Source organism: Coptis chinensis, chromosome 7 (assembly GCF_015680905.1).
Source record: "Coptis chinensis isolate HL-2020 chromosome 7, ASM1568090v1, whole genome shotgun sequence".
Classification (NCBI taxonomy): domain Eukaryota; kingdom Viridiplantae; phylum Streptophyta; class Magnoliopsida; order Ranunculales; family Ranunculaceae; genus Coptis; species Coptis chinensis.
Window position 1 is genome coordinate 83,940,803 of NC_141462.1, and position 72,089 is coordinate 84,012,891.

Consider the following 72,089-nt stretch of genomic DNA (forward strand, 5'->3'; position numbering starts at 1 on the left):
TAGGGAATGGGGTTTATCCTCTTTACCCTATCTCTTTCTAATCTTTATCCATTTTTATTTTTATTATTATTTATTGTACTAGAAAAGTATAATTAATAAAACATGGGGTGTTATAGTTTTGACCTCCCAATACTCCATGCTTAGCCCAGGAAATTTAACCCATACTAAAGCATTAGATTGAGTTTGTTTGTCGATAGAAAAATTTGGGCTCCATTTGTTGAGGCGCAACACCTGTTTGTCAAAAAGCCAAGAGCCTTGTCCCCAAATGAGATTGAAATCATCCTCATTTAAAAATTTAAACATTATGTAGCCTCTTCCTAAGGGTGTGATTTTTACCTCCCCTTTAGTTGACCATTTTTGTGAAACCAGCTCACGAACTCTGTCAAACTTCAGGAGTCGAAGATCGATTCTGCCCACCAATGCAAACTTGTAGTAGTCCAAGCCTTTCTGAACTTCTGCTTTAGATAGCTTGATGGTTGGAAACTCACCATGCCAACCCAGTGCGGGCAGCGTTGCACTATCAATATCTCTACCCACCTTGGGTTGAGCTGCCATAGCATAAGATCGTGTAGTCTGAGTTGATTGTTGAACATTTTCCTCTCTTGAAGGAATATCCTTAGAGTAGCGACACTGATGCCTACCTTCCCCAAATCCAAATGGTGTAGACGCCATCAAATAGATCTCAAGGCACACACGAATTGTGCTTGTTTGCTTCCACTAATGAACTCTCACTGTGAACAATGGAGAATTTCACCAAAAGTAGAAGGAAATATGTAAGGGTTATGGATAAGAAGTTTCTACCTAATATTTTATGATGTTTAGGAAAAGAGAATAGAGCACTGGATCAGAAATGCAACCTAAGTTATCTCGCTGCAAGTCGCCCCTAAATTGGTCCCCATTAAATCAAAACTTGTTATTTTTTTTTATTTTTTATAGATGAGATCGGTAGTTATGACTGGGGAGGAGCTGCATATACCGATCTGATCGGGTCTTTGGACTTGGTATGTCGTTTTGGCATTGGTAATGGTAGTAAAGCTGTGGTGGGGATGTGGCAAGTTATTGAGGTAATTGTTTCGACCCCCACCTACGTGGCGAACGTCCATTGGTAGGAATCTCCACTTTATTCGTTTAATCGACAGGGCTTATACCATGGATCAATGTACAAGCCCATTAACTCATGTGTCTAAGGCTGAACCTTAGCCACATGGCTTGCCACTAATGTACATTGATTTATGTCCATATTCATTTCTTATCAAAGAGATAATTATCAGTTGAGAGTTATATTCTATCACAATGACTCAAGTTACAAGAATACTTGAGCTATAAGGATTCTCTACTCTACCTATATAAATACCAAACTATTTTTCATTCAGAACTACGTTCTTGAGACTTGATCCCATTGATAATTTGGGTATGTAGGCAACCGCAAGGTACAGTCTCATCATTCCCCCGATCGCCATCATTTTTTCAATTACTTTTCTACGTTCTTCGTCTCTTTTATCAACACTTGATGTTTTGATCATATCTGGTCGAAACATAATTGGCGTCGTATGCGGTTTTTATGCAAAACCGACGATCACGTTCTACAAAAGTTATGACGAATACTCGACGAGTCTAAGTTCTCGATGCACTTACTGACGATCATCGCGAATGTGCGGTTCCAGGTCAACCTGGTGGTATCGAACTACTCCCTCCTATTCCTTTTCAACATTCGATTGCATACGACCCGGCTACCGGTAGCAATGACCCAATGGTATTGGTGGCCATACATGCCAAAGGATGTTAACCGTTTGTCCGAGAAGTGTGTGCCTTGTCAAACATATGATATATGATGTGGGTCAACTTCTCGCGATGAAGCGTCATCCAATCCATAAACCTTGGTCATTTGCGAAATGGGGCCTTGACATTTTTGGTTTATTTCCGACAGCCCCTGACAGTGTTCATTTCTTGCTCGTCGCAACAAATTATTTTATTTAGTGAGCGGACAAAATTAACAAGTTGAACGAAAAATCGGACAAAAATTTGTTAGTCTATTTCCAGTTCAATTGTTTCTTTTCTGTTATTATCTTTGCACTTTTCAAGATTTAGTGATCAATAAAGTCTTTCTTTCACTTCAGTTATAATGGTATAATTATGTTTCCATCGCAACATTATTATCGCTGCGACATAATCGGCGGTTACCGCGTTTAGCCGTCGATCCTAAGTTGAACGTTGTTACGCCGCTTAGTTAGCTACTATCGCTACGACAAAATCGGACGGTTACCGCGTTTAGCTTCATCGATCCTAAGTTGAATGTTATTACGCTTTAGTTTAGTTACTATCGCTATTTACAAATTCGACAAAGTTACCGCTGCGTTTAAGCTTCACGGTCTAAGTTGAACGCCGTTACCAAGTTCGTTACTATCGCTCGCTTAATAAAATCGACAAAATTATCACGTTTAATTTCGTCAGTCTAAGTTGAACGTTATTATGCTCGCTTAGTTGTTACTATCGCTACGACAAAATCTGACGAAATTACCACGTTTAATTTCATCAGTCTAAGTTTGAACGCTTTTACGCTCGCTTAGTTCGTTAATATCACTACGACAAAATCTGACGAAGTTACCGCGTTTAGCTTCGTCAGTATAAGTTGCACGCTGTTATGCTCGCTTAGTTTGTTACTATTGCTACGACAAAATCTGACGAAGTTACCGCGTTTAGCTTCGTCAGTCTAAGTTGAACGTTGTTACGGTCGCTTAGTTCATTACTATCGCTACGACAAAATCTGACAAAATTACCACGTTTAATTTCGTCAGTCTAAGTTGAACGCTTTTACGCTCGCTTAGTTCGTTACTATTGCTACAACAAAATCTGACGTAATTACCACATTTAGCTTCGTCAGTCTAAGTTTAAACGCTTTTACGCTCGCTTAGTTCGTTACTATCACTACGACAAAATCTGACGAAGTTACTGCGTTTAGCTTCGTCAGTCTAAGTTTGAACGCTTTTACGCTCGCTTAGTTCGTTACAATCCCTACGACAAAATCTGACGAAGTTACCGTGTTTAGCTTCGTTAGTCTAAGTTTGAACGTTTTTACGCTCGCTTAGTTCGTTACTATTGTTACGACAAAATCTGACGAAGTTACCACGTTTAGCTTTGTCAATCTAAGTTTGAACGTTTTTACGCTCGCTTAGTTCGTTACTATCGCTACAACAAAATCTGACGAAGTTACCGCGTTTAGCTTCATCAGTCTAAGTTTGATTGCTTTTACGCTCACTTAGTTCGTTACTATCCTTACGACAAAATCTGACGAAGTTACCGCGTTTAGCTTCGTCAGTCTAAGTTTAAACGATTTTACGCTCGCTTAGTACGTTACTATCACTACGACAAAATCTGATGAAGTTACTACGTTTAGCTTCGTCAGTCTAAGTTTGAACGTTTTTACGCTCTCTTAGTCTAATTTTGCCAAGTTACTTTAGCATTGGGGGCGTTTTTCTCTACATGGGGGCGTCTCGTTCTATTTCATTTCAATTACATAAATCAACAACATTGTCAGTTTTCCGCAGGTATGTTATCTGACACAACAACAATATTCAATAGCAAACCTATACTTTATTTTTATTTTTCATCAAAAGAATTTTTAGCTCTATGGTATTACGTTCATACAATTACCTAATTAATTGTCTCTGTCAATTGTCTTACGATTATTCGATTAAATCTTCATTTTCTTCTTCGAAATCTGCATTCGACTTAGCGCTTTCGGTTAACTATTTTCCCCAGTCATTATTTTTTCTAAGGCATTGTGCCGCTCTTTCTCAACGAAACTTCTGTCAGCTTCTTTAATTCTTCTACGACATTAATTGACGTCTTTCTGTGCTAAATTTTTCTCCGTCGACTCTTTTTGAATATAATTTGCTCATAACATCGTCGTTTCTCTATGCGGCGAGAATTCGCATTACGTCACCTTTCTTCATGAAAACTTTCTCCAACTTCATTATTTTTTATAAGGCATTAAATCAAACAGTCTGAACAAAAAACTTTTCGAGTTAAACTTTCCGTCAACTTTATTATTTTTTCTACGGCATTGAGCCGATTTTTCTGAGGGAATCTTTCCGAGCGAATTGAAACTTTCAGACAGCATCCTTATTTTTTCTAAGGCATTGAGCCGATCTTTTTAGACGAAACTTTTGTTAGCTTCTTTAATTATTCTGCGACATTAATTGACACCTTTCTGCATGAAATTTTTCTTCATCGACTCTTTGTGAATATATTTTACTCGTAAAACCGTCGTTTCTTCGTGCGGCCCAGCTTCATTCTTTTTTCCAAGGCATTGTGCCGATCTTTTTAGGAGATTTTCTGAGTGAAATTTTTTGACAGCTTCATTATTTTTTCTAAAGTATTATGCCGATCTTTCTGATAGAAATTTTCCGAGTGAAACTTTCCGAGCAAAGCCTAATATCTTCATTATATCTACCACTTTCTTTCCACCTCTTAAACTCTATCCTATCATCGTCATATGACTCGTGTATAACATTTTATATACTTCGTAATATTCTTTGTCCGATTCTCTACTGTCTATTATAGATCTATCGGTTTGTTCGATCTCCTTTGATATTGGTTAAGTTTAATTCCTCTTGGTTTCAGTTGATAAATGCTCAAATTCTTAACCAATTCGTAGTTCGCATCCAATTCGCGATTCTTCGGCTTTTAGTGCAGGTGTCTTTCTCTGACCAGCGCTTTTTCTAATACACCTCATAGACGGAACTTCTTCCTCGTTGTCGAGATGGGTCCTGCTTGTTCGAGTAGTAAAAGAAGAGGAGCTCTTTCCTTTTTGCACGTATAGTGGGTATGTGGTTTTCTAGGAAGCCTGATGGTACGGAATAGACTTTACAATAAGAGTTGCAGTGCCAACAGTAATATCAAGCTTATCTTGGCAATTTTGTTCAAGTTTCAATAGCTTAGCTTCCTTTTCCTTTGCTTCGCTTTCCTTGGTCTTGATATCTGGATTTTGTACTTGCTGATCTAATGATGCAAACTTCTCCAATGGTGACGAATGTCATGATAAACAAATTACCATAACTTCCAAACTGCACCAAACCTGATATAATCCTTGGCATCGACCAATTTACGCCCAATTTCATAGAAAATATGGTCAGGAAAGCACATGGGGTATTGGGTAGGACAAGAGTCGCACTTCCAATGCATGTTGCCTCTCCATCCATTTCTTGTGATCACGAGATTCTGCTTGCTCAAGATCCAAATCGTCAGCATGAGGAATCTATATTGCAAACCAAACCATTACACTTCATTGTTTATTCATATACAGCAAAAACAATTTTTTTTGGTCAAACGTGTTTTTCCACTTATATTTGTTTATCTGGCCGGCTTTTTCGAGCCAATATCTTGTGAGATTTCCTTTCAATTATTATCTAATCTAAACTCTTATCTAATCCAAACTCTTATCTAATCCGAATTCTTATATAAATCGAAGTTGGCATCAAGTTTAGTCGCTAAAGTCTTCACCTTCAAATCCAATTCGTCTTTAACGTCTTTTTCTTCCTATTATTACTAAACTACCCTTACGTTTAATTTTCAACGGTATAATCCAAGTATCGATATTCCGTTGGCACGCATTGTCGAATTCAAATTTCGTATTATTACGTGACGCGTTCGGTACAGTTTTCGCCAATTGAATTTTTTTGCAATTTTATTTCTGTGCATATTTTATTTTTTTCTATGCATTTTCGGCCATCTTTTATTTAAATACATTGCGTCCCGTATACGTTAGTTTGACATTATTTCGTTCCCGATAATTCACGATTTTTTTTCGACAATCAATTTTCCAATTATTTCTTTTCGCACGACACTTCGTTATACATTCCGCTCATTTTTCTTTCTTCTTTGCCATATAAACTTTGTTCGCATGCCAAAGAGGGGGCAGTATTTCGACCCCCACCTACGTGGCGAACGTCCATTGGTAGGAATCTCCACTTTATTCGTTTAATCGACAGGGCTTATACCATGGATCAATGTACAGGCCCATTAACTCATGTGTCTAAGGCTGAACCTTAGCCACATGGCTTGCCACTAATGTACATTGATTTATGTCCAGATTCATTTCTTATCAAAGAGATAATTATCAGTTGAGAGTTATATTCTTTCACAATGACTCAAGTTACAAGAATACTTGAGCTACAAGGATTCTTTACTCTACCTATATAAATACCAAACTATTTTTCATTCAGAACTACGTTCTTGAGACTTGATCCCATTGATAATTTGGGTACGTAGGCAACCGCAAGGTACAGTCTCATCATTCCCCCGATCGCCATCATTTTTCCAATTACTTTTCTACGTTCTTCGTCTCTTTTATCAACACTTGATGTTTTGATCATATCTGGTCGAAACAGTAATTAAAGTTAATTATTTTTTAAAAGGACTTGATTAGTTAGTTATGTGCTAATATGTTTGTTTTTGTCCAGTACTGATATTATTCCTATTTTCGAAATGGCATGCACATTCGGATACTTGAAGATCCCGACCAATTTCCTGCTATAAATAATTGGGGACCAACTTACCGTCATAAGGTTGCGGGTGAAACTCATTGTAATCTAAGTCTAGCGTGACAGCAGGTAGAGTCTCGTACTCGGAGTTCTATTGTATGGCTGCCATGGGCAGATTCCACATGCATACGCATAAACCATCCATATGTTCGGAAAGTATTAGAGTTAACTAGTTGGCGATGCATCTTGTTTGGACCGTTAGTAAATGTTTGGTATATATTTAGGAGAGCATTGTCATCGCCAAGTCACTGGTGTTCCTTATGATCCCCCTTCGCTTATGAATCTTAACAGATGCCAGACTGATATATTGCTCCGATGGTACAACAGTGACGACCTTTCTGTTGATGCTTTGATTACACAGGTTAATTAGCAGCAATACACTGACTATTGGGCTCATGTCTCAGTGGGGATGCTTCTACCCCCCAACTTATAGAGGTGTGAATGTGGACTTTGTTGGTGCATCTGGTCTTAAGGATGATGTAGCTATCTCACAACCGACGGGGGCAACCCTTAATCGCTCATCATATCCCCCACTGTCACAAGTTGAGGTAGTTGTTACTCTTGCACCCAATTGGATTATCCCTATTACTTGTGTGTAATGGTGAAATCTTTAATTTCTGTGTTCCACCAAATGACAAAGATTTGGTGCCATATCACCTATTGATGCTAACTTGACACCAGTAAATAAATTAAATAATTTATTTTATTTTATTTTTTGTATCAACATTTAATTTATTTAATTATGGTATCAATTTAGGCATAGTTGAAGACGATCTTAGAGGACTACATGCATGCTACGACTAGTATTATTAGCAAAATAAATAGTGGGTTGTACCCTAATAAGGATGATATCATGGAATTCGCTCGTCAAGAATTTAGTAATAACATTCCATATTCTGAATCGTCTCAAGTAGTTGGGACTCAGATGATCCCTCCACAAGTTTAGACTCGGCCATCTATTTCAAGGGATGATGTATATGTCCCTCATTTTGCGGGTGAATCAATTGATCCATCCATGCGTTACTCGAAGCTCCCAGGGAGGAGGAAATACCAGTTATGGTTTCTATTAGTATTTCATTGTTCAATACATATTTGTAATGATGCTAGACTTATAATTATCTATTAGTATTAGTAATGGTTGTTGGGTTGTTATATATGTGAGATTTACAGGTTATGACAGATTTTGAGATATGATTTAATGTCCACATTACAAAAGAGGCTATGTCCGATTTTTTTATAATTGGTCGCAGGTATTTTTGAATTTGCTTGAAATTTGTGAGTAAGTTACATATGTTTTTTGTATTGGTTGAACATGTTTAAGATCATATTGATTATGTTGTGTGATTGGTGAGTACGTACATTATTTGGGTATATTTGCGAAAAATGTGATGAGAGCTGCAAAACAGCAAGCTTTAGATCCTACAACTGTTCATGGAGTAACACCTTTCTCTTATCTCTCTAAAGAAGAGTTTGAGATGAAGTTTATGGGTTTGAGAAGTACTGAGTCTCCTTCTTTGAATGATGGAGTAGTGACAAATAATGCATGGATATGGAAGTTGGTGATTTGCACGAAGATTTTGATTGGAGGGAAAAAGGAGTTGTTGCTGAAGTGAAGATGCAGGTTAGGGGAATTATTCTTTTTTAGTTTGTTTTGTTTGGCCGACACACTCTCTTAAGTTTCATACTTTGGGAGGGTCCATACTCTAGGGTACTTAGTGTATAGTTGGACATTGAATAGTTGTTTTTAGTGTTTACTTTAGAATGATGAATGAATTTCATCACGTAATTCACATAATTGAAATGTGAATTAGTCCAAGTAACTTGTAACACTCATATGTTTAGAGTGCAAAGACTTGATAACAAATAGACAAATACATGACAGTCTGTTAACATTTCAGATTGGCAACATGACTTCCTGATAAAATTGCTGAGTGAAACCATAATACTGAGTTTGATGATGTACATCTATGATTAAGTTTAATTGACTTACTCCATAACAAATCTTAGACAAGTGCACGCGTACTCCTAGCCAATACACAGTTGAGTGCTAAAGTGTGGTGGTTAATTGATTGTTGATGGAGTGACGGCTGATCGAGGCTGTATTAGTATAGGTAAGGAGCCGAACTGGTTGAGTGATGATTAAGGTAGTAAACCATGCGTCAGAAATCAGTTTCTGTGCATTGTGTTCTAGCCTAGTTTTAGTATGTTTAGAATGAGATTGAGTTTTTGCGTAAAACATAAAGAAGTAAGGTCTGTGTGTTATCTTTATAACACAAAAAACCTCATTGCTTTTGGATAACTGTGGAAAAAGTAGTGTTATCTTGAAAAAAACCCATTAGAAATTTAGTTTGCTGAAAATTAAGATTTTTGCCGTTTTCGACGTAAGTGTTAGTGCTGGTTAAAATTTTGTTTTAATATTTTGAGTTACTGGATCCAACAAGTTCTAGTGCATTCAATACCCAAAAATAAAAAATAAAATAAAACCAAGTTCTTAAATCACACATTATATTAATTCAAAATAGAACTTCCAATCAGAAAAATATAATATTGAAATTACAACATAATATAGAACTTTAAACGTAAACACTAGAAACATGAAAGAAATACACGACATAAAAATATCTTAATTGTGATCATGCCATTCCCATAAATGGTTAATCAAATGCTGCTCTAATTCCACATGCTCGTGCCTATTATACACATATGCCACACGTTGCAAGACTCTGTGAAATTCAACTGAATTAGGGTTTCGACCGGGAACAATTTATGCTATATTAGGATTTTCAAAGTAATCATGGTTAATGATAGGCTCAGTCTCCATAAACATAAGTGTTCAAATAGTTATGTCGTTCTTCCTCAACAATCATGTTATGCAAAATAATGCACGCCGACATAACATCATGGAGCACATCTTTGTCCCACAAGCAAGCTTTGCCTCTAACAATTGCAAAACGAGATTGAAGAACCCCAAATGCTCGTTCAATGTCTTTTCTATAAGATTCTTGCATCAACGTAAATTTTTTATCTCTTCTTGATTTAGGATTCCTTTTCACCTTCACTAGTGTAGACAACTGAGGATATATGCCGTCAGCCAAGTAGTAACCGACAATATAGTCCTTACCTATAAGAGAATAGTTTGCCAGAGGGGTCAAACCTAATGTTAGTTTGTGAAAAAGATTAGAGCGCCATAAAACATTAACATCATTATTAGTACCTGGTAAACCGAAGTAAGCATGTCATATCCACATGTCGAAAGAAGCAACTGCCTCAAGTACGAGAGTTGCTGATCCATGTCGTCCAGTATACTGTCCTACCCATTTCATTGGACATGCTTGCTACACCCAATGCATACAGTCTAGACTGCCAAGCATGCTAGGAAAACCTTTTAACTCAGCAACACGGAGCAATCTGGCAACGTCTTCTTCATTTGGAGATCTCAGATATTGTGCACCAAATCTCTCCACCACATGTTTGCAAAACATTTTAACAAAGGAGAGTGTTGTTGATTGCGCAATACGAAAAATACTGATCCATTGAATCAGTCAGGCTTCCGTTTGTTAGCATTTGCAACACACACATTATTTTGCCGCGTGAAGACAAACTGGGTTTATTGGCTGCATCATATTTCTTCATCCATAAATCACTATGTTCTTTAAGACCACTCCTAATCCTTGAGAATGGGTGACTACCCATTATGTTGCGCTTTCAAAATAAAACATCCTCATATGTGGGATTGACACTGAAATAATCAGCCTTTAAGAGAGCATTTTCTGTTGCCTTATTACGGTTTCTATAACCGCATCCTGGGACAGACCCAATACGAAGAGTTGGTTGATTGGAGTTTTCAATGATATGAGCTGCTGTAACAAGGTTAAATTGAATTGCGAGTGTAGCTGCTGTCAATATTTTTTTGTTCATGCATGAAGTGTCTTTCAATACGTCGTATTCTCTGGGAATCAGAATCAGAATCATTATCACTATCAGAATTCATTTTGCTAGTAAATAAATTATGAAAGAAAAATTGAAAATATTCAGAGAATTTGAGTTATGTGAGAGAGCAAATTGGTTTATGTTATATATAAAGATAGTTGAAATCCGCGACTTTGATGTATTATAATTTTACATTTCTTAAAAAAGATTATGCCTTTGGTATACAACATAATTTCTTACCCAATTCTTCTGTATCTTGCACACACCCCAATAAATATATTACATGCATGAGTCATTTCAATTTTGCCCACAACCCAATAAATATTGTTTGACATTATTCATTCCAATCTTGCCCACAACCCAATGACCCTAATCAATAGCATACATACCACAAGAAAATGAAATCCAATAATTCAATCTTATCAACCCAATGACCCTATAAAAAGGCTGTATTTTCCTCCTCAAATGCACATTCCCGCAAACATCAGTAATGCTTTATTTCTGTATTGTCAATAATATTGTCTTCATCTTTCTCTTTTTTAGTAACAATGTCAAGCAGGGGAGCATCATTTAGCATTGATGAAGACACATTATTATGCCAAACATGGTTGGATAATTCGATTGATCCAATTACCGAAACAAATCAATTAGGCAACATGTTATGGGATAAAATTAAAGAACAATTTGAGAATCAGAGGATGATACGGGGTTTTACAATGGCACGAACTATGAGAAGTGTTACAAGTCGTTAGCAACTTATAAATAAAGCAAGTACTTTATTTCGTGGATGTTTGAATCAAACCGAGAATATGAACAGATCAGGAACTAATGAAATGGACATTGTAAGCTATTATTATTATTATTATTATTATTATTATTATTATTATATATCAATTATTTAGCTAGAATATAATTTATTAAACTCAAACTAATATTTTTTTTTTCTTTTACAGATGGCCGGAGCAAGCAAGGAAGTTGTATGTCACCAGGCCTTCAGATAATAAACCCTTCAAATTTGATCATGTGTGGTTTATTTTGAAAGACTACGAAAAATGGGCGCGCCATTCAGTTCCAACTACACCTGGTTTTTCTTAAACTAATTTTCACAATGGGTCTCTAGCTCTATTAAACAAACAAGATGGCATGGGGGGAACACCTGATTATGAAATACAAGGACCTAGTTCATCAAAAAGACCGGATTGTGGAAGAGACAAATCAAAACAAAAAAAAAATATTTGACACGCAAAACAAATCTTCTCTCAAAGAATTAACATGACAATCTCAACGGGCGATGGAGGTCATTGAGGCAATGACTGACTGTGGGAAAAAATTCTATGAAAGTGAAGCGTCTAATCCTTTCAAGGGTTAAAGCAGAAAAAAAAAGAATTACGTGAGACATTGGCGTGGGAAAATGAAATCATAAATACAAATACATCGACTATGACACCTCAAGAAAAAGAATGGTACAAAAACGCAAAGAAACAAATCTTGAAAGATCAAACTCTTCGCAATGCACGAACTGCTTCAAGAAATTTACTCTAAAGAATACAGGGAAGAAAGCGATTGATTAATTTGATTAAGTATTTTAAATGTTTCGTACGTATTTGATGCATTTTTAATGTATTTCCTTTTAATTTGTTTTTTTTTAAATTTTTAATAAATATTTTATTTCAATAATTAATTAAGTTGTTGCAAATCAGAATAAATTTAATCTTAAAATTGAAATCATAACAAATATTATAGAAATACAACTAAAGAACAAAAATATAAAAGGTAGAATAGAATGGTAATTGCACAAACTAATTTATTAAAAATACTTAAAATAGAGAATTCAATTCTGACTGCCATTGTGAGTGGTGTGTGGAAATATGAATTGAAATTATAACCGCCACAGTGACTGGCATGTAGAATTATTTCGAAATTTTAGCCGCTATCGACAGAGGCGGGTAGATTTATTTGGAATTTTTTCTTTGGTCGCCACTCGTTCTGGCGTGCAGAGTATACGCTATATCGCTAAAAGAGGCTGGATACATAGAAAAATTTATATTGATAGCATTTGCGGGTTAACGTTTTAGCGTACCATTGGATCACATTTTACGCAAAATTGAGTGTTTTGCCGGACCATTGGACTTAGCCTTATTAGGGTCGATGGCGAAAAAGATGCTCTTGATCTCATCAAGACTTATTTCTCTAGTGTGAGGTCATCTATAGAACTAAAAAGAGCAATCAGTAGTGTTTGATTCGGACCCAATGAGCGAAAGAGTACAAATCTATATGGTATGAGCTTCACCTTTGGCAAAAAACACACACAGTCGCATTGTTTTCGTATGGATAACGTGTGAGTCGTGAGCCACGACTGATGAACAATTCTTTCTTTAATAAACCGAACAAATGGTCTTAATTCCAACCCACATCCCGTATCACACGCTCCACTTTTCTTCCTCTTCCTCCTAAACAAAAAAAAAGTCCTCTCCATCTTCATTAATCTCCAATCCAATAATATGTCTGTTATTGAATCACTATACCACACCAAAATCTCACCACCTTTCTACATAAATAAATCCACAACTTTCCGAACCAAATTTGACCGGATATCAATTGCATACAAAATACCCAACTTATCCTACTATCATATTTCTGGTAAGTTTTTGAGACATAAGAAATTATTAAGAGTTATTAGAGCTAGTTCATGTGAGCAAGAAGATAGAAATAATACTGATACTACTTCTGCAAATGATAGTAACAATAAAAATGAAGGGAAAGAATCGAATAATAATACTAATAATACTAATAATAAGACGTCCACAACCACCACGAGTTCTAATAGCACGGGCACGGGTTCCGGCTCCAAAGGAGGAGTAGGGTGGTGGAAAAAAGGAGGGAAGTGGAAATGGCAATGGGAATGGAAACCAATAATACAAGCACAAGAAGTGGGTATGTTGTTATTACAATTAGGTATTGTTATGTTTGTTATGAGATTACTTAGACCTGGTATATCATTACCGGGGTCCGAAATAAGGACACCCGCTACGTTTGTTAGTGTACCTTATAGTGATTTTTTGAGTAAGATTAATGGGAATCAAGTGCAGAAAGTGGAAGTTGATGGTGTGCATATTATGTTTAAGTTGAAGAAGTCTGAAGTGACTGTTTTCGAGAGTAATGAAGTTGCCATGGAAGAATCGGAGGCGTTGGTGAAAAGTGTAGCACCAACTAAGCGGATTATATATCAAACTACTCGTCCTAGTGATTTGAAAGCTCCTTATGATAAAATGGTCGAGAATGATGTTGAGTTTGGTTCTCCTGATAAGCGGTCCGGTGGGCTTCTGAACTCTGCTTTGGTAAGGTCTTATTGTTTTATAATTTTGAATGGATTCCATAGTTTAGAGATGTCGTGGTTTGTATATTCAGATTTAAGGAATTTATTTGAAAATGGTCGAGATTATTCCCCAGAATGATATTGTGAGTTAATTGTTTGAAATTCTTTGTTATGTACACTAAGAAGTAACAGAAGTTGCATTTTGTCCATTACTACTGATGCCTATACAAACAATTTAGTCACTGCTTAGGCTGAGTCCAATGGCTCCCTATCCCCTTAAAAGTAGAGCTAAAGTCAACAGATTTTACTCTCTATCATTAATTTCCTCTGTATATATACAAAGGATTCTACTCTCTATATACAGAGTAAAATAAAGATAGAGAGTAGAATCCTTTGTATATATACAGAGGAAATTAATGATAGAGAGTAGAATCTGTTGACTTTAGCTCTACTTTTAAGGGGATAGAGAGCCATTGAACTCAGCCTTACAATTTACTTGGCAATACTCTACACTGACAATAAGCAAAATGCAATCAAAACGGACATGATATGAGTGTAGTGGATTTTGAACATGAGCTTTTGTTTCGGCCCTTATTGTGACAGTGTGTGTGTGTTTTTTTGGATCAGCATGCGGGGTTTTTAAGAGGTTCCCTACCCCTTTTGGCATCCTCATACCCAATTTTTCTAATATCTTCAGGGAAGGAACTAGGGATTATCTCTACATTCTTAGTAGTAGGCACATTTGCAGCTAGTGCCTCAGCTAACTTGTTAGCCGCTCTGTAAATGTGTATAATGGAGATTTTTTCCAATTCCCCCACCATGTCTTCAATGCTCTTTATCAGCTTCCTTGCCTGCCATGGATACTGCCGTGTTCTCTTCGTAAAGGAAACCACATTCATGGAATCAGTTCTTGCTTCAAAATCCTCCTCATCCCTTTTATAATGGCCAACTTCAGACCCTGTTCAATTCCTTGCAGTTCAATCATAGCAATACTCAAGTAATCGGACTTCCCTTTACTAGCCACAACCACCTCACCCTTATCATTCCTAATGACTGCTGCACAACCTCCCAATGCTCCTTGTAGTGGACCATCAATATTTAAACACCCAAGTATCCGCTTCTGTTTTCTCCCACTTGCAAACAGTGTGTGCTTTTGTTTCGTCCCTTATTGTGTCTTCAAACAGTGGGTGCTTTTGTATGTGTGCCATAAGTGTTCTTCTTATGATCATCATAGATAAATGCTTGTCCTTTCTGTCTAGCTAGTCCCTCTCCTTCCTGAAACTTCGATGCATGAATTTTTATGCTTTCCAGTACTGGACTATAGTTCACTTGCATTAAACTATCACCTCTAGTCAGCTCATTTGAATGGAACCTTGTCAAAAGTTGTGTTTAAGTTTGTGATTTTGCTAATGGTCTACATTTCAATTTGTCAAGACTAAATATATCAAAATGATTTTATTTTTTTTTGTGGACATCGTCCACATGGTAAGGGGGTCATCTCCACAAAAAATGAGTCATTAAGTCATTGTGGAAGTATACTTTTTGGTAAGGGTGTCAATGTGTGTATATATATTACATACTTTTTTTCCTCACAACCACCTTCAATATTTGTTCAAAGGAAAAAAAAAACTTGTTGATATGGAAAGTTCTTCAATTTCTACAATAGAAATAAAACTTATGTCTTTCTTGCTTGCAGCGTGATTGACGCCTCCGAGGCGTGCGTTATGCCTCTAGGAGGTTTAACGCCTCGAGGCTCTTATGTGCTTTTTTTAGAACATTGCCTTTACTCCTTCAGTCCAGTCCGTCTTTCTTCAATTGTCCACTCCATTCAAGTTCATGTGCCTATTGACAATTCAACATTCCCCGCTGAATTTTCCAAACCAAATGAGTTCCTATATCACTCGATACTCCATTCTTTTTTTTGCATATCACTTTACACATGACTAGGGGTTGCTGCATCCACTTATTTATCATCACTAATGTTGATTAATCACTGTCTTACTTATTTGGTTGGAAGCAATGTTTTACATATATGTAACGGAGAAACTTAAAACATCTATATACAGTGTCAGCCTTGCTGAGAAGGCGCTTTGAAAAATGTGCACCTCCCTTATGGGCATATGTTTTTTCAATGTATTTATCGATAGGGCACTAGTGTTTGAGGAAATCTTACTTTTTTTTTTTGATTGGCAAGCCGATTTTAAATGAGATCAGTAACTCTTTGATGCTGGTGGGGTTCGAGCCCCAGACCTTTGGTATCATCACCCAAAGGTTTTACCGACTTTGCTAGTCAGCACCTACAGGAAATCTTATTTGAAACCTTGTGTTACATTCTTGAGGCTTAGGATAGCAACCTTGGTGCGAGGGGTTGCTGCATCCACTTATCCATCATCACTAATGATGACTAATCACTGCCTCACTTATTTGGTTAAAAGTAATGTTTCAAATATATGTAACCAAGAAACTTAAATCATCCATATACAGTGTCAGCCTCGCTGAGAAGGTGCTTTCAAAAGCGCGCACCTCTGTTATGGGTGTATACATTTTCAATGTATTTGTCTACAGGGCACTAGTGTTTGAGGAAATCTTACTTGAAACACTGTGATATATCATGAGGCTTATGATAGCAACCTTGGTGCGCAAGTGCTGAGTGTCCTTGAAAACCATAATGTATAGGACTCATCGTACTCGAAAATTCTGATCTTTTTGAAGTGAATAAAATTGTATGATTTTGAGTTGGAATATGGTTATTCCAACTGTTCTCATATAGTTTTAAATTGGAATTGTATATTAGCGTTGTAGATTTCCTTTTTATCCACATATGCATCTCTCATTGTTTCTCTTTCTATGAACATTATGTTAAGTTTCTACTTTTATATGTAGGTCTTATTGTTTATCCTCTCCCCTCTTTCGCTTTACAGATTGCACTTTTCTACTGTGCTGTACTTGCTGGCCTCCTTCACCGCTTCCCAGTGAGCTTTTCTCAGGTGAGTGAGACATGCCCTGCAACGAGTTTTCATTTAGTTTTTGTTATACATCATGCAATCATTATTTTGATATATTATGTTCTGCTTCTGAGGAGATACATACACATTCTTTCAGCATACAGCTGGTCAGCTGAGGAGTCGAAAGTCTGGGGGGTCTGGTGGAGCAAAGGTCTCTGGGCAAGGTGAAACTATCATGTTTTCTGATGTTGCGGGAGTTGATGAGGCTAAAGAGGAGCTTCAAGAAATTGTGGTATGATAGATCTTGGTCAATGCCGTATGGTCTTTCCTGTGCTGATCTGAAGTGGACGATATGTCCCTTACTTGTCATGAAAAATGCATGTATTATTTTTATCTTGTTTCGCCCTTGACTATGAATTTCACTTGCCAGGAATTTCTTAAGAATCCGGATAGGTATGTACGACTTGGTGCTCGTCCTCCGCGAGGTGTTCTCTTGGTGAGTGATTTTTTTCATTTTTCATTTCATTTTTCATTTTTTATTTTTAAATTTTAATATTATCTTCAGCATTTAGAGATTGAGGTTCAGGGTATCAGTAACGTCATTCACAAAATTGGATAATTCAAGGGTGGTTCGAGAATGCCATAGGTCCCATTAAAATCCGTCTGAATATTTTCATCTCTGTGTGTCTAAAGTTTTCCATAGAGTATTGATTACATTGGTATGGCTGTTCGTCGCTAAATTATGATGTAGGAGATAGTCTTTTCCATTGGATGGGTCCATTATTTCATACACGTTCGAATTGGTTGGCAGATGGCTTATAATCTACAATTATTTATGATATCCTGTTTGATGTAACTTTCAATATGAAGATTGAAGTAACAGTTTGTTTACCTTGCAGGTTGGTCTTCCTGGGACTGGTAAAACTCTTCTTGCAAAAGCTGTAGCAGGGGAAGCTGAAGTTCCCTTTATAAGCTGTTCTGCTAGTGAGTTTGTAGAACTTTATGTTGGCATGGGAGCATCCCGTGTGAGAGATCTCTTTGCAAGGGCAAAAAAGGAGGCGCCATCAATAATATTCATTGATGAGGTCGGAACCATATAACTGATTTTATGGGGAGGTGTTTTTCTTATCTGATGCTGCTGACACATTTTAGTGAAAACATTCTTTCTGGGTGCAGATAGATGCAGTAGCTAAAAGTCGTGATGGAAAGTTTCGCCTAGCCAGTAATGATGAGAGAGAACAGACCTTAAACCAGTTGCTCACAGTGAGATGCTGCTGAAGATCTTGCTTTTCTCTTGGATATTTTCTTGAAATATCTACACTGTTGCTTTTGGAGTTATGATCCTATTTCTTTTGATATTTTACCGTAGGAGATGGATGGGTTCGACAGCAACTCTGCAGTTATTGTGCTAGGAGCGACTAACCGAGCAGATGTCTTGGACCCTGCTCTTCGTCGTCCTGGGAGGTTTGACCGCGTTGTTACGGTATGTGATTACTGATTAGCTAGTCCTTGATAGTTTCTATGAGATATTATTGTTGTTTTGTTTCTTTATTTGTTTTTTAAAAAAACAAAGGGTTGAGGGAACCCCAACCAATATTGATAAATTCTTACATAAACCTTCGCCTTCTTTATCCTCCCTTACGCATCTGGTCAAATTTTCAGTAAGTGGAGGCATAAATAAGTAGCTTGAGAAGCCAACAGATCTGCAACTCTGTTGCTTTCTCTACATACATGAGACAAAGTAACGTTTACAAAATATGAAAATATACTCTTGATAGAAGCTAAAATTTACTGCAATACCACGGCTCTTTCTCACTCCCAGGTATGATTCTGACTGCTCTGAGTGAATCAGAATCTAGTCTTACATTAGTAAAAGTTCAAATTTCGCAAAAATGTAATCCTCCTTCGATACCCTTCATCTCTCGGACAATTATTGGCTTCTGACCTCCTCTATTAAACATAGCTTTACATCTCAATATTACACAAAGGAGGTCCTGTTTATCCCTCAGGCAGTTTCCAAAGGATTCAAGCTTTAGGTACTTCAAAAATTGGCTTGTCTGTGCACCAAACATGCCACAGGCTGGTATTACCCGCATCTGAAATGTTATGTCTTATGAGTTTCTGGTACTTCAAAAAGTGGTTTGTCAAAGATAAAATTAGGAAGGATGAAAACCAGCATGGGAGAGACATCTGGATTTCCAGTTGGATGCTATACGATACTTCTCTCTATAAGGGGGAGACGATCTTATTAGCAATCCTAGAAGAAATGAAAGGCAGACCTAGGTATTTAACTGGGAGTATAACAAGATTGATGCCCAAACAGTTAACAAATAATGTACCTTCTCCAATAGGAGTACTTCATTGCTTCTTATAAGAAGTGTGCACTTCCCAGTATTAATCTTGAGGCCAGTAGTAGCAGTGAAGATTTTTAGATGTTGTGAATACCTTCTATAGACTGCATAATGTCATCTTGACAATTTAATGCATTTTTCTTGAAATAACTGAATACTTACTTAAGTGAACTCTTTTTAATTGATGATTACATAGGTGGAAGCCCCTGATAGACTTGGAAGAGAAGCAATTTTAAAAGTACATGCTACTAAAAAACAACTTCCTCTAGCAGAGGATGTGGATCTTGGTGACATTGCTTCGATGACTACCGGCTTCACAGGGTCTAGTTCCCTATTTCCACTTTTATTTATGAGTTACATTTATTACATATTTGCATGGGATTGACACCTTATTTCTAAAACTAATCAGGGCAGACCTTGCGAATTTGGTAAATGAAGCTGCTTTGTTGGCCGGAAGAGTAAACAAGGTTGTGGTGGAGAGGTTTGATTTTATCCAAGCAGTGGAGCGTTCAATTGCTGTAAGTATACCTCTACCTTTTACAAAAAGTGACGGAGATTAACTTATTGTGAATTTTCTCTTTTTAATATGACGAAAATGGTAACTATAATATTAGGGATTATTCTCAACCACACTTTTTTATCTCGAGGTATGTCGTGTGTGCACCCACACATACATAAGTTTAGTGCCTATAGTTTGTTCACATGGATGTATAGTGCCTATGTTCTGGACGTGCATGCGTACCCACTTATGTGTACCGAAGTTTATAAAATTGGTTCCGTAATCAGCAATCCATAATGCCACCCCAAGTCTGATATGATCTTACTCATTTTCTTCTATAATCTAGATTGTATTGGATGATGTCATCTCTGTCTAACTTTTTGCATGTATATAATGCAATGGAGACGGAAATTTATGTATGGCTGTAATTTATCATGAAGCTTGCAGACTATGTTGGGTCATGAGAAACTGATAACAGACAATTTATGTTAGGGGATAGAAAAGAAACATACAAAACTACAAGGAAGTGAGAAAGCTGTTGTTGCACGGCATGAAGCTGGTCATGCAGTTGTTGGAACTGCTGTGGCAAATCTTCTCTCAGGGCAGCCCCGTGTCGAGGTAAATTATAATGCAGCTTATGTATAATCTTCTTGTCTCTATAAGCTTTTAATATTGCAAACATGAACAAGAATTAGATCTAGAAAATCTCTTGGCACGTTCTTGTGACTTGCATAAATCATATTATTGCCCACATTCTTGTAATCACCTACTGGTAACCACACCCTTCTTCCCTTGTTTTGCTCATTTCCTTCTCGTTTGTACATACCTCTGGTGGGTATTCACGGACTATGATGACTGATGCAGGAGTTATGGCCATGTGTGCCACATGTGGCCTTAACTTTCTCAGATGTTTGCCACATTTACGATTATCTGCATATTAAGGGCCATTTATTGTGTGATTCTCTGGTTTGTTACTTTGGTATCAGGTGTGATTACTAAGCATTGGTTTTGCATTCAAAAATTATTAGATAACTAACTAATGACTTGAGTTTTATGTTATCAGAAACTAAGCATATTGCCGAGGACAGGAGGGGCATTGGGCTTCACATATACTCCCCCCACTACTGAGGATAGGTACTTATTCTTCATAGATGAATTACGTGGCCGTTTGGTAACCCTTCTTGGAGGTCGTGCAGCTGAAGCATTTGTGTACTCCGGCCGTGTATCAACTGGTGCACTTGATGATATTAGACGGGCTACAGACATGGCACATAAAGCCATAGCCGAGTACGGTCTAAATGACAAAATTGGTCCGATATCTATAGCAACACTATCTGGTGGAGACGAATCTGGAGGAGGTTCTCCATGGGGAAGAGATCAGGTCTTCATCTGACATCATTTTTCTTTTTTCTTTTTTCTCTTTCTTGTATTTATTTATTTATTTAAATATATATCTAATATTGTGATCTTACTAAATTTGTATTGGCAGGGACATCTTGTGGATCTTGTTCAAAGAGAGGTCAAAGAGCTGTTGCAGTCTGCACTTGAAGTAGCCCTGACAATCATGCGGGCTAACCCTACCGTTCTGGAGGGACTTGGTGCCCATTTAGAAGGTAAGCATAAGGTGTCAGTTTTGGAATCGAGTCTTACATATTTGAGGTTAAGATAGCATTCTGTTATACTCAACTTGCTACCACAACAAAATAGAGCAGGAGCAAATAATGAGCATTTTGGAGTGCCAGATAATGACACCCATGTCCGACTAATTTTTTAGCAGATTTATGATTTGTAAAGACATGGATGTAAGAACATAAAATGTCATTCTCCTCCATGGTAAGTGATAAAGATTTAAGAACATGGGGGAGCCTTACCCATGCCAATGTTGGTCTTATAGATGTCCTTTCTCCATGAGCTGGATGAAAGAATTCAGAGCTAAAAGATGGATAATTACTCAATAAGGTGCTATGAGTTGTTTTGTAATGGGCTTCAAGCCCTGCGGGCAACTGATGGCGTTTTTCTGAGGAAGTTATTACATCATCTGGATGCCTATCAGATGCAGAGAGCTCGAGTCTTGATATGCGTAGGGTTGGTGTTTGTGTTTTCTACATTCCAATGTAGGTTGTAGGGTATTCAAACTGGAGAGATCTACATAGATATAGATATTTGCGTTGCATGACTGAATCATTATTTGTCGATTTTGAAGGCGGGTGGTTGCAAGCACTGCACCTAACGACCTATTGATGTTGGTGTGGGTTTAATCAATTGTTTTTTTTTTTTGTTAATAACATATTGACATTGGGTTTTGTTCTGATACCCCTTTACTGTAATGCTGGCCCGTCATCTTCAGAAAGAGAGAAGGTTGAAGGTGAAGAACTACAGAAATGGTTAAAATTGGTTGTTGCCCCACCAGAGCTAGCAATCTTCTTGAGTGGCAAACAGGAATCTCTTCTCCCATTGCAGGTCACGACTTTGTAACTACCCCCCATCTCTACTCTTTAGTGTCAATAAAAGATTAAAGGTAAAGTATAACTTGTTGGCCCGTAAGATGGCTCTGTCTCTTTGACACATCATCTCAGTGATCTTCACCTCTGCAGTTGCATCTCTATGTAAATTTGATAACATGTTCCTTTCTGGGTTTTGCTCCAACATTTGTTCTTCGCACAATTTGTACCATTATTGAATGGTTTTTTTAACTCACTGGCTGGAGACAGAGTAGCTGAAGACTTTAAAGAAATGCTATCCTCCATGGGCTTTTACTCGAAAGGTCGGTCCTGCTCTTCAGTGAGGTTAGATTGGTCTTGGAAGTGTTGTACATTATGGGAATATTTCAGTTTTATATTTTTACAGTGTAAAATTTGTTTGTGTACAAATTAATTACATTTTTTATATAATACATCCCTTCACCTCAGCTGAAGGAATGTGCAATGATGTTTGTTAAAGTAACCAATTAGGTCTCTCTGTGCCATTACTTGTACCATAACAGACTGCTCAGTATAGATCAGGAATGCTTGTGTTCGAAGTTCCTACAAGCTCGAGGGTGGTCGTGAAGAGAATTGTTTATGTGGGACAGTGGGAGTGTATTGGGACATTTTCAGGTGAGGGGTAATGCATCTTGGCTGGCCCAAGCTAACTCAGTGATTATTAAGATTGGGTTTGGTGTGTTGTCCTGACCTTCCGGGTGTGAATTTGGATAAGGTGAGCCCAAATTCAGGGTTTGTTGGATCTGTCAGGAGTACTGCAGGCTCCGGATTGGTTTTGTTAGAAACAGTGATAACTGACAAGAGGGCTGTGTGCTTCGACAAATGTCCCAGTGCAAAATGCAGCACCATGTGTCTGTTGTGCTGGTATGATGCAAGAAATTGCATAAGCGAATCCCTACTGAGCTTGTTGTAACAAAAGCACAGTACTTGTAAGAACTTGCACCATCTTGAATCGAACAACTGATTTATTTATTATTATTATTATTGGATTTTTAATAATTTTTTTTTACTAGTATTGATTGGATTTTATTTAATCTTGTTAGTGGTCTAAAATTTACAAAAAACTTTATATTAGTCTATAATTGAAAGCACGAACTTTGTTTTTTCCATCAATAGAACAAAGTTTACCAATTAATCAAATTGGGTAGCAAAAAGGCACTCCTTGGGTGCTTCTGATATTTGTCACCCTTAAAAAAAAATGAAGTTCTTTTTTTTTCCGGTGCAACAATTGAGCAGCTAAACTTTGCTGGAAACCGTAATTTGCCTCCCGGCCAAATGGAAAGTGGTCGCATCCATTATCATCCACCTAATACCAAAATTCGTCTTATATTGTGTGTTTTTGTCATGTAATCTTATTGGATACACACCTAAATGGCGATATTTTGTAGCAATGTAGGACCATGGACAACTTAACATATGGTGATTACTGATAAGTGAGTGAGTGACAGAAATATCAAGGCATGTAGCTTTCCTAGACTGTGACAGGAATTTATATATGTTGCTACATGGTGAGTGACAGAAATATCAAGGCATGTAGCTTTCCTAGACTGACGGGAATTTATGTTGCTACATGGTGAGTGACAAAAACTTGCTAGAAGTTACTAGTTTTGCCGGTTTAGACTTTAGACAGCTCTACTTGTCGCACAGTATGGCACACATGACACATGACACACCATGGTCGATTCTCGTTGGTGAAACTGACATACACATATCACCATATGGGTGCGCCATGCTCATAGGGAAATAACTTTTATAGCAAATATTTCCGGTTCTCTTACCAAAAAACGAAAGTGAGTCAATTCACAACAGAAGTGGACATAAAACGATTGCTACAATCCACTTGCTAGTTGTTGTTGTTGTTGTTTCTTTTTTCCACTTGCTAGCTGCTAGGTGTAAATGTCTATTTTTATCCCGAGGAATCGGCAGAACATTACACCAAATGACTTAGTTCAAGTGTTTGTTTGAGTGGAAATGACTGCTGTTCTTGGGGAAGAAGATGACTACGTATCTAGTATTCTTAGATATGTTGGAATCAAGCCAACGTAGTTTTGGGGCTGGTTTTTATAGGCGTTGAGAGCATGTGGCTGGTAGGACACGTGTAGTGGTAGGGACATGTGTGCTGCTAGGATGAGAGACATGCGCGTCCTCACAAGCTGCACGCAGTGCCGGCGCATCCATTAGACCACTTAGGCGGCCGCCTACGGCCTCAAATTTAGAAGGCCTCAAAATTCCCTTATTTATCCTTATATATGTTTGGTATTACCATATGTTTTGAAGAAAAAAAAGCTAAAAAAAAAATACTAGGAGTCAATTTGGTTTCTACCCACGCATTAAATTTCGGGAGTGAATTTGTTTTAAGAAAACTTATTCCTATAGTCTACTACAAAATTTGCATATCGAAGTTACATGACAAATCCAATGGTTATAAGTGGCGTATTTATCTTAATTTTTGTGGTAGAGTCCTCATTTAGTTAGATTTCTGTTGTTGTTTTGTTTTTTTTTTTGGCAACCCTGTTTTAAATGAGATCAGTAACTCTTTGATGGTGGCGGGGTTCGACCCCCAAATCTCTGGTATCATCACTCAAAGGTTTTACCGACTTTGCTAGTCGTCACCTGCAAAATCCCACATTATATGCTAGAATCTCCATATTCTATGGTGCCTCTCTCAAACACACCGCCATTTGTCCATTGATCATCTCAAACTCGCAAATTGGTATATATTATTTTTGTATTTCGATTGAAATCAATCTACTATTCACTCTTGTATATGAAATTAAGGGTTTTCATTTTTAATATGAATCTATTAATTTATTACAAGAAATAAGCCAATTTTAATCATAGTCTAGGACAGCTGGGTTTTGAAACCATTGATAAGGACATTTTTTGGCTTATAACTACTAGAAAAATCAGATTTTACGTTTTAATTATTAATAAGGACAGACTTGACTTTTTAATTTTGTACTCTTTCCAACTTTACCCTTCTATGTTTGGTATACACTGACGTCTGTGCATACTTCGCATTCCAAGAGGTGATATGCACTGACACTTGTGCATACCATTTTCTCTGTGATGTTTGGTATGCACAGATGTCTGTGCACACCTCGCTTACCAAAAGGTGGTATGCACTGACACTTGTGCATACCATTTTCTTTGTGATGTTTGGTATGCAATGACGTCTGTGCACACCTCGTATACCAAGAGTTGGTATGCACTGACATTTGTGCATATTATTTTCTTTATGATGTTTGGTATGCATAGACGTATGTGCATACCTCGCATACCAAGAGGTGGTATGTACTGACACTTGTACATACCATTTTCTTTGTGATGCTTGGCATGCACAGATGTCTGTGCATACCTAAGGTGGTATATGCACCGACACATGTGCATACCTGGGTACTATTATCTTTTTCGGTCAAAAGTCAATTATTGTCCTTGAGAGTGTTTTTGAAATGAGGGTAGGTTTTTTAGTTCGGAATTTTGTCCTTTTCATTTTTTTTTTTTTTTTTATTTTCTAAGAAAAAAAAAAGGCCTCACATGGCTCATCGCATAAGGCCACATCTATGCTTGAGCCGGCCCTGGCTGCACGTATATGGTGATTCCTGCTATCGCGTTGTTTAAGCTGGTATAGAAAGAGTAGTAAAAACTTGATGTTAATGATAACAATAATGGTGGTGGCAGATGATGATGTCACAAGATGACGAATGTGTGAGTGTAAACAATTTAGAGTCGAATTAAGGTGGTGTAGCCGTTGTATATAGATTGTGTGCATGTCGCGTGCGGGCAGGGGATAGGATATACGAGATAACAAGACCACCAATAGTGCCGCGATAACATGCAAAAGAAAATAATTGATTATCCAGCAATCATTTCACCCTTAACAAGAGTGGTTCCAGGATATGGGTCCTGTTAAATACACGCCCCGGTTCTTAAGAGGGCACTCTCCCACCCGGAACCGGTTCTAGTTAAGAGAAAATACATCCGGTTCACTAAAAAATTAGAGGGGCACGCTCCTCGTAACTGGGTGACTTGGTGTATTGGTTTTTAATAATGCTTTCTTCGGTTACCAACAGTCGTAACTCGTAAACAATCTTGGATCTGTATCTCTTTTCACAATTTCCTTTTGTCTTGATCAGGTAACCTCTCTCTCTAAAAAAAAAAGGTGCTACTTTCTTCTCTTTCACATCACTAATCACCAAACCCATCTTTTCATTACAGATATAGATGTTATGAAACGAAAGGGTGAAAGAAACGGTTTCATAAATCTCAAATAATTTGTTTGCTAAAGGTTCGAACTTCTGTCCCATTAAAATTTTGTGCGCTCATTTCTTGGATTGTTTGTAATAGGCAAAGGCAAAGGCACCACCGCACCATATGGGATTCTAAATTGAAGACATTCCAATTACTGTTCAAAGCATAATAAAGTGGTATCTAGTTGTTGATAATTGCTCAAAATGTTGGTGTTTAGTTGCTGAAAAATGTTGGTATTTAGTTGCTGAAAATTGTAATAGTAAAGCGGTAACCAGTTACCGAAATTAAAACTCGATTTCGGTATCTAGTTGCTAATTTGATAAATGGTATCTAGTTGCTGAAAATTGTTCAAACTTTTGGTGTTCAGTTGCTGAAAATTGTATTTGTAAAGCGGTAACTAGTTACTAAAACTCAATTTCGGTATCCCTAATTTGAGAAACTTGTTCAAAATTTTGGTGTTGATTCTTTGAAAATTATAATAGTAAAGTGGTAGCCAGTTACCGAAATTAAAACTCAATTTCGATATCCAGTTGCTAATTTGATAAATGGTATCTAGTTGCTGAAAATTGCTGAAAATTTTGGTTTTCAGTTGCTGAAAAATGTATTTGTAAAGCAGTAACCAGTTACTAAAACCCAATTTCGATATCCAATTAACGATTGAAAATTCGCTTTGTCTGAACTAGAGCACCCACTGTCTTCATTGAGAATATTACAAATTGCTTAAACATTTGGTGCTCAATTAATGAAAGTTGTTAGTTAGTCAACTACTACAATTACATTAGCCAGATTCATTAAGACCCTTCATTAATCAATATTTATCGGTGTTCCATCATAGGTATCTTCTGTTACAACTTGGGGGAGCCTACTAACCCAAATGCCACTGCCCTTGGCATTAGCCTTAAAGCCTAACTTATCACTGACGGTTCACGATGTCACCACCATTACTTCATTGGTGGAGGAACCAGACATGCTTCTACAAGTTCAATATAAATGGTATCTAGTTGCTGAAAATTGCTCAAAATGTTGGTAATGTTGGTGTTCAGTTGCTGAAAATTGTATTTGTAAAGCGGTAACCAGTTACCGAAATTAAAACTCAATTTCGGTATCCAGTTACTAATTTGATAAATGGTATCTAATTGCTGAAAATTGCTCAAACTTTTGGTGTTCAATTGCTGAAAATTGTATTTGTAAAGTAGTAACCAGTTACCGAAATTAACATAAGATTGAGAAGATTACAACATTCTACGATTTTTCTTTTTCTCCCTTCCCTTTCAAAATAACTTTTGTCCCAAACCCATGACATATGTTGTCAACTTCTTCTTCCAATTCCAATGTAAGCTTTCAATGTGCTCAAATTATACTTGAATTCAACAAAAAGAAAATAGTTAGACATATACCAAACTTAAAGAAAACAATTGAAGTGGAGAAGATAAGTCAAACAAATTACCTTGTAAGTGTGTGGATTGGGTGAGTTTTCATGCTCACCACCTCCCATAGTTTTGAGTTTTTGTAAGTTTCTATATTAGGAATGGAGAAGAAGTGTTTAAAGAGAAGTGGATTTGAAGGTGAGGAAAGAAAGAGAGTAGAAAAAGGGCTAAAATTTGGGTTTGAATTTAAGGGGGAGCCAAAAAGTTGAAAATGAGTTTTGAGTTTGATTTTGAGAGAGAAATTCAAATCAACCTAAAAATAGAATAAATTGATTTCGAAATTTTATAAAAACAATTGGGCAAAATATTGAAATAGTATTGAATTATTGAATAATTGGTCGAAATATCAAAATTGTTTTGAAATATTGAAATAATTGGTCGAAATGAAAACTCAATTTCGGATGTCGAGATATCAAAATAATTGAAATATTGAAATATCGAGATGTCTAACCCTAAACCCTAAATTGGGAATATCGAGGAATCTTAAATTTTGATACCATTACAAATTATAAAAATAAAATAAAAAATAAATATAATAAAATAGGTGTTAGATTAGATAATGAATATTAATTTTCAAATATACTAGATGTTAGATACTAGATTCAAAATATAGTTAGAAATGTATTGGTGTTTTTTTTTTTTTTTTTTTTTTTTTTTTTTGTTTTAAATATATTTCTATTATTGTTAGAACTGTATTGGCTAAACCCTAAACATATGTACATTTGCTACATACCAATTTTGAAATCATAAATAATAACCAAAATGTTCTATTATGGAATGGAAAATGAGTTTAAATTATATCATTTAATCAAACTTTAATTTGTTGGTAAAAATTTAGATGTTAAATCGATTCAAATAAAGTCTAGTTAGAACTGTACTGTTTCAAACTCTAAATCCTAAACATAAATAAAATTGCTACTAATTCCGAAATAGAAAATTACAACCCAAACGTTTTATTATAGATTGGAGAACGGGTTAATTTAAATAATTATATCGTCTAATCCAATTTTAATATGTTGGTAAAAATTTAGATATTAGATTCAAAGTGTAGTTAGAACTATACTAATTAATTCAAACCCTAAACCCTAGACATAAGTATAGTTGTTACCAATTCCGAAATAAAAAATTATAACCTAAACATTTTATTATAGATTGGAGAATGGGTTTAAATTATATTATATAATCCAATTTTAATTTATTGGTAAAAATTTAGATGTTAGATTCAAAGTCTAGTTAGAACTGTATTTATTCAAGGGAGGAATTCTAAGGACATATTTTATCTTGACACCTAAACAAACTCAAAATCGTTAGGACATTTATAAGTTTCAGATTAGGCTAATATTTTGTAGATATGATATCCTAACTATTCTAAACATTGTCACAAATAATCAAAAAATAAAAAATTTCTAAACTTGCCAAATATAGTATCAAAAATGGTGAAAATGAACGGTCTACAATTAGCCAAATTTGTAAATTGTTAACTACATTTAAAAAATGGGAGGGGTTCTAGGGACATATTTTATCTTGACACGTAAACAAACTCAAAATCGTTAGGGCATTTATAAGTTTTGGATTAGGCTAATTTTTTGTAGATATAATCTACTAACTATTCTAAACATTGTCACACATAATAAAAAAAAATCAAAAAAATTCAAACTTGTTAAATGTAGTTAACAGTTTACAAAATTTGGCTAATTGTAGACCGTTCATTTTCACCATTTTTTATACTATATTTGGCAAGTTTAGAAATTTTTAATTTTTTTGATTATTTGTGACAATGTTTAGAATAGTTAGGAGATCATATCTACAAAATATTAGCCTAATCCGAAACTTATAAATGCCCTAATGATTTTTAGTTTGTTTACGTGTCAAGATAAAATATGTCCCTAGAACCCCTCCCTTAAAAAATACATCTAATATGAATGTGCTATTTCTCGATGGTCTAATGGAAAAATAAACCTGTCGTAAAATAGAATAGACGCCTAGTGTTCTTTCGTAGCTCCCGCCAAATGAGAGGTGTTAGGTTATCATAGGCCTACGGCACGGGCACACTCTAGTATCCAATAAATACAGAGGGTTATCTCTAGTCATGAAGAAAGTAGACAGGAATATATGAGTTGACTCTACCGAGCATTTACTGTAGATTGACCCAAGTTGTTGAGTTTTTGATGATATATTGATCCATTAAGTCCAAACGCAGAACTCTAAAAGTAAATGTTTTTCGTTCTCAATAGGTATGATTGTGGAGTGTTTATGCTAAAGTACGCTGACTTGCTTAGCAAAAATATGGAACTCAACTTCAGATCACCCAGGTATCTTGACGATATAACACAAGCATATTTCTTTTTCCATCTTTTCGTGATGATGAAGTTTTTTTTTTTTTTTTTAAATTTGCAGAGAGAATGTGAAGAGAGAAAGAGTGGAGAAGAAGAAATGAGCGCGCAGGTTATTTATAACCGTTTTTTGGATGGTGTAATTTAGAGAATAAAAGTAGAGAAATGAGACTGCGATTGAGAAGAAGTTGTTGTTTGTCTACTGTTTTATATACTAGAAATTGGGCTATAGACACTTTTTTTTAGTGTGCTTTTTGTCTAGAGAAAGACTAATATTATCTTTTAATTCTATTCCAATTTTAGCAACACGTCACTTTTTAGGTGTATTAACTGTTTTTAAAACTTCTTATTTCTCCTTTTTACCCTTTCATTTGTAACTGCCAATTTTTTCCACATACAAATAATACGAAAATCTAATGTGCAGGTTGTAGGTGTGTGTGTCAATCGAGGCCACTCATCAGGCAAGGTGCGTGTGTATTGCTCCAAGATGTACTGCAATCAAATAATACAATTGTCTTATAAAAAAAAAACCATTTGTCCTTTTACAATTTCACAATTTGAATTACATCAAACAAAGCTTAAACATGTTATTCAAAATTATCAGAGATGCATTTTAAATTGTTAAAGCTGTATTGAAATTAGTTGTAATCAACATACATTTTTTCCGTTTTTGAAGTTGATGTTTTCCACATTGTTTTGGTCTCTTTATAAATTCATCTCAAATTTTGTAGATTTCGGATAAATTTTAGTTATTTTGATTAACCCACTACTCTTTTGGTAACGGATTTAGTTTGTAGTTTTTTTTTTGTTGGTAGTTGGCTTCTTTAGTTGGAACTAATAAAAGAGGTCAAAATTGTAAAAGTCAGTCTGAAATTTGAGACAAATGTCAAATTTCAGTTTTTATAGAGAAAAAACAAAAAAAATAAATTTACTATTTACTCTGAACTTAAGAAATTTGGGTCTGTGTACCTATACCCAATTTTATTTTCTGGTTATGCCACGTCAGCCATTAGTTTCTCACTCACGTTTAACGTGTTTCTAGAAGTTGTTAATTTGTTATGAAGTCATGGTGAAGGGTTGGTAATCCATGCATGGTTTAGTTAATGAAAGATGATTGAACTGTGTCACAAGTGAGAAGATTATATATAGCATATTAGCATGGTTGTTAATGAAGGGTGCTTCCTCTTAATGAATTGGATTTGGACTAAAGAGACATGTGTTAAACAGGTTTTATTTAATTAACTAGTAAATGTTTTACTTTGCGGAACCGGACACGTACAGTATATATAGCAATAGAATGCAATTTTGATTTCCCGTGTCAATATTTGTGGACATGCTAGCAGATCTATATTTGATTTCCAGATATACTTGTAGTAACAGTTCACAGTAGTGCTGGTTTTACAAACCAAAACCAACAATATTGGTTGAGATGGTTAGAGTGTGTGGACCGAAAAGAGAAATAATCCCACATTTAATAAGAAAAGAGTTTATCATGGGTTGATAAAGTGGGAAACTCACTAAAAGATTTGAATGTTGTGGAGATTTGAGAGGATGTAACTTGAGATGGTGCCCCATTTGGACGTTGATTTGAGAGGGTGTAACTCGAGATGAATCTAACAACATAAAATGAGTTCATCATACTTTTAGTGGGAAGCGCCTTTTGTGGCCGATACTAGTTATCCTATGGACGCGGAGGTCCAGGCCTGGCGGGTGTGCCCATCTCCTAACAGAGATGGCCTCAGTGGAGCTTACAGGATTTATAAGGCCGAGATCTACGTGTTTCTTCTGACAAATGAATTCCAGCCTGGTTATCCTATGGACGCGGAGGTCCAGGCCTGGCGGGTGTGCCCGGAGCTTACAGGATTTATAAGGCCGAGATCTACGTGTTTCTTCTGACAAATGAATTCCAAACTATGCATTACTGGAAGTTCAGTTCATTTTACTATCTAAATACAGTTTTTGACCATCGTAAATCATTTCTACTTCAAGAATTTCACCAGCGTCTTCTGATAAAATACAAGAACCATCTGGGCAGTTGAGATTTTCTGCTGCCGTCTTGATCAGCTCTTCTGTGGTGTGTGGCACCCATAGCACGACTCCCTGTTTTCTCTTCTCCTTTGGATCCCACGGGTGGAAGGGGAATACAGTACACTTCTTTCTCTGTGTGTCATCTGTTTTCAAGAAGAGATGTAACTATTAACCAATTGAACCAACAGTAAGCTGATAAGCAAAGTAACGAGAAACATATCTCTGATAATGTGTGACATCATCAATGCTTACCTCGGGTTATTTTAGAGTGATCACCTAATTCCCTCAACTCCGCAGATTTGGCTTCCTCTAATAGCTTTATTAAATTTTTATTACCACTTTTGCGACCTTCATCGAGTGGAGTGTGGCCCCATCTGTCCAAAAAATAACAAAACTTGACCTTGTTAAACGGATTTCTAGAAAATACAGTCTTCAGAATGAAGTAACTTCGTTTACTATTTTCCCAGTCTAAATTGATGCTTGTAAGGTGACAGTTACTGCAGCTTCCATCACTTTTGCAAAAAATGAGGAACTAACCAGGATGAAAAGGTATAAGGTGAATCAAATCTATGCACATGTCCTCCACATGGAATCATGTCTAAATATATAAAAGCGTCAAAACTTTGTGAAATCTAAATGGAAACTATTATAGGGATGAACTAACTCGCACAAGCACTTCTTCCCAAGTCATGCCATTCATGCATCTACTCATTTGTGTAAACATGTTTCTATGTCGCCCAAACAACTTTCTATAGGCCATTGTTAGTCATACTGATGTCTAGATGAAATAGGATAGTAAAAGAGTACTTCATATAAGTCCTGAATCTCACTACCAAAGACAAATCTGAAAGATGAGCAGAACAAAACCATCTAATCAATGTGCTATATTGTAAAAAAGATACGGGATGAAATTAAGAAATTTCAAATGTTCACCTACTTGGCTAGAAACCAAAACAAAGGGAACAAAGAGTAAAAAGTAATCTAACTCTCAAATTTTACCTGTCCTTCAGTAAAACACTCGCCCCAGCTTCTATTAACAATTTCGTCATCAAATATAACCCATCTGCGGAAGCTACATGAAGGGGTGTCCGATGACTATAATCCATGGAGTCTGGGTCTATACCATTAGACAAAAGTCTTTTTAGATAATCTGAATCCCCCCTCGCAACTGCCGCACAGAGAAAGCTACCAGCATCATCAATCTTTAGCGATGCCCCTTCCTTGACAAGTAAAGATACTACTCGATCATGCCCATTCTTAATGGCTTCAAATAAGGGTGTGTTCCCGAAGTTATCTGGTTGGGAAAAATTATCAGTACATTTACAATGTATCACTTCCAAAATACACCTAAAGAACCAAAAGAATAATACAGACCTAGAGGGATTGAATAACATTTAGTTCGACACGTAAAGGCTTACCTGAAATGTTAATGTCCACACCTTCTTGAATAAGGAAAAGTGTGATATCCTCGTAACCTTTTGATGCCGCAAGATGCTGTTGAAAACAGAGGCTCCTATAAATTAGCTGAAGAAGCATTTGGTTGGAAAAACTACAATAAAGAGATACTCCTAGAGTCCTAAACTACCTGGGGGGAGGGTTCTTCAGTCCAATTGGAAATAACATATTTTTTTTGAGAATATTATGAGTTTGAGCGATTCCAAGTTCCAATAGTCTCCTAGGAATCATGGATTAGGTACCCAGGTGACACTCCTACTACCAACAAATACTTGTACTTCTTTTGAGATAAAAATTTAAAAATGATGCATATATTACGAAGAACCAATTAATTAATCATCAGAATTAATTTAATGATGATTGGATTCATACCAGAGGTGACCTTCCATCATAATCTGTCTTATTTGGATCTCCTCCAGATCGAATCAAACTCTTCAGCTGATACAAATCACCATAATAAGAAGCACTGTTAATCTTTAGAGCAAGATCTGCTTCTTGCTTTCCAATATGATACGTGATATCACTTTCGATTTGCTTGACCCGATTAGATTCTTTTCCCTGTCAACATTTTTTACAGTTCGGTCAAAAACTGTGTTAATGGAAAGCTTAAATGCATAATACACCTTCAAACAATTTACTTGGAATAAAATGTTTTATGCTTTTGTCATAACAGCAACTATATTTATATTGGAAACTGCTAAAGATATTTCTGTGTATTACAATAACAACAAAAGGTTATATTACCTCTAAAAGGTTGCTTAAGATTTTCCGCCCATCATAGAAGAAAATGTCCAATACACTTGTAAACGATTGTTTATCAAGTCGCAGGAGTCTACAAAGTTCACAGACACGAACTGTATAAGGCTGAGGAATATTACAGAGAATTGAAAGTTCCCCAAATGAACTGTTAGGTTGCAGAAGGGAAACTGTCTCTTCTGACCCATCTTCCCCTATGCCGATCTCTTCCTGTGGAGGAGAACGTTTTTGTCAGCCTTAAAGTTGTTATCGGAGCTCCCAAACTTACAAAATCCCAGATACCCAAATATTGCAAATAAATGGTAGAAATTTCATAATAACATTAAAATAGTAGCCAAAGTATCTAAAGGCTTATCTAAAGACTTCTAACCAGAAGTATTTCAATATTTCGCATCATGAAACTTGGTGTACGATTTCATATCAGCTAACCTAATTCATGAGGCATTACAAGTTTCAAGTTACTGCTTGCAATTTGGTATGTCACCAAACACATATAGAGCATATACTCCAATCACCACTTTATAGCGCACAATAACAGTTGTATATCTAGATCACAATAATAAAGATAAAATCACTGGCTGACAATATATTACATGATAATCCCCCCAAAAAATGAAGATAAGATTAGCTGCATACCAGCACACCATGACAGACAAAGTAAACTTGATCCACTACACTGCCTTGCTCCATAATGACTTCTCCTGGAAGAAAATATTCCTCATGGATTCTAATTACCTGATAGATCAAGAAACAGATCAATCAACTGCCGTCAAAGATATGATACACTATTTACCATATCTACACAAATACTAGGAGGAATAAGAATTTACCACCTCTCAGTTTACATTGTAGCTTGTACTAAAGGATATCTCATCTTTTTTCTTTTCAGTATATATATAAACGCTAGGAGGACTAAGAATGACATGGCAATATTACAACAGTAGGAGTCTGAGGAGTGGATCAAGGTGACTTACAATCTGATTGATCAGTTCTGCTGAGCATCCCTTAAAGAGAGAAGCGTTTTCCACGTACGACTTATATAATCTTTGTGAAATCTACAAGAGTCATCACAGCCTTCAGTCATAATTCAAAATAATAAATGACAAAAAGAGTTCAAAATACATCAGATGATAAAAACAAGCATAGCTGAGCCACCATTGTTTCCAGTAAACCAAAACTTAATCTACGATGATGGGAAACACGCAAACAAGCACATATACATACACCATAAAATCTGTAGACCAGTTTTTTGTTCATCTTTAATTCTTTATGAAGCTAATATTACAACTTAAACATTTTGCTGTGCCTGTGGCAGGCTAGTTCAGATGGACTAAATTGTGAAGATAATAACATGTTTTCTAAATATGTTGACTATTAAAACATATAAATCTTTATAATACATATTAAAGTTGTGTTGAACATCAAGTTCTAGCTGAACTCTGCTATTACAGTTTAAAGTGGGCAAGGAAAAATGATAAAACTGAACTAGATAGCAAAAGAAAAGGAAATAGATAAATGTTAAACCTCAAGATAAAGACCCTGTTTACTGAACCAAGTAGAAAGCGACATGCCATTATATTTTCACGTGTACCTTAGCGCGAATAGAGATTGGAATATCCTGAAGAACAGAAGCCTCGGTATAACTACTCTCATACTGTAAGCGCAAGTGGCCTTTGATTTGATCACGAATATCCTTACCAAGTTTGTTCCTGTTCATATACTTAATCATATCTGTCATTTTATCCCTGAACCTTTCTGTCTTCGATCCTTTTACAATAAGCGCAGTCATGTTACCAATCAGATAAGCTCCAATAATCATATCAAATGACACATAAATCATAACAAATATCATTTCCCTCATATTGACTGCATGTATATCTCCATAACCTGTCGCAAAAAGAGCAAAATTTTAAAACGTTTTTTACCACCACAGGTTGATAGATGATAGAAGTAATCAATTATCTTGAAACACGATATAGTCAAATGCAAAACAACAAAACATAAAAGTGTTCTCCAAAAAATTTCCATTTTCTGCATAATTGTTTACTTACATAATTGAATATGATGAAACTATTAAGTAATAGCATTCTAAGGAGTAAGGTGTCAACAAGACAGTTCTAGCAATGCAAATGTAATAATAGCCACAGTGAATGTCTTTTCCCCCTAATGAAAATTCCATACACCTTCTCGCAAAGTCATTCAAAGCTGTAAATGTCAAAATGTGATCTAGTTCAGTTTATTTTATTGAATGTTGATAGTAATTGGGAGACACATTTGCAAGTCAAATTCACGGTATTTCGCGTCCTTATGTTACTTCAGTAATAATAAGTAGGAAGACAACTTACCAACAGTAGCCATGGTGACAATGGCAAAATATAGAGATGTTAAATATCGCTTTCCAAGATCAATTTCTCTGAAGTTTGAGTAACTATAATCCCCAAGCTTTAAGCTTCCTATCCACGTGTAACCTTCATGGGAAGGAGGCAGAGTAGTTGCCAGATAGTAAAAGATGCAGGCAGCTGTATGAGTGCAATAAAGTTCAACAGCAATAAGTTTCACGATCCTGGTAAACAGGTAGTTGATGCGGATATCCTTCTCCATCTTCTGAAAAAAATCTGTCATTTTGCGCACTCGAGTAAGTCTTAACCATAGTAGATAGCGGACTTCTTCCTTTCTCCCACTGACCTGAATAGAGAACACTATCTAAGTTGCCAGATGACAGTTGATAAATTTTCCCACCATATAGATTCATGAAACACAAAGAGAATGTGACCAAGTGACGTCCTAAAATTGATCTCATTCTTTCACACTGTACACCAACTACGCAACCTAACGCATCCATGCATGTGGACAGCCCAACGTACCAATCATCATGCATATACAGAATCCCCTCCCCTTAAAAACAATACCAATAACATAAGAAGAACAAAATTTGGAGTTTATACACCGTATACCAAATTAGACAGTCTTCATTCAAGTTTCATCAAGTTCATCTAATCACAATTATTAAGCGATATTGCATAATGCGCAGTCTTTATGTCCTATATAATGTGCTCAACTAGTACTGCTTTTACAAAAAATATAACTGTACGTGTGAAAACGACACTTGAAATTTCAGCTAAACTAAACACAAAATAAGAGGTAAAAGAATTACTCTGTAGATAATATCCCAAGGAAGACAACCCAGGAAATCAAAGATGAAGTTTGATTTGAAGTACCTGCAAAAACAAATGTGAGTGTGAAAATACAGGTGAAATTTTTAAGACAAGACAAAAATTAGTAATAACTGACCGTAGAGCAATTGGGGTGCGTTTATAGACCATGAGATAAGTCTCGCTGTCTCGGTAAGCTAAGAAGAAGTTGACAACAATGTCTATAAGGAATGCAACTTGTCCAGCAATATCGAGGAAACGAAGGTCTTTGGGCAATCCTCTGAAAAATCCAAACTCTATTGGAGTGAAGAATGAGGAGTAAACTGCCCATATCAGTATGATATGCGTCCATATGTGATAGTACCTGCAATTTAATTTCAGTAAACTTTAAATGTGTATACAAAATTCTCAAAGGAGCACCGGAGGAGTTCCACAACAGAATATTTCCTAGTAGTTCCCTAGAGGCCTAGACTATTGCAATAATATCAGTAAAAAATATCGATATTTCTCTTCCGAAATATGGGTATCTTCAAATATATCATACCTGATAAGTAATTGCTCTTTTCCAGATCGGATTTTGATGAGTACCGCACTAATTTTGTCTGTTTTTAGGTTTTACTATGGCTAACTTAACAGATTTGGGTGTACATGTGGGGTGGAAGGAAGTTGCTTGAACTGATTATTTTTTGTGAATTTTGTGATACATGAAATGGCTGGTCAATGTCCAACCATGCTTGGAAGTTGGAATATCATTCCACTCAAAATTTTCCAAAATACAAGAATATTGGTGTGGATTTCTCTTTTAATATGAAATGAAATGAAATAGTAGTTCACGTTTGTCCTACTCAGACACCATCTCTTTTCATTCAGACTAGTGAATATTTTTACAATACATAAATTGTTTTCCATGATGTCACTAATACTTCTACTAATGGTTTACAGTACTACATCAGTTTCATGATTCAAGGAGCAATTCCTTAATTAATCTAATCATCTTTGGAATTTGGATGATGACTATGGTCAACTATTATGGTAGCGAATGAACTATTGTGATTTAAACTAAACAAATGGAGATCACAATTTACAAATGTATATAATAACTAATAGTTCCACCATTTCCTCTCAATCTTTGGATACTTGGATAATTTAATATACAAAAAATATGAGGAATCACATCAAGAACAGCTCAGTTGTTGAATAATGGAAGCTACGTGTATTTGTCATGATAGACATCAACAATCTCGCAAATACGATTCCAGCTCACAAAGTCTTTCCCAATCTATTAACTAAGAAAAATATTTCGAACTTGCAGCGTATTTGACACAATCACCTCACTGTTGTAGTGTGTTGGCTAAAACTGAATGGACGCGGGACGACTGAGGTTGAAGAGCAACTCAGTTTAGAGTTCAGACCAACTGAATCTGACCCGAGCTCTGGTTCAGGTAGATGGCAAGAAGTCTAACTGACCTGCAACCTTTGAATGAGCAAAGAAGTCCAGCCCAAGATAAAACTTGCCGTGGGGCTGGGATCCATTAATTACTCGCCTACGTCGGCTAAATGAATGAGTGGCACTGCCAACAACCAGCACACGTACCCCGCCAAGGTCCCAGGTTGGATTCTTGGACAGATACATGTCACGGCTCAGAAAGCCATGCTTCACCCTTTTCAGTCCTATATTCCCATACTCCTAGGCTGTGTTTGGTTCGCTGAAAATCAATTCCAAATTGAAATTAGATTCTTTGATTTGTGTTTCCATGAATTGGTTTTTCAAGAAACTGGAGTATGTTTGTCTGGTTATAAATGGGAAAATTTATTTTTAGTTGAGTTTAGCTCGGGAGTACCGGATCAAGGCTTATGAAACCTGCGAAGCATTCAATCAAAACCAGCTATCTTCACATCTCTCCTCCTCTCTCTCCTGGCGTCGGGTGGCCAAAGTTAGAAAACAACTTCTTTTTTTCTAAAAGTGGAGGTTGCTTTCCTCCTTTTCAACCCATTTAAAGAATCCGTTTTCCAATTTTTGTTTTCCAATTTTTCATTTTCCAGATTGAACCAAACAGTTGAAAGTTTTCAATTTCCATGAAAACACTTTCTTTTCCTCACTTTTCCTTGAACGAAACACAGCCTTAATGTCATCATTATTTCAACCTTTCTCGTAGCAGATTACACTTTCCACATTAGGGCCGGGGAATCACAGTCATCCACGTTCTACGCTGGAAACTTTGGTACTAAGTACGTCCTCAATGCCGATTCATGAATCTCGGCCGACGACATACTATATCGGCTGTATTAACTGTAACTTACAGGTTGTTGCAATATTTCACATGCTCTACTAAACACTAATAAAACCACGTGAAACACTCAGACTTAATACTTAGGTTTTGGATATTCATCCTTGCTTTCAGGAAACCAAAAACGACAAAACCATAACAATCACAAAGATAAAACAGTACGTGAGATGAGAAATTAATTATACTCCACATACCTGTTATCAGGATTAATGACGAAGTCTTTAGAGAAACCACGTATTCCATTCATAACGCTTCCGCTACCGAATCGTCTTCGATCCCATCTGAGTCCAAACTCATTTGTAATTAATTTGAATCGACTTCCTTGTGATGAAATTATACGATCTCTATATTCCTCCACTTCAAACTCATCTTTGTCTTCCTCCACACCATTCTCATCCCCACGTCTCATTCTGCAACAAAGTATACAATTCATTATCTATAGCTATGTTCTTAAAATAACACAAAATCTTTAAATAAGAAACGTAACTTACATTTGAGCATGTAATGATATGAGCCTCTTTTGGGATCACGAGTTAGCAATGAATAGGATCACGATTTAAAAGGAACAAGTTGGAAGAAGGTAGTAGTAACATGTAGAAAGCGGGGGAACGTCCCTTCTTTTTATGTGCTTGATATTTTTGTATACCAAGGGTCGCTTTCTTCAGAGTTAACAGAAATAAGGATAGCGATGGAAGAGGAAGCGCGGGGGAGTTGGGAAATCGTGGATACACCTGGCCTTTTATAGATCAACTGCTCTTATCATTGGACACTTTTTTTGGGGTGAAATCTTATCAATGGGACTTGATAGTTACCAATTTCAATGGAAGCCGTTCAATTATAAATCAATCGAACTCATTTATTTATGTTGTGCTGATTTTACATTAGTACTGAAAACAATAACAGAATGCGGATTGTGTAACGGTATTTTATGTTTTTTTCCGTGCGGTTTGAGCAAAATCAACTTGACCACTTGCGTACATAAAGGAAAAAAAAAAGTGTTTGTTCTTGGCGTTCACAACAGGCATGCACCAAGCAGTTAGATGAGGTATACGGAAACAAGTTGTATATATGGTCATATGGACTTCATATTTCAATGCAAATTCATAATTTGGTATCTAGGCCGGATGAGAAAACTCATAAATCCAAACACTCAACCAGTGGCTGGCATGAGAGAAAACAACCTAAGCAGTTGTTTGGGCCACCAAACCAAAACAAAAAAACTAGGGCCACACTATTATTGGCACAAAACAGGGAATTTTCTAATACAGACTTGAATTAGAAGCCACTTATATAGAACAAAAAAAACTAATTATATTTTTAAAAAAATAAACACCCTATTTCAATTAATCTCTCAATTCCTGAGAACTCAACTCCTTATTAAACTCTTTCGCAATACATACCCCACTCGTTACAAATAATTAAAAAAACAAAAAACACTAAACCAACTCACAATTTTAAAACCCAAACTTTTATCTATATCTAAAAAAAACAAATAAAACTCCTTTGTCAAATAACAAAATCATGTCACTTGCTCTCTCTTGGATTATATTGAATAACACAAGTTTTTTAAAAAATGGTTGGTCTTGAGAGGGAGTTTGAGTTATCTGCTTGTCAGAAAGCAGTCATTAAATGTTTGCGCACAGTCAGAACACGCAAATGATTTTCTACTTGCTATTCCGATGGAGGGACTTGGACAATGTATATTGCTAGTGGAGTATCATTTTATTCTCCAATACCGTCTTGTAGAGGTATATTTTAGTTATGACCTTACAATATTGGAGAATATAGTTTGTATAAGATGTTTGACTGAACTAAGGTCGGTGTTCTGAGCTGCCTACATGTCCAGTTCTCTAATGAACTGGAATCAAGTCAGACGTAGTTCATCTTAAGTGATTGAGTTGGAGATGGCGAGAATGTCAGCCTCCCTGAGTGTAGAGGTACATTTTAGTCATGACTTTACAATTTCGAAGAATAGAGTTTGTATAAGATGTTTGACTAAACTCAGGTCGGTGTTCTAAGCTGCCTACGTATCCAGTTATCTGATGAACTTGAATCAAGTCAGACGTAGTTCATCTTGAGTGATTGAGTTGGGGATAGAGAGAATGTGAGCCTCCCCTAAGAATGGAGAAGACGCCTCCTTTTATAAGCGTAGATCCCCCTTTTGTGCTGTCTTGATGATTACTTTTACTCCTTCCGTTACGAAGTAATAATCTGTTATTAATGATGTTGTTGACTAGCTTGCAACGGTTACGTTTCCTATTTCATTTGGACGACCTGACTTTAGGTCGTATGTACGACCTGCTTGTAGTCTGGACACGTGGTATGCCACGAGTGGTTGAAAGTGGAGGATACTGACATAGCCCCCTTTCTTTATATCACTGTTTGTAGAATAGTGGTGTAAAGAAAGATAATAAAAGAGACCGCATGTCTTACTTGGTTGAAAATGGATATTGCTGCGAATTGAATTTTTTGTGTTTGTAGGTTGGATGTCGTTTGTTGCTTAGAGCTTTGTTAGGAGTTGATGTGGCAGGTCCTATGTCGTAATGCACAGATCGTAGCTTGTAGTGCGTAGATCGCAAATCATAAATCCTATGTCGTAGCTCGTAGTGCGTAGATTGAATTTGACTGATAATTAGCCTTTGAGTGGTAATTACAGTTGAATCAAGCCTAACCCTGTCAGAGGCCTTAAATTGATTTGTGGTCCTTTTGGGGGTACCGTGGATTGGATTTGACTGATAATTAGCCTTTGAGTGGTAATTGCAGTTAAATCAAGCTTAACATTGGTGTTGGTGTTAAGTTGATTTGTATGCCCTTTGGGAGCGTTTTTGTTGAAAGTTAGCCTTTTGGGGGCGTCACTATTGTTGATAGCTAGCCTTTTAGGGGTGTCACTATGGTTGTTTCCCGTTGAGCGTCCTTGATTGCTATCTGACATCATAGTGTGTGGTTTGAACTTGATCTTTACCAGGGCGTCAAGTTGATTGGTTGATAGCTAGCATTTTAGGGGCGCTATTGTTGTCGTAGATGCTATTTGAGTTGGCTTATTAGTAAGCCTTTTGGGGGTGTTATTATGATCGTGGATGCCAATTTGGTTGGCTGATAGTAAGCCTTTTGGGGGCATTACTATGATTGATAGTTAGCCTTGAGCTGGCGTGTTTATAGCTAGCCCCCAGTTCGTAGTAGAAGCTGCCTTTTGTGGTGTTAATGTTGTTTAGCCTTAGTGTTGGAGCTTGGTTGACATGTTTAGATGGCAATAACTTGTCTCAGTTTGGAGATGGCTATGGCTACCCCCCAGCTTGATTGGCTTGCAATAAACTACAAGGGGGACAACCTGGAATATTGATATTCGTTCAACCTCCAGTGAATTGATAACAACTTGTGTACAAGCTGAACTGACAGTGATTGTGTTCGAGTTGAACTGATAGTTGGAATATTTGTTGCTTCTTCCAGGTTGTAGACATACTCTAACCTGACTTAAGGATGACTTGATCTGAGGACGACCTGAGCTGAGGATGAGCTTACTTGAAGATGACCTGAGCTGAGGATGAGCTGAAGATGAGCTGATCAGAGGATAAGCTAACTTGTGGACGACCTGACTTGAGGATGACCTGAGCTAAGGATGAGCTGATATGAGGACGAGCTGATCTGAGGACGACCTGGCTGAGTGACGCAAGAGGATCTGAGTCAGATGATGCTGAGTTGTCAGATTGCACATTGATGGTACGAAAGTATCATGAGTTGGCGAATCAGCACAAAGATGGTATGTAATCGTGATCTTTAGCTAATTGGAGTAAGTTTGGATGCGTTTTGGTATTTTGGCCATAACTTTGGCTACAGTTGTCAGAATCACGCGTGCGGCCCCAATTCGGAAAGATCTCGGCGGTGCACACGCTATCACCACTGAGCTATGCTCTGTGGCTTTGTGGTTGTCATTTTCGAGGTCAAAATTCACTATTTTCCCTTCTAAATTTACCTTTTTTTTCTTTATTTTTGTCCGACCTGAGCTGGTGATGCGCTGGAGGAGGATGACCTGGATGAGGATGACCTGAGTTGAGGATGACCTAACTTGATGATGTGCTAATCTGATGGATGACCTGGCTGAGGACGACCTAGCTAAGGATGATCTTGCTGAGGATGACATGAATGATGATGACCCGGCTGATGGAAGGCTGATGGACGACCTGGCGGAGGTCTTTGCATGAGATCTAGCTAAGGTTTTGATATAGTTTTGTGATGAGTTGTGCTGGTGTGCGCTTCTCCTTATTGATATTAGCATGCTCTAAAATTTATGTTTGAGAGTGGTTGAACCAACACCTTAGTTGACCTAGTAAGGAGCGACCTGTAAGCTGGATTCCTAGATCTGTATTGTCACCGATTCACCGTAAATGAACATGTGACATGGTGGTAGTTGCAGCCCTCGGGTTGGTACTGGATCGACTACAAGTGATCTGTAAATATGAAGTATATCTTGCAACATAGAAGTGTGCACAGATTATTTGAATTAATCCAAAGATTAAAGATTAGTATAAATGAAGGATAGTTGAATGTAGACTTATCTATTAGAATGTTGATTTTTTCGTTTGTTGCCATTGATAGTTGAATGGAAGAATGCTGACTGTTCTTCCATGGTGGTTTTACCAAGTTTCGTGGGCTTGAGAAAATGGTGTGAATGTTTTTCTCAAGAAAACTAACCGGCAGACGACGCCAACGTAGAGGTACATTTTAGTTATAACCTTACAATCTCGGAGAATAGGGTTTGTATAAGATGTTTGACTGAACTCAGGTCGGTGTTCTGAGCTTCCTACGTATCCAGTTCTCTGATGAACTGGAATCAAGTCAGACGTAGTTCATCTTGAGTGATTGAGTTGGAGATGGAGAGAATGTCAACCTCCCTGAGAATGGAGAAGACACCTCCTTTTTTAGGCGTAGATCCCTATTTTGAGCTGTCTTGATGATTGATTTTACTTTTTTTGTTACGAAGTAATGATCTGTCATTAATGATGTTGTTGACTAGCTTGCAGCGGTCACGTTTCCTAGGTCGTTTGGATGACCTGACCTTAGGTCGTATGCACTACCTGCTTGTAGTTTGGACACGTGGTCTGCCATGAGTGGTTAAGAGTAGAGGGTACTGACACGTCTAATGATTCCTTTGTACTTTGATGGTGGTCTATGCCCTGTTTGCAAAAAGAGTAGACTAGATGCTTTCGGGGACCATGCAGAACATTATAGATATTTTTCAGGTTTCATATACCTACATGATCATGTCAGAGATATTTTATGTGATGCATTTTAGAGGGCTGGAGTACAAGTGAAGAATGAGGCTCCCGTGAATTTTCTCACTGATCTGAATGAGGGAAGATCGACACTTCGGCCTCCGGATGTATCGATCTACTGGTCTGAGGGGAGGCATACATGTGTTGATGTAACTGGAGCCTCTCTGTTGGTAGGGTTTGGGAATGGAGTCTTTGAGGTGGGAGAAACAGCTAATAGAGCAGTGGCAGGGAAAATTGAGAAACACGACGCTTGTAAAGCTAACCAGCATTAATTGTTTCATTTCGTTCAGTTTTGACACTTTTGGTTTCTTGGTATAACAGTCTGTTGAGCTCTTTAAGAGATTGCAGAAAGTTATGGACTGTAACATAATGACAACTGGTTCTAACGAGTTTATATTTAGGAGGATAAGATTTGTCATTCAGGAAGGACTTGCAGCACAGCTTGTTGCACGCTTATCCTAATTATTTGTAGAACTCGTTATCTTCATCAATAAAATTTTCACTTGGAAAAAAAATAATAAAATAAAAAATAAAATAATAAAATAATAATTAAAAATAAAAATAAAAATAAAAAATAACGCATATACGTCACATTCTACTCAACCGGTTGCACAAATCTTTTATTAAAAAAAAAAGATATTGGTTGGCTGGTTTAGCACAAAAGATATTGGAAGGCTGGTTTAGCTAAAGCAATAATATTATAATACCCAAACTGATGAACAAGCAATTCCTAATTAATATCTTCCGTTTCGGACCAGTTGACATTAAAATATTTTTCTCAATTGTTTTTTTCCTGAGAATGTTCGTAAGCACAACTATGGGGTATAAACTATTCTTATTTGTTATAGTTTTTGTTATTAATCTACATCTTAATGGATCACTTAGAGGCTTTTTGTACAATTTTATATATAAAAAGGATTTATATATTGCCGAAAGGTTAGAACATTGGGTGTTAGGAGTTAGGCAATCTATATTATTATAAGGAGAGTGTCTTATATAAGCACATTCAGCTTCAACAATCTTTGTTATCTACTTCTCAATTGAGTCACTTAATGCTTCTATCCAATTGTATGAAGCAATTACCACCCAAGTTTGGTAAAGCGATCATAATTTATGATCTCTGAAGGTGTACTGTTGGAGGAGGGTATTATAAGAACAGTGTCTTATATTAGGATGCTCAATAAGTGGAGTTCGATTAGGCAGATAAGATTAATGGTGGTATAGCCAAGGAATTAAATTTTGTTTTCGGTTATTATTTCATTGTCCACATAAAACGAAAATATAGAAAATTTCGAGAAATTTTTGCGAAAAGTAAAAGAAAATATGTAAATACATTAACAAAAATAAAAAATACGAGTACCAACTATACTTTCAAATTTAAATGTTTATACACCAAAAATGACCAAAATAAGCAACTCCCTATCTCAAAATTAACAATCCTCTCAAATACACATATATTACACATTTCAATAATTAAATGTTTAGAAAACAAAAGGAAATCAAAATGGAGGGATTGGAGGGAGAATACAAACTTACCAAGGTGAAGTGATGAGTCTCTCAAATATTTTGATAGCTAAGTAAATGTTTCAGAAAGATTAGGGCTTTAATGTTTAGTAACTAGTAAATAGTAAATGCTAAATTGACAAAACTAGCCCTATTTAAAATATTATTGCACTTGCTGCCATTTCAAAATTTTCTCTAAATTTCATGAAAAACTGCATATCAATGTATATAATGAACGAAATCAAAACAATAACCGAAATTTTCACGAAAAAACTTTGAAAACTTGCAAACATAAAATGTACGATCCGAAATGTTTCGGTGCCCACCAAAAACGAAAATTTTCACAAAATTTTCCGAAATGTAGTTCCTTGGGTATAGCAACACTACAAACTAAAAGCCTTGAACATCACAGACTCACATATTGGTCAAGCCGTCAGGGTTGAAATGATCCCTGAAAACAAATTTGCTCACGCAATGAGACTAAAATTGTTTTTGAAATGAACTTTCAAATTTATAGAGTTATAGGAGTGTCACACCCCGAATTTCGACAGAATTCGGAAAAACAATATTTGTTCCCGACTCTTTGATCTCCGAGGTGTGATGCACTCTCAACTTCCAAAAACCCATAAACAGTTTAAATATGCGGATAATTAAAAACCAATAAATTTTTTTAACTTAAACCAAAGTCCTCTTCATTACAAAAATTTACAAATAATATTAGGTTACAAATCTCTTTTCAATAACTCTTTATTTAAATACAACTGAAAAATATAAAACAACATTTGTCTCAACTAAAAATCTATTACACCTTAAGGGAAAACAAAACATATCCTGAATGCGACGCTAATGCAACCACAAGCAGCAACCAACCTTCTTCAACATGAAACCTGTCAAGACTTATCAACTATGTTCATTTAATGAACACACTCGATAAGCAAACATGTAAATCGGGTCAGCATTATAAAAATGCTGGTGTGAGTAGCTCTAAAATACAATATATACTTATACCAAATATATACAATAATCCATAATGGCAGTTAGTTACCCTCCACCGAGCTCCTTTTAACTTTCCACGACTAATACAACATCCTTAAGTTCAATAACTAAGGCGTAGTTCCTCCTCCACTGAGGCACCTTAACTTCCCACTAACCACACAACAAACTATAATGCGATAATAAATAAGGCATGTAGTTCCTCCATCGAGGCCTTTTAGGTTCTAACTAAACAAATAACCAACCATGCATATTATATCCGTGCGCATTTCATGCTCAATTACTGAGTGGGTCGTCTCGCCCAAGTAATTAGTTTGACCCACACTTTTGCAAAACTATATACAATCATCTATCTAAAGATACATCATTAACCAACACAGTACCATAATTATATTAATTAAGGCTTTCTTTGCGTGTCCCTAAAATCACGTCGTATCTATGTCTTACCTAGTTTCCCGGCTACCACAATCGCTTCCCAAACGCCGAACATGTACATCCACATGCCTCCCCTTACATAATGAACCACTCCGTCCGTAACTACCCTGAGCGGGATGCCGCACACCAGGTAACCCTCACACGAAAGCCATTATGTAAGTACTGTCACTATTCGGCATAAAATATTACGCGTCTCGTTCTAATTTTGCGAACGGAATAATCAAGCCACTATTCGGCTACGCCAGAAGGGCCATTCAGCTTTACTGAAACGCCAGAAGGGCCAATCGCATTACTTACGCCAAAAGGGCCATTCAGATTCACTGAAACGCCAGAAGGGCCAATCAAATTACTTACGCCCGAAGGGCCATTCAGATTCACTGAAACGCCAGAAGGGCCAAATCTCATGAGTTGTGGTAGCTAGGTTCTAGGATTTTCGTTACGTAATTTATTCAAGTGTCATACATATATATCTCAGAAATAATTCCACTATATCACGTGCAGGTCAAATACCTTATTGTACTAAGCCACAATATTTAGAAATATCTCAATTATATCTCATAACCACTTTCATTCTTTCACGTGCCAATATATTATTGCACTAAGCCATAATCCCGTGGGAAAATATCCACACATACTATACTACCTCATAGTAGCATCTCACATATAAAATAATGAAGCGTTTATACATTTATGTCTCCAAAACTATTGCATTTAATATATATATATATATATATATATATATCCCAACATATTATATAATATCACAATTGCTTCAAACGTAACGCATACATTTTTATAGCGTTTTAGGAATATTATATCTCATAAAGTTTCTATCTCGTCACGTGTCAAAATATACACAATATCCACGTCAAATCTTTCCTAGATACTGACAACCAAATTTATACAAGCTTCCACACTATTTTAGCATTTGATTTGTCCATACAATTTAATATATAAAAATGTAACACAATTAAAAAGCTAACAGTCCACAATCAAAGTCCATGAAATCAAATATGTGAAAAACTGGAAAAAGTCAACATTCCACAGTCAACGGTCAAAGTCAAAGTCAACATGTCATTGTCAAAGTCAACACGTCATTGTCAAAGTCAAACTGTCGTTTCCATGTTCAACAGGTTCATGGTCATAGCCATGGTTCGTGGCTAAGGTCAAAGGTGCATGGTTCCTGGGCTCATGACCAAGGTAATGGTTCAGACCCAACTGGCCAAGCCCAAACCTTAGAACCCGAAAGTCTAAATGTTGAAAGACCCATTTGGATCTCTATTAAGTCCTATGGGCTGGCCCTAAACAATCAAGCTAAACTGGCCTAATAACTTAAAACAAAACTGGGCCCAATCAAAACAAATGAAACTGGCCCATAACTTAAAAGAAAATTGGCCCAAAGACTTAAAATAGAATTCGGCCCAGCAACCATCTAAGGCCCAAGCCCCAGGCCCAAACCGGTCATCTCCTTCCTCCAAAGAAATTCCACCACCGGATCGACCACCGTCGACCTCCACTCGACCACCCAATTCAACCAAGCGGTTTTAATCCCCATAAAAACCTAACAACATTAATAAAAACAAAAACCCCAAATCATTCAATCCCTATACTTCATCAAAACTAGATCTACAATATTACGATCTCCATTAATGGTTCCTCAAGCTTTAACAGCTGCCCCCTCACTCTACTACACTCCCCCAATTCAACCAATCCTCATTTCACCACACAAACAACCGAAAAACAGTTCAACACCTTTTACTGGAGAGTTTGGGCGAGCCGCCATTAACAACTTCCAAGGTTCAGCAACCCCCATCCTTCAGTACACGGCCTAATCATAGTTAAACCAACACACTTCACCCATCCCCCCCGACAGTTTCACCATCGATTTCAATCTCGACAGTTTAACCATCGATCGCTCACCCTCCACCAAATCGTGAAGACGCCATTGATGAACCGTGCAAGCTTCACAGCCACCCCCACATTTCAATCCCGACAACACCCCATCCAAGTCACAACCACAATAATTTAACTAACAAGACAGATAATCAATACGATTTCTCTGTTTTGGGCTTTTAGCCGCCATGAACAGTGTATAAACTTCCACCAAATCGCGACCACCAATAATCTATACGTCGACCTACCCATCTATTAACAGTAGGCCTGAAATCGATTAACTACCCGCTTGTTATCAAGGGTCGGGACAAATTTCCGGAGACAAAGTTTTCTTCAATCCATAAACACGAATATAAACCGTTACCGCTAAAAAGAATACTATACTAAAACTAAATCAAGACTGAATCAAAACACAGCACAGACCATTTTTCCAGCATCGTGAAATCGACAACTAACGAGAATTTTATATATAAGAAATTCAATAAAATATCTGCTCACCTTAATTAACAGCTCGACGAATTCCTCCTAGTCCGAATCGTCGCGCTCCAACGCTCGAGCAAACAAGTCTCTATCTCTGCCTCCATTTTTATTATTTTTTTATTATCTCAAAACCCTATTTTCTAGAACAATGTGATTATATACTTGGGTTTGAAACCCAAGCCCAACACAGACTCGGGCCCAAAAACCAGGCCCACATATCCCAAATCCAATCCAATCAAATAATAAATAAATAATTAAATTAATAAATAAATAAATACGTATTTTAAATACGGGCGTTACAAGGAGTTTGTTCATTTTCAACTTTTAAATTTAAAGCATTTATCAACTAGCACACTTATCTTTAGCCAAAAAAAAAAAAAAACTAGTCACACTTCAAATTGTTCCCATGGTAGAGAGTAAGGTGTCAATGGGTACCCGTTTAACCGAAACCGCATAAAACATTATGGTTACGGTTCCTAATTTTAGGAACCATTTAAAAATGAACAATAAAAAAACCGGACCATATAGAACTGGAATCGAATGGTTTTTTAAACAAAAGAATCGGACCTTAACAAGAGCCGGACCGGAATCGAATGTTATTGTACTTTTAACATAAAAAATATCTAAATAAATTATATAAAAACTCAAAACACTCATTTATATCTCTACTAGCTAGTAGCATATCCTATAATGATCGTAGCCTCTTAAATTCATCCGGATTTTTTTCTTACGCATAATGCCCCTGAATAAATAATTAAATCAAACACCTAAATACTATTAAGAATGACTATTTGGTCTTTTTACACCCATGTAAATTCTTAGTACCGATATTGTCATTCAATTAAAGTGTTGTTTAACACTATTTAATAGGGGTAATCAGTCATTTCATGAGGTGGTTAATTAAAAAATCAAATCCACATCATTTTAAATTGTACGCACACAATAAATGCCCACTTAATATTAATTAAATATTAATTATGTGTCATTAATTACCATAAATACACAAAGCCCTTTCACTTTCCGTCTCCCTCTCAATCTCCACTCTACGTCTCTCTCACTTTCTTTTGCCAACAGTAAAAGATAACCAAATGAAAAAAATTCATATTTTCTCCTTTTCAAACAAGCTTTATTAACATTTTTTTCTTCTTCTTCTCTTAGACGGGTCACTTTTCCTTTTTGACTGGAAAGTATTGAGATACTTTCGGAAGGATGGCCATAACTGGCGAAAGAAAAAAGATGGAAAGACTATCAAGAAAACTCATGAGAGATTAAAGGTTAGTGTTTCCATTTTTCTTTTTACAACAATATATCACAACGTAAAAATCTTTACTACTTCTTCCAAGATTCTAAATTCATGTTTACATTTCTTTTTATGTTGATAAATTGTGCTTCTTTTATATAAGTAAGGATAGACTTTATTGGAAGCCGATTGTACCTTTCAGTTAGTCATAAACTGATTAAATATTTGTTTTCTAGTTTGTTTCACGTTGATTGACTAAACAACCAATCTTTGCATTTTTAGGCTGGAAGCATTGATGTGTCGCACTGCTACTATGCCCATGGTGAAGAGAATGAAAATTTTCAAAGACGCTGTTATTGGATGCTTGAAGAGTAAGAATGAGAAACTTCAATCTTTTCCTTTATTATTAGTCTTAGGGGGTGTTTGTTTTTCCTAGTTATAAGTGCTAGACCACTTATAAGCACTTGTAAGTGGTGGACCACTTGTTTTTACCCATTTGTTTTTTCCCACTTATAAGTAGCCAACGGTCAAAAAAACTTATAAGTAGGACCGAAAGTTGTAAGCGATAAAATCCTACTTATGCCAACTTATAAGTTGGGATTAGACATAAAATTACATAACTACCCATGGACACATATAAAATTACATAACTAACCAAATAGCAAATGAGTTGATGCAAATGAAAAGAAGTTAATGTCTTTCCAATAGCATTTCATGATTATCATAATAAACAGTATGTCTATTGTGGATTGTTTAATGCATGGTCTATATGAATTTATTTCTACTTCTATTAAATTGATTTCTTATATGATCGTTATTAACTTCGACAAGAGAGTACACATGTTATTAAAATATGGGTAAAATTGTAATGTTGCCACTTATAAGTGTTTGAAAAAACAAACACCCCTACCACTTATAAGTAGCAAAAAACAAACAGGTTTTAGGACCTACTTATAAATAGCACTTATAAGTGTTTGGCACTTATAAGTAGCAAACACTTATAAGTAGGAAAAACAAACACCCCCTTAGTTTTGTTTTAATTTTTTAAATATCATTCTCTCTCCCCCTTTCCAAGTTTCCGAATGCTTTCTTTTTGAAGTCCCTATTTTTCGACCTTAATTTGGAGAATACTACCCAAAAAAAAAAAGCAGAGAAGTATATAGTGTTGTCTTTTGTGAACCTTAGCCACATGGCCTCATGAAGAATTCCCCCTTATAACACTTTTTTCTGTTCATTGAAATATTTGCAAAATGAAGAAAATAAGCCACCCTTTAGTGGTGAAGACAAATAAATATTAAATGCACAAGTTGTTTTGTTAAAATGTTGTGTTCCTTCATATGATGGACATTCTGTTTTTAAATAGTGAGACTTTGTATCTCATCAATGAGGTTCCGTGTTATCGAGCAAGATTTTTGTAAATGTGGAACTGATGAAATGTTTATTGTTAACTTGAGCTAGCGGTTATGTGGTGCCATCCATCTGATTGTTTTTCGAAGAATCGTATTGGTAATAAAATTTTGAGGAGTATAAATTTGATGAGCTCTTGATATAGTCTAACCATTGTTTCTTCTTTCCCCTCAATCTCTCACAATGTCCCTTATGGTTTCTTTGTTAGAGTTTAGGATGTCTTTTAAGTATTTATGTAAGTCCTAAGTTAGTTGTCAAGTGTTGACAAAGTCTTTAGATTCAGTTATGGTCATGTTATGCACGGAACCATGTTCGGGTAGCTACTGCATTGTGTGGTTAGTGCTTAGTACTTGTAATGATCTACTATATATGTAATGTTGTCTCTGAATATAACAGAGACCTTAAGTTCCAATTCCAAGTCTTCTCTTTAGAATACAACATCTGGTATCGGAGTCGTAGTTTTTCAAAAAATTGGTGGAGTAGAAGTTCGAAGGAAGTTCGAAAGCCGCAGCTTTATTTCTACTCACTATTGTTTCTCTTTGCCAATGGCAAATTTGAATGGTATGACATCAGAAACTTTTGTTCAACCTGCAATCCCTAAGTTTGATGGTCATTATGACCATTGGAGTATGTTAATGGAAAACTTTCTAAGATCTAAAGAGTTTTGGAATCTTGTCGAGACTGGAATTTCTGAACCCGAAAATGAAGCCGCATTGACAAACGCACAGAAGAAAGCGTTGGAAGAACAATGATTAAAGGATCTAAAGGTGGAGAATTATTTATTTCAAGCAATTGATCGGTCGATCCTGGAAACAATTCTCAGCAAGGATTCTTCCAAACATATATGGGATGCGATGAAAAAGAAGTATCAAGGTACTGCAAAGGTAAAACATGCACATTTGGAAGCATTTCGTGGAGAATTTAAGACTCTTCGAAGGCAACCGACTGAGTCTGTTTCTGATTATTTCTCCAAAGCAATGTCCATTGTTAATAAGATGAGAGTATATGGAGAGAAGATGGAAGATATCTCTATAATTGAGAAGGTACTTCGTTCCATGACCTCGAAATTTGATTATGTAGTTTGTTCGATAGAGGAATCGAAAGACCTGGATACACTTTCGATTGACAAATTGATGAGTTCGTTGATGGTTCATGAGCAAAAAATGCATCAACATGAGACTGTGGAGCAAGCCTTGCAGTCCTAGCTTTCTATTACCAATACATCATCAAAACATCGAGGGGGACGGGGACGAGGTAACAACAGAGATGATCAATCAACGTTTATGAAATCAGAAGAATTTCATGCTCCTAATTATAAAGGGCGCGGCAGAGGCCGAGGCCGTGGCAGTCATCGTAGAGCAGAGCATAGTAGAGGAGAGCCTTTTGATAAATCAAACATCCAATGCTATGAGTGTGGAAGGTATGGACATTATCGTTCTGAATATGATATTGTTGTGTATAAAGAAAAAGGCAAAAAATCAAACTTTGCAGAAAAGGAAGATGAAGTTTCTCTTCTGATGGTATGCCATACTAATGAAGTGACTCAACAAAACATGTGGTATTTAGACACATGCTCTAGCAATCATATGTGTGGAGGTAAATTTGTATTTTCTGTTCTAGACGAGTCATTTCATAATTCTGTAAAGTTTGGGGATAACTTGACAGTCTCAATCAAAGGGAAAGGTGATGATCAAATGTTTTCTATGTTCCGGCTTTGAAAAGCAATTTGCTTAGCGTGGGTCAACTCCAAGAGAAAGGTGTTTCGACCCCCACCTACGTGGCAAACGCCCATTAGTAGGAGTCTCCACTTTATTCGTTTAATCGACAGGGCTAAAGCCCAATTCGCAATATCATGGATCAAAGTATAGGCCCATTAACTCATGTGTCCAAGGCTGAACCTTAGCCACATGGCTTGCCACTAATGTACATTGATTTATGTCCAGATTCATTTCTTATCAAAGAGATAATTATCAGTTGAAAGTTATAGTCTATCACAATTGCTCAAGCTACAAGATTACTTGAGCTGCAAGGACTCTCTACTCTACCTATATAAATACAAAACTATTTTTCATACGAGAACTACGTTCTTGAGACTTGATCCCACCGATAATTTGGGTACGTAGGGCAACCGCAAAGGTACGGTCTCATCATTCCCCGATCACCATTATTTTTCTAATTACTTTTCTACGTTCTTCGTCTTTTCATCAACACTTGGTGTTTTGATCATATTTGGTCGAAACATAATTGGCCGTCTGCGGTTCTTATACTACACCCTCGATCACGTTCTCGCGAAAAGTTATGACGATACCGAAGAGCTCAAGGTCTCGATGTGATTATTGACGATCATCACGAACATGATGGTCAAGGACAACTTACCGGCCAAAGATAATACCTTCTAATACCGCCGTTCCACCAATGTCGCCAAATTATTCAATTAGATGAGGTTATTGCCTCGACGATTCTCCAAAGATCGATGCGGATAATGTAAGTCATATGTCTCGAGAAGCACTTCTTCAAAAGTTAAAGACTGTCCCAAAACGGAATAATTACTACAGCGTCCATCTTAAACGACGCTCCCCACTCGCAGATGATGTTGCATCTGTCACACCACAACGCCACACACGCCAACGACATAATAGTGTGTGGGATCGTTTAAGTGGTGAGGATGAGATTCGCGATATTCGCAATGACCATCAACGAAGTTAAGAGTAATGGGCGAATTCCCGACCTCCCGAGAAATCTCCACCCACTTGGTCACGCGTTCTCGGTAGGCAAGGTAATCGCTAATAATCGTCCGACCGCACCCCACGATCCTACAAATTATCGGCAAGTCCGAGGAATTCGAAAGTGGCGAACGTAATAATGATCGCGACTCATGATCGGAACCATCGGTATGGTGAAACACTTCAAAGAACGCTGTTCTTATCATTCGAACATTATCGTCTTGAAAGCCCAACGTACCATCCACAATCATCTCGACACGGAAACGATGAATCTTCATTTTTCTTCTCGTTGATTCCCCATAGCGGTATCGCGGACTATGATCACGATCCAACATATCTGGATCTAATGACTCCTCAACGTGTCAGAGAAATGATTAAAAAAGCTCTTTTGGACAGCGATCCTTTTGAATCAACACTAGAAAATCTGGTAGTTGAAGATGGTATTTTGAACAAATTTTCTCTCTCCGTAGTTTTATCGCACTTTTCCGCCAAGCTGCAGCTGAGATTTCTGAGCAATCCGATCTAATGGTGGTTTACGCTTTTAAAGAAGCTATCTTGTTTGATAAAGATGGGTTATACAACTCTCTTGTTCGGGATATTCCATCTTCCCGACGTCGCGTTATACCAAATGAGTTCAACAATTTATCAATGTTGAAGACGACACGGCTGCTCGAACTTCTCATGACAAAGATAATAAAGGAAAGGATTTCAATGATCAGCGAAATAAACAGAAGAATTCGACTTTTGATCAACAACAACCCAGTCAGAAGCCTCCGTATAAGAAAGAAGACTCCACGAGCAGGACTGGAAAGCCTTTTACTGATTTTGAATTAACTCCGCTTAATACCAAATATGCGGTAGTTTACGACAAAATCAAGGATAAGAGTCTGCTCACTCCGCCGTTTCCCTTGCGCGATGACACTAAATCAACTCGCGATAAATCGTTATGGTGCAAATTTCATAATGATTATGGTCATGAGACGGAGAATTGTCGGTCTTTGCGGGGAAGAATTGAAAAGCTTGTGCAGAATGTCAAGCTTTAACTATCACTGATCACAATGTCATTAAGGTTGGACATGCCATCATTGATTCATTGTCCAATACTCGAAAAAAGCGCTTTCGTCGTTCTAAAGTCAAATATCCGTCTAATTTGTATGCGAAGTTAACGGGATCAATTTAGTGGAAGGTTTTCGCGACGGAGACTATTGAAGATGAACCATTATGTTTCAATCGACCAAGATCTAATGGGCGTGCATGTTCCTCATTATCTTTTTGTCGTGATAAGCTGCATTATATCACCGTATCGTGTACAACGATATAATGATTGACACCGGTAGTTCAAATAAGCGTCATGTTTTCTCGGGTGTTATCGCGATATTCCTTTTATTGATAACTTGGTCACCCCCAAAATCGCTTCTATCGTTGGTTTTGATGGTACCGCTACTCATTGCGTTGGAAAGGTGTCTCTCCGGTCACTCTTATGCAGAAGGAAGTCAATATTGATTTCTTATTGATAGATTGTAAATCCCCTTACAATGTCATCCTTGGTAGAGATTGGATTCATTATATGGAAGCTGTCGTCTCAACATATCATCAAGCCATCAAGTTCCCATTCAATAAAAAAGTATGTAAGGTCTGGCTCAGCGATCAACTGGCATCTCTAATTTGCCACGACAATGTTCTCGATGATTATAAAAGAAGTCCGAAGTTGTTGGACGAACTATTCGAGTTCCAACGCCAAAATAGCAATTACAAAGATCCGGGACCTTCAGTTTACTCTGCCAATAGAAATGTTGAAGGACCCCCGACAGTCGATCCACTTTTAGAAGTTCAAATTGGCCAACTCCCTGAAGAGACTACTTTTATTTCAGCCGAACTTCCAGAAGAGGAGAGACAAGAGCTTATTTTGTTATTGCGGAAGAATAATCATGTGTTTGCTTGGCGAATAGAGCAAATGCCTGGTATAGATCCTTCGGTGGCTTGTCATAAACTCGACATTGATCCTAATGCAAAACCAGTTCGACAAAAGCCCCGAAGGATGGCCCCCGATAGAAAGATGAAAGTGAAAGACGAAATCGACCGTCTCTTGTCTGTTAACTTTATAAGGCCTGTGACTTATCCAACATGGATGTCAAATGTTGTCGCAGTGCCTAAAAAGAACGGCAAATTATGTGTTTGTATCGATTTCACAAATCTCAATAAGGGTTGTCCGGTTCATCCATATCCATTGCCTTGTATATCTAAAATGGTCGATGCAACATCTGGTTTTCAGCGTTTGTCTTTTTTGGATGCTTATTCTGGTTATCATCAGATTCCGTTATTCATTGAGGACCAAGAGTTCACTGCAGTCATTATAGACTAAGGCATTTACTGTTACTAGGTAATGCCTTTCGGTCTGAAAAACGCTGGAGCCACATATCAAAAGCTAGTCAACACTATTTTTTCTGACCTACTTGGAAAGATAGTCGAAGCATACATCGATGATATGGTTGTCAAATCTACAAAAGCACCTGATCATCTTACTGATTTGCAAGCTATTTTCGACAGACTCTCCAATGTCAACATGCGTTTGAATCCGGCTAAGTGTTCTTTCGGTTTATCATCTGGTAAATTCTTAGGATACATGATGACTAGACGCGGAATTGAAGCAAATCCGGATCAGATTCGAGCTGTCCTTGAAATGCCTTCTCCGACGTCAAAGAAAGAAATTCAACGACTTACAGGACGCTTGGCTGTCCTAAATCGCTTTATCTCTCGGTATTCTGATCGATGCCGTCCTTTTTTCCAAACATTGAAAGACACATCAATTTGGACGGAGGACTGTGAAGTTGCATTTCGTCATTTGAAAGCATACTTAGTCCAACCTCCAGTTCTTGCCATTCCAGCAACGGGGAAGCCTATAGGTCTGTATTTAGCCGCCACTGATCATGCCGTAAGTGCCGTCTTATTTGTCAACGGTGGCGATGGGCGTCCTATATTTTTTGTTAGCAAGACTCTTACAACTGCTGAAACAAGATATTCTCGAGTGGAGAAAATTGCATTGGCTTTGGTTCATGCTGCCCGACGTCTTAAACCTTATTTCCAGGGACGAGTCGTCAAAGTTTATACGGAATATCCACTGCGAAAGCTTTTTCGCAATGCCCAGGAATGAAGTCGCCTCGCAGAATGGGAAAGTTACCTTAACGCTTATAGCATTGTGTTTGAAACTCGCCGCATTGCCGGAGAAAAGGACAAGCTTTGGCTTCGCTAATGGCTGATTTTCCAATTGAGGATATTCTTATGTCTGACGCGTTACTAGACGAAGAGAATGTCGTCGACAACACGCCATTACCTCTCAGGGACGATGATTTACCAAACTTATCAGATGTATCTGCTGATTGTTGGATTTTATTTACACTGATGGTTCGCATAATAAGTATGGCTCCGGTATTGGGTGTGTAATCTTGCAACCGAATGGAGAAAAAATTGAGAAGTCAGTGCGTTTGGGTTTTGACGCTTCAAATAATGAAGCCGAAAGCACGAAGTCATCATTTTTGCGGCTTGCGTCGCATCGCTTCACACTTGGGGCTTAACTAAACTACAATTATTCCACAGATTCTAAGTTAGTCGCTAGCCGGTTTGGTGGATCGTTATGCAGCTCGTGGACGATAGAATGGCAGCTTATGTGGACTTAATTCATCGGATTGCTCGAAATTTTGATTCTATCAGTATTGTGCAGCGTCCGCGTCATGACGTGCGACATGCGGATTCTCTTGCTTATTTATCCGCGGCAGTTAAGTCAGATAAGCCTCGCCAGATAACCATTGAATTTCAAAAGGAACCGAGTATCGATCTGTCCATCGAGGATGTGTGCGATATGTACATCACTCAGAGTTGTTTTTTCATCAAGACATTTTCTGAGGAATCACGTTATGCCAATTTTATATCTCCTGTGCTTACTCGGAAGCGCAAGCGTGATCTTGATAATCAAGCTATCATTGCAGAGAAAACGCTTGATCCACAACTTATGCTATCAGATGACCACAATGATCCTGTCAATGATATTGTCTCGGTCCATACCGACGACGATCATGAAGCTGACAATGCTCCAGAGGTTCTTGATATAGAGCTAAGTTTTCCACTTACACCTTGTGACGAAGATGATTGGCGTCTTCCTTATATCACATATTTATATGATCACATCTTGCCTCCCGATCATAAAGTGGGTGATCGTGTCAAACGCGATGCTTGGAAATATTGTCTCATATCGACTTCGAACGGTCTGTTGCAACTTTATCGCAAAGGCACAAGTCTTAACCCTATGCTTCGTTGTCTCAGCAGAGCTAAAGGTTTGCTCGTCCTGGTGGAAATTCATTCAGGCCTATGTGGGAACCACTCCCGGGGGCGAAGTCTCGCTCATAGAGCAATGACACAAGGATACTGGTGGCCGTACATGCAAAAGGATGCTAAGCATTTGTCTGAGAAGTGCGTTCCTTGTCAGAAATATGCTAACATGGGAAATCTTCCAGCAACGGAACTTCATCCAATCATTGCTACGTTCTGCTCTTGCATTAGTTCATTGGACTGGTGTTTTTTTTTTTTTTTTTTTTTGTTGAAGCTCCAGAGGAGCCATTAATGGCGTCGACCTCGATTTTGTCAGTATAACAAAATCGCGTTTTGAGGGTATCGGTGGATAGGGGTTTTTACAGAGAACCAAACCGCTGGGTTCTTTTTGTGTAAAGGTGGCCGGTGGTGGCTGTAGTGGTGGCCGGATTGTTAGTGGCTGATGGAGCTAGAGAAGATGAACAGTAACAAATCGAACTTGGGCTTGGGCTTGGGTCAAGACTAAGTGGGTCGGTTGGGTTTGGGCCCGGATTCTATTTTAAGTTGTGTGGGTCGTAATTTAAATGTTTTGTTTGGGCCCAATTTAATTAAGTTTTGGGACCAGTTGTATTTTGTTTTGTTGGGCCGGTTTCTGAGCTTTCTGACCCGATTTTCGACCTATCTGACCCGATGTTATGTGCTTTTTTTCAGGTAGAAACTACCGTAATATACGGATGAAATATAATCGAGAAGAAAAAAAAAACTTCGATGATGAACGAGACTTGGTGAGGTGGAAAGAAGGTGACGATCTGGCGACCATCCGGAACCGCGTCGATGGTCGCTAAGGAAATACTGAGAAAATACTAGGACTCGAAATTTGAGATGGATGAAGTGTAACGAGTTTGAAACGAAAAGTCGAAGAAGATGAAGTAGTAATGGCTTACACACAATTAAATTGCGGAACGCAATTCCGTTGAAAGCAAAGAAATAGCGCAATTATCGGAGTGGTGGCAAATTGCACCGGGACAACTGCCAATATCGTTCTGGCTAATCTTTACGAGAGCGCACCGTTTACAAAATGAATTTAATAGAAGGTTCGGGGCTCAAGAAATCTTCGCGTTGATACGACCGAAAGCCATACTGACGAAAGGGTACATAAAATTTGAAATTGAATTCAAGGATTCAAATAGAAGTTTTAAAGGGTTTCCAAAAGTATACACCGGATGGGATAGATTTCTGTACCGCTTGCGAGGGAAGTGGAATCCGACAGAGTTTAAAGTGCCGAACAAATTTCGAGGTAAGCCAAAACATAAGTATTGAAAACTATACTACGAGTAAACTGTTGACTAACACGAGTTATTTTTGTGTCTAACAGAAAACGCGAGTATGCTACCAGACATTGAATTGGACAAGGAAGTGGAGAGCAATCTTCGGTTCTTCTTTCATGAATGCTCTGATGAAAGATTGGTAGATCTGAGCTACTTTGATGATATCGTCGATTTCCGAAATTATGGGGGTATCGAACAACGGCCCGATAGGTCCAAGGAGACACAAAGCGAAATGGCAAAGAAGAATAATAAGAGTCTCGTAAATGCAATATTCGGCAAATGACAGCGTGATAGTGAAAAAGAAGATGGAACGGAGTTAACACGGGCGAAATTAGTGCTGAGTTTGCCAAGCAAAAAAATGAATTGTACAAAAGAAGATGTGCCACAAGAAAACGGGCTTAACGGAGACCAAGAGAGACAAACCAACGGTACAATGTATGATGCCTCGAGGGACGAGACTACAATGCACCAAACATCCCGCATTTAAATATAATACATACGGAACACCAAGAGGAAAAGGTATGCACCGTAGAAAACATAGATATGTAAAAGTGTGGTGAAATGTAATATCTCGCTCGGGTTTGGTATATACAGAAAAGAATGAAACAAAGTTGATACGGACAAAAGATAGTGCAATGAACACAAAGTCGGTGAAAGAAAATAAACGGCAAAGCAAAATGCAGAGAGCAACGAATCCAACAACCAATCGGCAAGTGGCGTCGGGTAATACTACGCGATGGAGGAAAACCACGAGAATCTGTTAATGGTAAGTTGATCATTGATTTTTATAATTGCGTTAGGGCGGTAAAGAAATGAGTGTCCAACACTAATCCGATGAAATTGGTAGTTGAAGCGAGATGTTCAAGTCCGAAGACGAAGTGAAGGAGTCGCCCGATTACGCCAATGGAAGGGCTCAAAAATATCAAAAATGTGACCGAAATACGGAGAACATCGGAGAATATGACAGAGCAATGTCAATGATCTTCGATAGTATAAACCAGGTATGATAGTATTATTTTTATCAGTTATTGCAAACTTGTGTTTAAGTCAGAAAAATGATGAACTCAGATATATATTTTTTTTTTCGCAGGTTAAAACGGCGGTAGTACGGGCCAAAGAAATTCATGAAAAAGTCGTGAAGAAAAATATCCTTCCGAATGAAGTCAATGTCGTAGAAGAAATAGAGAAAGTGAAAATACTCAACCGAAAACTGGAAGAGACAAACAAAGCGTTAAGCGGAACCAACATAGAGTTAGAAGACGAAAACAAAAACTTAACCGAGCGGACGGAAGAAGCCGAGCAGAGATCGTACGAAGACTTTGGAAAAGCCTGTGAAATAACGGAAGAACACAAACACTTAAAAGCAGATGTGATAGAATTAAAGGCACTCGTGGCGACCAAAGATCAGGAACTTAAACGTGCGCAAAAAGAGGCAGAGAAAAATAACAAGCGAATGACCGATTTAAACGAGCGGCTTGGCCAAGATCACGTGCAAATGGCACATTGTGAATCGTCCGTAAGACAATTGACAGAGACTTTAATAGAAACGGGAGATGAACTAGAACGTGAGAAGATGAATTACAAAGATTTGTACGAAGTTGTATATCACGAAAAGTTTGTAAGGAACCATTGGATTTGCCCAAACCAATGAACATGTGATTTTTATTGGTAATACCATAGAGCTAAAAAAATATTTTGAATAAAATAAAGTATGTGTTGGCAATTGAATATCATTGTGTTGTCAGATAACATACCTGTGGAAAACTGACAATGTTGTTGAATTATATAGATGACACGAAATAGAATGAAACGCCCCCAATGCTAACTTTAAGCTTGCAAAATTATATTGAGCGGAAAAATGCTCCGACGCAGAACTGACGAAAAAGAAACGGGGTAACGTCATCAGATGTTGACATAGCGTGAGTAACCAACTAAGCGAGCGTAAAATCGTTCAATTTAGATTGACGAAATTAAACGTGGTAATTTCGTCATATTTTGTTGTAGCGATTATACGACTAAGCGAGCGTAAAAGCGTTCAACTTAGACTGACGAAATTAAACGTGGTAATTTCGCCCGATTTTATTGTAGCGATAATACGACTAAGCGAGCGTAAAAGCGTTCAACTTAGACTGACGAAATTAAACGTGGTAATTTCGCCCGATTTTGTTGTAGCGATAGTAACGACTAAGTGAGCGTAAAAGCGTTCAACTTAGACTAACGAAATTAAACGTGGTAATTTCGCCAGATTTTGTTGTAGCGATAGTAACGACTAATTGGCGAAAAGCGTTCGTTCAACTTAGGCCGAACGAAATTAAACGTGGTAATTTCGCCAGATTTTGTTGTAGCGATAGTAACGACTAAGCGAGCGTAAAAGCGTTCGACTTAGACTGACGAAATTATTACATTGCGTCCTATATACGTTATTAAGCGTTAATGATTGACACTGGTAGTTCAGCTAGCGTCATGTTTTCTGGGTGTTATCGCAGTATTCCTTTTATTGATAACTTGGTCACCCCTGAAAATGCGCCTATCGTTGGTTTTGATGGTACCGCTACTCATTGCGTTGGAAAGGTGTCTCTCCCGGTCACTCTTATGCAGAAGGAAGGTGTTTCGACCCCCACCTACGTGGGAAACGTCCATTAGTAGGAGTCTCCACTTTATTCGTTTAATCGACAGGGCTAAAGCCCAATTTGCAATATCATGGATCAAAGTACAGGCCCATTAACTCATGTGTCCAAGGCTGAACCTTAGCCACATGGCTTGCCACTAATGTACATTGATTTATGTCCAAATTCATTTCTTATCAAAGAGATAATTATCAGTTGAAAGTTATAGTCTATCACAATTGCTCAAGCTACAAGATTACTTGAGCTGCAAGGACTCTCTACTCTACCTATATAAATACAAAACTATTTTTCATACGTAACTACGCTTCTTGAGACTTGATCCCACCGATAATTTGGGTAATGAGGGCAACCGCAAGGTCTGATCTCATCATTCCCCGATCACCATCATTTTTCTAATTACTTTTCTACGTTCTTCGCCTTTTTCATCAACACTTGGTGTTTTGATCATATTTGGTCGAAAACATAATTGGCTCGTCTGCGGTTCTTATACTACACCCTCGATCACGTTCTCGCGAAAGTTATGACGATACCGAAGAGCTCAAGGTCTCGATGTGATTATTGACGATCATCACGAACATGATGGTCAAGGACAACTTGGCGCCGCCAAAGATAATACCTTCTAATCCGTGTCGTTCCACCAATCGCCAAATTATTCAAAGATGAGGTTATTGCCTCCGACGATTCTCCAAGATCGATCGCGATAATGTAAGTCATATGTCTCGAGAAGCACTTCTTCAAAAGTTAAAGATCGTCCGCAAAAACGTAATAATTACTACAAAGCGCCATCTTAAACGACGCTCCCACTCGCAGATGATGTTGCATCCGTCACACCACAACGTCACACACGCCAACGACATAATAGTGTGTGGGATCGCTTAAAGTGGTGAGGATGAGATTCGCGATATTCGCAACAGCCATCAACGAAGTTAAGAGTAATGGGCGAATTTAATTCCCGACCTCCGCCGAGAAATCTCCACCCACTTGGTCACGCGTTCTCCGGGCAAGGTAATCGCTAATAATCGTCCGACCGCACCCCACGATCCTACAAATTATCGGCAAAGTCCCGAGGAATTCGAGTGGCGAAACGTAATAATGATCGCGACTCATGATCGGAACCATCGGATGGTGAAACACTTCAAAGAACGCGGTTCTTATCATTCAACATTATCGTCTTCGAAAAGCCCAACGCATTCATCGACAATCATCATCGACACGGAACGATGAATCTTCATCGTTTTCTTCTCGCTCGATTAAGCTCCCATAGAAAGTCGCGTGACTATGATCACGATCCAACAGATACGGATCTAATGACTCCTCAACGTGTCGAGAAATGATTAAAAAGCTCTTTTGGACATAATGATCCTTTTGAATCAACACTAGAAAATCTGGCAGTTGAAGATGGTATTTTGAACAAATTTTCTCTCGCCGTCCAAAGGGCTACTCATAACAAAGACTTCAAACACCCAGAGTTTGATCAATATGATGATGTCGAGGGTTGCCCTATGCTTCATGTGATTAATTTCACAAACAAACTGGTTTTATCGGGAGGTGATGATGCTTTAAAATGCAAACTTTTCCCTTCTACATTAAAAGGGGAAGCGTTGGTATGGTTTAGCGAATTACCTCCGCGCTCTATTCGTCGATTCAAGGACTTAACCGAAAAGTTTTCAAGACATTTTCATCATAATCTCAAACGTCCAAATAGAGTACGAGTTCTTTTCAATATCAAGCAACAACGTGAAGAAACTCTCCGTAGTTTTATCGCACTTTTCCGCCAAGCTGCAGCTGAGATTTCTGAGCAATCCGATCTAATGGTGGTTTACGCTTTTAAAGAAGCTATCTTGTTTGATAAAGATGGGTTATACAACTCTCTTTGTTCGATATTCCATCTTCCGACGCGTCGCTATACCAAATGAAGTTCAACAATTTATCAATGTTGAAGACGACACGGCTGCTCGAACTTCTCATGACAAAGATAATAAAGGAAAGGATTTCAATGATCAGCGAAATAAACAGAAGAATTCGACTTTTGATCAACAACAACCCAAATCGAAGCCTCCGTGTATAAGAAAGAAGACTCCACGAAAGGACTGAAAGCCTTTTACTGATTTTGAATTAACTCCGCTTAATACCAAATATCGCGGTAGTTTACGACAAAAAATCAAGGATAAGAGTCCGCTTCACTCCGCCCGTTTCCCTTAGCGATGACACTAAATCAACTCGCGATAAATCGTTATGGTGCAAATTTCATAATGATTATGGTCATGAGACGGAGAATTGTCGGTCTTTAAGGGAAGAATTGAAAAGCTTGTGCGAGAATGGGAAACTTGATCAATATGTGCGTAAGAAAGTAACAACTCAAGCTTTAACTATCACGATCACAATGTCATTAAGGTTGGACATGCCATCATTGATTCATTGTCCAATACTCGAAAACCGCTTTCGTCGTTCTAAAGTCAAATATCCGCCTAATTTGTGCGGTTAATCTGATCAATTTAGGTGGAAGGTTTTCGCATGACGGAGACTATTGAAGATGAACCATTATGTTTCACTGACCAAGATCTAATGGGCGTGCATGTTCCTCATTATGTTTGCTGTCGTGATAACTGCGTTATATATCACCAGATCGTGTACAACGATAATGATTGACATCGGTAGTTCAGCTAAGCGTCATGTTTTCCGGGTGTTATCGCAAGTATTCCTTTTATTGATAACTTGGTCACCCCCGAAAATCGCCTATCGTTGGTTTTGATGGTACCGCTACTCATTGCGTTGGAAAGGTGTCTCTCCGGTCACTCTTATGCGAAGGAAGTCAATATTGATTTCTTATTGATGGATTGTAAATCCTTTACAATGTCATCCTTGGTAGAGATTGGATTCATTATATGGAAGCTGCCGCCTCAACATATCATCAAAGCCATCAAGTTCCCATTCAATAAAAGTATGTAAGGTCTTGTGATCAACCGGCATCTCTAATTTGCCGACACAATGTTCTCGATGATTATAAGAAGTCCGGTTGTTGGATCTAACTATTCGAGTTCCAACGCCGTCAAATAGCAATTACAAAGATCCGGGACCTTGGTTTACTCTGCCAATAGAAATGTTGAAGGACCCCGACGATCGATCCACTTTTAGAAGTTCAAATTGGCCAACTCCCCTTAAGAGACTACTTTTATTTCAGCCGAACTTCCGGAAGAGGAGAGACAAGAGCTTATTTTGTTATTATTGGAAGAATAATCATGTGTTTGCTTGGCGAATAGAGCAAATGCCTGGTATAGATCCTTCGGTGGCTTGTTATAAACTTCGACATTGATCCTAATGCAAAACCAGTTCGACAAAAGCCCCGGCGATGGCCCCCGATAGAAAGATGAAAGTGAAAGACGAAATCGACCGTCTCTTGTCTGTTAACTTTATAAGGCCTGTGACTTATCCAACATGGATGTCAAATGTTGTCGCAGTGCCTAAAAAGAACGGCAAATTATGTGTTTGTATCGATTTCACAAATCTCAATAAGGGTTGTCCGGTTCATCCATATCCATTGCCTTGTATATCTAAAATGGTCGATGCAACATCTGGTTTTCAGCGTTTGTCTTTTTTGGATGCTTATTCTGGTTATCATCAGATTCCGTTATTCATTGAGGACCAAGAGTTCACTGCATTCATTATAGACTAAGGCATTTACTGTTACTAGGTAATGCCTTTCGGTCTGAAAAACGCTGGAGCCACATATCAAAAGCTAGTCAACACTATTTTTTCTGACCTACTTGGAAAGGTAGTCGAAGCATACATCGATGATATGGTTGTCAAATCTACAAAAGCACCTGATCATCTTACTGATTTGCAAGCTATTTTCGACAGACTCTCCAATGTCAACATGCGTTTGAATCCGGCTAAGTGTTCTTTCGGTTTATCATCTGTAAATTCTTAGGATACATGATGACTAGACGCGGAATTGAAGCAAATCGGATCGATTCGAAATGTCCTTGAAATGCCTTCTCCGACGTCAAAGAAAGAAATTCAACGACTTACAGGACGCTTGGCTGTCCTAAATCGCTTTATCTCTCGGTATTCTGATCGATGCCGTCCTTTTTTCCAAACATTGAAAGACACATCAATTTGGACGGAGGACTGTGAAGTTGCATTTCGTCATTTGAAAGCATACTTAGTCCAACCTCCAGTTCTTGCCATTCCAGCAACGGGGCAGCCTATAGGTCTGTATTTAGCCGCCACTGATCATGCCGTAAGTGCCGTCTTATTTGTCAACAGTGGCGATGGGCGTCCTATATTTTTTGTTAGCAAGACTCTTACAACTGCTGAAACAAGATATTCTCGAGTGGAGAAAATTGTATCGACCCCCACCTACGTGGCAAACGTCCATTAGTAGGAGTCTCCACTTTATTCGTTTAATCGACAGGGCTAAAGCCCAATTCGCAATATCATGGATCAAAGTACAGGCCCATTAACTCATGTGTCCAAGGCTGAACCTTAGCCACATGGCTTGCCACTAATGTACATTGATTTATGTCCAGATTCATTTCTTATCAAAGAGATAATTATCAGTTGAAAGTTATAGTCTATCACAATTGCTCAAGCTACAAGATTACTTGAGCTGCAAGGACTCTCTACTCTACCTATATAAATACAAAACTATTTTTCATACAGAACTACGTTCTTGAGACTTGATCCCACTGATAATTTGGGTACGTAGGCAACCGCAAGGTACAGTCTCATCATTCCCCCGATCACCATTATTTTTCTAATTACTTTTCTACGTTCTTCGTCTTTTTCATCAACACTTGGTGTTTTGATCATATTTGGTCGAAACAAAAGGTTATGAAATTAGCATCAAAGGTGGAATTTGTCGGATTGAAGATCCAAAGAAAGGCTTGCTTGCTCAAGTACAAATGACTCGAAATCGTATGTTTCCGATGTATATACAAAGTGATGCTCTTCCTTGTTTCTCAAGCATTGTGAAAGACTCATCCTGGATTTGGCATCTCCGATATGGGCATTTGAACCTCAATGACTTGAAGCTTCTCTGGCAAAAGAATATGGTGACAGAACTTTTGCAAATTGATCATCCCCCACAGCTATGTGAAGGTTGTGTTGTTAGCAAACAACACTGTGATTTGTTTCCAAAGGAAAAGGCTTTGAGAGCTGAAAAGGCACTGGAATTGGTCCATACTGATATTTGCAGTCCGACCAATCCGCAATCCAATGGGAGTAAAAGGTATTTCATTACCTTTATTGATGATTATAGCCGTAAAACTTGGGTTTATTTCTTACAGCAGAAATCCGAAGCTTTCTCGATATTCAAAACCTTTTAGGCACTTGTTGAGAAAGAAACTAGAAATCTCATGAAGGTCCTTAGGTCGGATCGTGGTAGAGAATATAACTCAAAGGAATTTGCAAATTTCTATGAGAATGAAGGCATAAGAAGGCAACTCACAGCGTCTTACACACCACAACAAAATGGTGTCACTGAGAGAAAGAATCGCACAATCCTAGATATGGTGCGTAGCATGTTAAACACAAAGGCAATTCCCAAAAGTTTTTGGCTAGAAGTAGTCTTGTGGAGCATCTATATACTGAATAGAAGTCCTACAAGATCAGTGAAGAATAGAACACCGAAAGAGGCATGGAGTAGTAGAAAACCGAATGTGGAGCACCTACGCATTTTTGGGCGCATAGCCTATGCTCACGTTCCAGATGCAAAGAGAAAAAAGCTTGACGACAAGGGTGTGAAATGTATCTTTCTTGGCTATAGTGATCAGTCCAAAGCTTATAGATTGTACAATCCTATAACTGAGAAGATCATCATTAGTCGAGATGTGGTCTTTGATGAAGTAAATGTGTGGCAATGGAAGGTTACTGATACTAGAAAGTACACTCTAGTGGTGTTTGATGTTGCTGATCCTAGTCAAGTTATAATGAGTGACCTGAACCCATCAAGTACAAATTCACCAAGTACATCCCAGCATCATACATCTTCACCAAGTGCATCCAGCCCACAACATGTGTCTTCACCAAGCTCATCCAGTTCTCAATCCAATGAGCAATCAGTTTCACCAATTATAAGGACTCGACGACCTTCGACGTATTTGGCTGATTATGAAGTGAGTAAGTTTGTAGATTGTGATTCTTTTACTCACTTGGCTTTATTTGTAGACTGTGATCCAATTGCATTTCAAGAAGCAGTGCAATACCCGAAGTGGCTAGCAGCCATGAAAGAAGAGATAAAAGCCATAAAGAAGAACAATTAACACATGGGAGTTAATTGCTCTCCCATATGGGCACAAATCAATTGGTGTTAAGTGGGTATATAAGACTAAGTTAAACGCAGAAGGGAATGTCGACAAGCACAAGGCTAGGTTGGTTGTTAAGGGCTACAAGCAATAACAAGGCCTTGATTATGAAGAGGTGTTTGCTCCAGTTGCTCGACAAGACACAATCCGCATAATACTTGCATTGGCGGCACAAAACTCATGGGATATATTTCAGTTGGATGTGAAATCCGCGTTCTTACATGGTGACCTGCAAGAAACTGTCTACATTGATTAACCTCCTGGTTTTGTGAAAGAAGGGAAAGAAGGGAAGGTGTATCGCCTATGAAAAGCCTTATACGGACTAAAACAAGCACCAAGAGCTTGGAATAGTCGTATAGAGACATACTTCATGAAAACAGGTTTTGTAAAGTGTCCATATGAGCCGACGCTCTTTATGGATCATTGCCCGTGTAGATTAAGTCATCTACATATAAGCACACAATTAAAAAATTGCCACCAGATCCAGCTATGTTCGATGCTTTCAAGCAATCCATGATGGCAGAGTTTGAGATGTCTGACCTTGGAAAGATGCACTATTTCCTTGGTATTGAGGTGGTACAGTCTGATGTAGGTGTGTTCACATCACAAAAGAAATATATTCATGAGCTATTGGAAAGATTTTAAATGAAATATTGCAATCCGGTTTGCACACCAGCTGAAGTTGGTACAAAACTCACAAAGGATCCTCAAGGAAAGAAAGTGGACATCACACTATACAAGCAAATTGTTGGGAGCCTTATGTACTTGACAACTACAAGGCCAGATATAATGCATGCGGTAAGTCTGATCAGTAGGTACATGGAGAATCCGAAGGAAATGCATCTTCTTGTAGCCAAGCATATCCTGCGCTACTTGAAGAGTACTAGTTCTTTTGGCATCTTGTACAAGAGTGATACACAATCTGAATTGATTGGATTCACAGATAGTGATTATGCCAGTGATCCTGATGACCGAAAAAGCACCTCTGGCTACACATTTATGTTTGGTTATGGAGCTATCTCCTAGTTATCAAAGAAGCAAAAAATTGTTACTCTGTCCACCACCGAAGCAGAGTATGTAGCAGTAGCCTCTTGTGCTTGTGAGGCGATATGGTTGAGAAGAATGCTCAACCAAGTGTATTTTCATCTCAATGGTAGCATTCTAGTATATTGTGACAACAACTCCACAATCAAGTTGTCAAAGAATCCGGCTCAGCATGGGCGAAGCAAGCACATTGATGTCCGTTATCATTTCCTAAGGGATCTTGTCAAGGATGGAAAAATTGATCTCATCTACTGCAAGAGTGAGGATCAGGTTGCTGACATTCTCACCAAACCCCTCAAACTGCCTCGGTTAAATTGAAATTGTGTGAGCTCCTTGGCGTTTGTTCAATGTCAGATGAAGTTTGAGGGAGGGAACTACTAGCTGGTGTCCTAGGTGCAGTACTAGCTGGTGTGATAGGTGCAATATCTTTCTAAATTGATTGCTAGCAACACAATCAGTTTAAGGGAGGGAATGTTAGAGTTTAGGATGTCTTTTAAGTATTTATGTAAGTCCTAAGTTAGTTGTCAAGTGTTGACAAAGTCTTTAGATTCAGTTATGGTCATGTTATGCACGGAACCATGTTCAGGTAGTTACCGCATTGTGTGGTTAGTGCTTAGTACTTGTAATGATCTACTATATATGTAATGTTGTCTCTGAATATAACAGAGACCTTAAGTTCCAATTCCAAGTCTTCTCTTTAGAATACAACATTCTTCCCCTCTCTTTTCGCTTTGAATGTGGCATCACCTTGAATCTCATGCAAGTTATTTATGATTTATAATTTAT

General features: G+C 37.5%; 4 protein-coding genes, 1 long non-coding RNA gene and 1 pseudogene across 11 annotated transcripts; 4 read left to right on the forward strand and 2 right to left on the reverse strand.

Moving 5' to 3' along the window:
- Positions 1 to 9,352: 9,352 nt before the first annotated feature.
- Positions 9,353 to 10,024, reverse strand: LOC147489459 (uncharacterized). Its single transcript, XM_086574646.1, has 2 exons — positions 9,895 to 10,024; positions 9,353 to 9,756 (listed from the first exon to the last, which is right to left on the reverse strand). The coding sequence occupies exons 1-2, from the start codon at positions 10,022 to 10,024 to the stop codon at positions 9,353 to 9,355; spliced, it is 534 nt and encodes a 177-aa protein (XP_086430772.1).
- A 2,756-nt stretch (positions 10,025 to 12,780) lies between these two features.
- On the forward strand, positions 12,781 to 23,062 carry LOC147489460 (ATP-dependent zinc metalloprotease FTSH 9, chloroplastic-like). 3 transcript variants are annotated; one of them, XR_015200699.1, is made up of 15 exons: positions 12,846 to 13,810; positions 16,710 to 16,775; positions 16,891 to 17,025; positions 17,164 to 17,229; positions 17,633 to 17,818; positions 17,910 to 17,996; positions 18,103 to 18,216; positions 19,281 to 19,405; positions 19,494 to 19,602; positions 20,076 to 20,201; positions 20,647 to 20,964; positions 21,073 to 21,196; positions 21,931 to 22,043; positions 22,295 to 22,369; positions 22,567 to 23,062. XR_015200699.1 is itself a non-coding variant. In XM_086569766.1 (14 exons), the coding sequence occupies exons 1-14, from the start codon at positions 12,974 to 12,976 to the stop codon at positions 22,301 to 22,303; spliced, it is 2,415 nt and encodes an 804-aa protein (XP_086425892.1). In that variant the 5' UTR covers positions 12,846 to 12,973; the 3' UTR covers positions 22,304 to 23,062. The 3 variants fall into 3 exon arrangements, 2 of the variants coding, with proteins under 2 accessions (XP_086425891.1, XP_086425892.1); XM_086569766.1 differs by having other exon boundaries at positions 22,295 to 23,062; XM_086569765.1 differs by lacking the exons at positions 22,295 to 22,369; positions 22,567 to 23,062 and having other exon boundaries at positions 12,781 to 13,810; positions 21,931 to 22,214.
- Positions 23,063 to 25,447: 2,385 nt separating this feature from the next.
- Positions 25,448 to 32,063, forward strand: LOC147489461 (uncharacterized). Of its 4 annotated transcripts, XR_015201093.1 has the most exons (5): positions 25,448 to 26,351; positions 27,150 to 27,307; positions 29,976 to 30,053; positions 30,139 to 30,186; positions 30,499 to 31,898. It is a non-coding gene; the product is annotated as an uncharacterized LOC147489461 (long non-coding RNA). The 4 variants fall into 4 exon arrangements; XR_015201092.1 differs by having other exon boundaries at positions 25,483 to 27,307; XR_015201091.1 differs by lacking the exons at positions 25,448 to 26,351; positions 27,150 to 27,307 and adding an exon at positions 31,946 to 32,063 and having other exon boundaries at positions 29,527 to 30,053; positions 30,499 to 31,838.
- On the reverse strand, positions 31,961 to 40,663 carry LOC147489462 (potassium channel SKOR-like). 2 transcript variants are annotated; one of them, XM_086570808.1, is made up of 14 exons: positions 40,245 to 40,663; positions 39,948 to 40,163; positions 37,605 to 37,829; positions 37,468 to 37,531; positions 36,659 to 36,998; positions 35,905 to 36,200; positions 35,288 to 35,368; positions 34,950 to 35,048; positions 34,302 to 34,523; positions 33,930 to 34,115; positions 33,521 to 33,596; positions 33,102 to 33,396; positions 32,355 to 32,476; positions 31,961 to 32,245 (listed from the first exon to the last, which is right to left on the reverse strand). In XM_086570808.1, exons 2-14 carry the CDS (start codon positions 40,160 to 40,162, stop codon positions 32,004 to 32,006), a joined length of 2,463 nt encoding a protein of 820 aa, XP_086426934.1. In that variant the 5' UTR covers position 40,163; positions 40,245 to 40,663; the 3' UTR covers positions 31,961 to 32,003. The 2 variants fall into 2 exon arrangements, with proteins under 2 accessions (XP_086426934.1, XP_086426935.1); XM_086570809.1 differs by lacking the exons at positions 39,948 to 40,163; positions 40,245 to 40,663 and adding an exon at positions 38,010 to 39,428.
- Positions 40,664 to 53,537: 12,874 nt separating this feature from the next.
- LOC147489463 (uncharacterized) lies at positions 53,538 to 54,692 on the forward strand (annotated as a pseudogene).
- A 16,212-nt stretch (positions 54,693 to 70,904) lies between these two features.
- On the forward strand, positions 70,905 to 71,285 carry LOC147489464 (secreted RxLR effector protein 161-like). Its single transcript, XM_086574647.1, has one exon. The coding sequence runs from the start codon at positions 70,905 to 70,907 to the stop codon at positions 71,283 to 71,285; it is 381 nt and encodes a 126-aa protein (XP_086430773.1).
- Positions 71,286 to 72,089: the final 804 nt, after the last annotated feature.

Coding starts and splice junctions, on each gene's coding strand:
- LOC147489459 (XM_086574646.1), bottom strand. CDS start 10,024: ATGTTTTGCAAACATGTGGTGGAGAGATTTGGTGCACAATATCTGAGA. Junction 9,757..9,894: donor CATGCTTGGCAGTCTAGACT/GTATGCATTGGG, acceptor TCGGTTTACCAG/GTACTAATAATGATGTTAAT.
- LOC147489460 (XM_086569765.1), top strand. CDS start 12,974: ATGTCTGTTATTGAATCACTATACCACACCAAAATCTCACCACCTTTC. Junction 13,811..16,709: donor GGCTTCTGAACTCTGCTTTG/GTAAGGTCTTAT, acceptor TTCGCTTTACAG/ATTGCACTTTTCTACTGTGC. Junction 20,965..21,072: donor CTCCATGGGGAAGAGATCAG/GTCTTCATCTGA, acceptor TTGTATTGGCAG/GGACATCTTGTGGATCTTGT.
- LOC147489464 (XM_086574647.1), top strand. CDS start 70,905: ATGAAATATTGCAATCCGGTTTGCACACCAGCTGAAGTTGGTACAAAA.
- LOC147489462 (XM_086570808.1), bottom strand. CDS start 40,162: ATGAGACGTGGGGATGAGAATGGTGTGGAGGAAGACAAAGATGAGTTT. Junction 36,201..36,658: donor TGTCACCATGGCTACTGTTG/GTAAGTTGTCTT, acceptor TTTTTGCGACAG/GTTATGGAGATATACATGCA. Junction 34,116..34,301: donor TCTTAAGCAACCTTTTAGAG/GTAATATAACCT, acceptor AAATGTTGACAG/GGAAAAGAATCTAATCGGGT.